The following is a 71,367-nucleotide window of genomic DNA, read 5'->3' on the forward strand; positions in this document are numbered from 1 at the left end:
TAATATTCTTTATTTATGCAGCTAGTTAGACATGTTTAATCCAAATTGGCCTTTTAACCATTGACAACACGAGGGAAACACACAATTTTGATATAGACATTCTTAGAAGAATTTGAGTAAAACCTGCATTTTATGATACGATTATGACCTGTGGCAATCCATGTGATGCAAAAAAAAAGTTTGTCTACAGAGATGTATTTTGAAATTTCATGTTTTTATATAATTTTTAAAAAGTCTTCTGGTCTCAAATGTAATTAAAAAAAATAGATGTTGGACAGCTGATGTGCAAAAATAAGTGCACCTAGAAGACAATTACAGATGCTATTTGCATCACAAACTGGCTTAAGATATAATTTGGCTTTAGTAATACATTTTGATTCCACGTGAATTGATATTGTTTAAACAGACGTCTGAATAAAATCTTGCCTTTATCAGACAATGGAGTAAAGGAACTACAGTACAGTATTGTGTAAGGCTGAAATGGCAATCTTAGTTGGGGTTTTATTTCATTTATTTTTTACTAGAAAGGCAACTTTAAATTGTGTTTGCAGTATTACTTGTGCTACTATTTAAAGTAGTAGGCATTGTAATAAAATGTTCATTGTATGGATTGCATATATGAGCAATTTAAAAAAAAAACATCATGCTCCTATCTTGGTTTTGTTTTTGCTTCGGTTTTTACTGGTTTAAGGCTGTGAACTGTGGAATGTTGGTGGCTGATGGGTTTCAATGGGGAAATGAGAGCCAGGAATGGCAGTAAAGCAGAAACAACATCATGTTTCAAAATCAAACTTTTATTTGACAGTACAAATAAAATGAAACTTGGGCATCTTCACTCCCCTTCCAAAACTTCACTACTTCTCAGTAGTATGAGATCTCAAAGAAATCTTATTCCTCGTCTCGTCAGGTGAAAAGTGCCACTCTCAACGAAGCAAAACTATAGTCAAAGAACGAAGAGATTGTCGCTTCACAACTATAGTCCACCTGTGAAACACCTAACATATATTGTTATAGGAACACAAACTGTAAAAAATATGCATCATTTTCACTCAAAAAGTGAAACTTCATGTGGTGCTTTAAGATGGGAGATTGGTTGGTATGAAATGAAGCAGTAATAACTGCTAACTAGAAAAAGAAATGGCAGCAGGAACAGCAAATGCTTTTTGACACACTCCAGGCTAAGTTTAGTGTACAATTTACAATCTGTGGCGACCTATGTATGATGCTTGACTGCATCCACAGTTGCATACCATTCACACACTTTGAACAGTATCAAAAACTGATGGACGACCTAATTACTGCAAAGCTCCAAACTCTGTGAAAAGATGCATGTATGTATATTTATGTGTGTGTGTGTGTGTGTGTGTGTATATATATATACATATATATATATATATATATATATATATATATATATATATATATATATACATATATATATATATATGTGTGTGTATATATCCACCTCTTATTTTCTTTAATCTTCTGTCTTCAGGACTTATCCACCTCTTATTTTCTTTAATCTTCTGTCTTCAGCCCTTTTAGGAGCCTCTGCTTTCTTTTGTGGTGACACCTGCAGGCCGCTCTCCTCTCTTTTTTGAGATTTGACATGATTTCTGATTTGTCAGCTCTGAGAGACTTCCCCCTTTAGCCTTTTCATATTTGACCTCCTACAGCACAGAATGTACCTTTATTCCAATACTACAGTCAGTACCATGGAGGAGGGAATGGTCTCTTGGGAGCAAACATAGGGCCAGGATTCAGACCTCCTCTAGGACCCGGTCTTTTCCCCCTCAGTCTCGGATCAGGTCCGTGAAAATTAGGAAATGGTGGACGTGGGGGACCCCTGGGGAATGGGCGATAGCCAGGACGGGGAACCCGCTGCAGAGGTCGCGGACCAGGGGGACGCATCTCAAAATGAAGTGGTGGCGGTGGACGTCTGGGCGCATAGTGAGGATGAGAGGGACCCTGTCTTTGGTAATCCTGGCTCTCAAAAGCATCTGGTGAGGGTGAGGAAGGTGAAGCAAAGCGTCCTCTGCCTCTGGAGAGGTTATGTCGAGGGCTGCCCCGTTGGTAAAAATGGGCCTCAGGGTGGTTGTAAGGATTGTTCTGAAAATGAGGGCCAAGGCAGGGGTGGATGTCTTCGTGGTAATTCTCGTGGTCTTTTGGATAATGCACGTTGTCTGGGGTAGAGTCTTGATCCTCGGAGTGATCATACAATGATTCATCTGGATGAAAGACTGACTTATGTCCATGGTCGTGGACGACCATTCTCAGCAAACCTCTGCGTTGACTGGGTTCGCTCATGTCTGCGTGGGGTGCCGCCTGCTGCCCTGGGAGAGTCATTGCTTGGCTGTTTCCGGAAACTGTTGTGAGGACATTTGGAGGAGGAGGTAACTTTGGGACGGGAGGAAGGGTGTTTCTAAAGAAATCTGAAGATTGTTGAAACACTTGAGGTTCTTGAGTTTGTTCTGCTTGGTACTCAAATGGGCTTGTTGTCAGGTTATTCGCAGGCATCTGAACATTGTAGCCTGTCGTTTGCTGACCATACCAACCATGATCACCCATCCCCTGAAAGTCCTCTATAGGTTGTGTGCTGCCTGCACTGCCCTGGGTTGCAGGACCTCCACCTTGCGTAGAAATTGGCTGATACTGTTCCACAGGAGTTGACATACTGTTTTCACTGTATTGGTATGGTTGGTAAAGTTGTCCATTCTGAGCGATATCTGGTTGAAGGTGGCCTTCCAGGTTGATGGTTTCTGGGTTCTGAGAAGTATTTTTAAGGAATGCAAAGGGATCTGGCATCCCAGGTTCTGCATTTGCGCTTGAAGATTTTGGTATCCCCAAAGGCGCATCCATGACCTCATCTTGGGTTGGAGTGCCTCCACCCTCATCACGCACTGGTGTCCCATCCTGCGTGTCCGTTGCTGTTACAGGACTCAAGTTCTCTACCCTATTGACTTGGTTTATGGTGAAACCAAGGTCAAAGCAGTTAAAAACAGGATTGCCATGCAGGAAGTTGTGAATTTTGGATTCTAAACTGTCTGGTTTTACCATTTGTGTTGTCACGGCTGTCAAGTTCATATCTCTGGGTACATCCTGCACAGAGGCAGAGGTTGGCCTGTTCTCAGTAAGCATTTGGGAGGCTGTGCTCAGCTTTACAGTGATGTTTGATGGTGAAGAAGGCACCAGTGTAGCAGAGGAGGAAGTGGAGCTTTGATTGGTAGCTGCTGGAGCTGATGTGAATGAGGGTAAGGGAGGAGTCTTGCCTGTATTGGAGGACTCTGCTGGGACATTTGCAGCAGGGCTGCTCAGATGAGAAGTGATGCCTGATTGAAGAGAAGTCAAATATACATTAGTGTATGGTATAAATATAAACTTAAAATATCACTAATGGTGTAAAACATAAAAAAGAAACTCACCATCAAGACTACCTTGACCCTTGACCTTAGACAGAGCACTGATGAGATCTGCAGGACTCATGTCCACTTTTGCCAGGATGTCCACCAAAGAAGTGGCATCTTCAGAGGGAGGAGGTAACGTCTCAGCTGGTAAGTAAGGGTTAGCTGTGGTAGGACTCTCCACTGGGGGCCCTGCATTGCAGCAAGGGATACTTACAATAGGCTTATTTTTAAAAATACATTGACTTAGGGAGATTCCTTGTTAATCATATAAAAAATTACAATAAATTCTGTTGTGCAAAAATACAACAGTTGCACTGCATGTATGATTTACTCCACATGGTTTGAGTGACACAATCCCAATTTGTGCCCCAATGTGGCACAATTTAGATATCAGTCATGGCAATGTACCACAAAAAAAAAAGCATGATATTGGATATTGTCAGACTGGAATCAGGCCCCTTTCAAATATGGATAAGAATCAGAAGTTGAAATGCGGAAATTAGGGACAGGAATTGATAATTAAAGGAAGACTTTGTCGAGACTATTTGGAATGGGAGCACACATTAAGTCAGTAGATGAGGGTTCAGTGTTTCTTTTAATGCTGTGTGTTATCCGCAGATTTAACCGAGAAACATCTGTAAATTGGAAAAGTATTATCAAAATTCCTCTCTCGGTCAGACATTCCAATGAGACGGCTGGAAAACTGACAGCCAATCAGCGTTTGCCACGCCTGCAGTGCTTCCCGTTCAGACCCCCCATTGCTCGCTGATACGTTTCACCGAACACAGAATGTCCACTATCTGACATTTTGTGGAGGATTTTTGTGAAAAATTACAAACAAACAAAACAAAAATAGCATGATGTACAATGTTCAAGCCAGTGCGCTTGAGCCCGAATATACACATCCAACACTTGACGTGTTATAGAAGGGGCGTGGCACTAACGACAATAACAGTCCAGATATAGAAATTGTACAGCAAGCGCGGCCAGACTCTCCCCCCCCCCCCCCCCCCCCCCCAAATTCTGGCGTGGGGGGTGCAAGCACGGATCGCCATAAATAGTAACCAGGAAGTGTTGTGTGCTCAGAGCCAACAAAGCAAGTGTAATAGCGATTACTACTCCCGCCATTGAGCAAATAAAACAAAAATAACAATGTACAATGTTCAAGCGTTTGCGCCAGAATGCACATAGGCAGAAGTTAATGTGTCGGGAGGAGCATGGTGTTGACGACAACAATAACAGTCCCCATTATATGGACTGCGGAGATTTGATGCTTTTGTGAGGAGTTGGTTTCAATGTAGAGATTATACAAGCAGGCGTGGCCAGCCTTTTTTTTTTTCCCTTCAACAAATTGTACTTTTCAAGGACTCCGTTTCTCACGTTCAACCAGCGGCGGGGATGGGGGGGAAAGGGAGAGTGCATGCGTGCATCGCCGTAAATAGTAACCGGAAGTGTTGTGTGCTTACACGTATATATCCATCCATCCATTTTCTTAGCCGCACGATAGTTGCAGGAATGCTGTAGCCTATCCCAGCTGTCAATGGGGAGGAGGCAAGTTTACACAGACGCAGACATGGGGAAAAACATGCAAACTCCACATACGTAAGTCCAGTATTGAAAAGCTGCACCACCCTCATAACGTATGTTGTTGCTTATACAGTATTAGCACGAGAGGCTATAACTCAGCAGCTAATAACCAGCAATGATTAGATGAGTGCAAATTTCCTGCTGGTGAATGAGCCTCAACTGTGACAGCCACAGCTGTATATCCTGTCAGGTTAACCCCATGGGAGGTTAAAGAAGGAGAAATTTGGGTGCGTTTTCTCAGTTTTGTTGCACAACACGTCAGCATCTTGGCTTAACTAGAATGAATTGTCTGTAATGCTACACACCGTAGACGTCGGGGCGGAGTCAAGGATGTTTCTTCCGTGTTTGGCTCTGAAAGATGGCACATATCCAGATTTTGCTTGGATTTCAAATATGTTCTTTATTTTCAATTGTCCAAAACATATGTAATAATAATATTACTTCACATTGGAGGGTTTATTGTACATATGAATTTTGGGGAGAGTCTTCCTTTAAGCAATACTGTTCATCGATTTGATTCCTTATCTATTCTCTTTTGGTTCAAGCTGCAGCATATCCAGTATGAATTTATAATCTGTAATGTATCATAATGGATTAAAAAAAAAGTAGACAACTTCTCAAAGTACGTCATGGGAAAAACAAAACTAAATCTTAAAGGGCCACTGTTGTAAAATGCACGATTTTTAGTATGTTACTAATGAAAAAAACGGCAGCCGGTACGGAGCCATGCGTTTTTTTCCCCTCCACCACAAAAAGATTTTGATGAGTATGGCTTTTTGTAACTCCCCCTATGAAAATCCTCACAAGGTATTTGTTTTCAAGAAGAAGCAAGAAGTTATGTACACGGCGGTAGCGCACTCAAACAGACTTTTGTTTCTGTTAGTTTTACCTGCAGGAAGGGTAGGTGTTTGCTCCTTCGTGTTAGCCAAAATGCGGCCTCGTTACATTGCTGGATATTGCTCAAACACTTGGGAGGATGGATTTGCCCTTCATAAGTTTCCAAGAGATCCGGTTCGTCGTGAAAAATGGATTGCACGAGTGCAAAGGACGAGAGCTTCGTGGGTTACAAATGACAGGTAAGTGTGTACAGAGCTACTAAAAAAAACAATAGTTGGGGGGTAGGATGTAATCCTCTCAGAACGTAACAAAGGCTCCGCATCGATAAATCAGAGGTGCTAAATGTGTTGATGTGCCCGTCGGTGCCGATCACGGCTTCGGCCGGGGTGGGTCATCTACGCCATGCGGAGATGGATCAGACGGGGAGGTGTTTTGGCCGCATGCGGTTTGGCCGTGAGCCGCATATCATCTAAACATGGCTCGAAACAATAGGGTAATATTGCCCCGGTCACGTCACTCGTTTATGAGATGTTCTCTTCTTTGAAAAGAGCTTCCGTGTCCCATAGTAGGTGGCCGGACGAGCCGCCGCCAAAGGTGTGCCTCGCAGACGAGCACGGCTTCGGCCGGGCTGGCTAATATATACTGTCTTAGAGTTTGTTGTTACTTTGAAGTGATCCGTGTATCATCTAAATATGGCTCGAAACAGTTGGGTAATATTGCCCCGGACACTTCACTCAATTGTGAGATGTTCTCTTCTTTGAAAAGAGCTTGTGTGTCCCGTACTAGGTGGGTGGACGAGCTACTGCCGAAGCCGTGCCTCGCAGACGAGCACAGCTTCGGCCAGGCTGGCTCATACATACTGTCTGGGAGTCTGTTGTTAGTTAGAAGTGATCTGCATATCATCTAAACATGTCTCGAAACGTCTAAACATGTCTCGAAACGGTCACTTCACTCGATTGTGAGATGTTCTCTTCTTTGAAAAGAGCTTCTGTGTCTGAAGGGGCGTGTCCCATAGTAGGGGGCCACAGCGAGTTTTCAATGGCGAATGTCCGGGGTGATGTCACAGGCAGTAGATGCAGCCAATATGGCGACCACTTGGATGTCAAATGACACTTCCGCAACTTTGCACATGGATGCGCTCTTTGCGCATATTTATTTTTTCATATAGACGTTGAAGGGAATATTATATGTAATTTCTGAGTCGCTTCAACTCCGATACCAAAGACGACGACTGTATTTCAGTGACCACTGTGTTTGAGACGTTTTACTGCCGTATTACAGTCACTGTTTGGAAACAAGCTATGTATATAAACATTTACAAAGTCTTTCTGTGTGACTCTCTCTATTCACAACGTACCACTAAGTACGGTATACATCCATTGCATATGGTCAGGTGCGGCTCGTAGGGGGGGGGGCTCCACAGAGTGGCGGCAGTTTATTATCAAGTGCCCGCTGTTGTCTGGAAAATACGGTACACACTGTAGTTTTTTCAATTTGCTCACTGTGGTGGTGTAGACGCATGGAATCAGTTGAGCTTTTTTCCTCATGTTGTGTAGCAATCATTGGCTCTATGCATTCTGTGGTGCAAGTAAGGTAATGTATCTTAGATTTATTTATTTTTTTTGCTCTTCATCAGCCCTCAGATTGGCACCTAAGAAACCAAAAACTGCTAGCCAAGCGATAATATAAAATAACTCACGGCACATGAAAGCAAGCATGGCAGTTAGGTGTATTTTGTAAAGCTTTCTACTGTACATCTGTAATTATATGGTTATATTTTATTTCTGCCCCGTCGCTACTGAGGGGTGGTTTAGTATATTTATAATCCGGTGCGCCTTATATATGCATCAATATTGAGCCACAACAGGTCTCGCAACTTTGGTAAGCAGCCGTCGAGGTTTACATCCTGGCCTCGCCTGTGTGGAGTTTGCACGTTCTCTCCATGCCTGCATGGGTTTTCTCCGGGCACTCTGAATTCCTCCCACATCCCAAAAACATGCAACAATTGGAGACTGTATATTGGCCCCAATTGTGATTGTGAGTGCGACTAGTTTGTTTATATGTGCCCTGCAATTGGCTCGCAACCAGTTCAGGGTGTACCCCACCTCCTGCCAGAATATAGCTGGGGTAGGCTCCAGCACTCCCGCGATCCTTGTGAGGATAAGTAGTTCAGAAAATGGATAGATGGAAACAATGTTAATGCACCGGCCATTTTGTGCCAGAATGAAAACAGTACTGTTTGCTAAAATGCCAAGACACTGCATTCACTACTGAAGACAGCCATGAAATTGCTTCAATTAAGTGTTTGTTTGTTTTTTTACATCCTACAATACTCTACACTTCTTGCGTGTGACATCCACACATTTGTTACTTAAGAGGAACCAGTAAGTGCAATTGTAAGTCAAGCAAATTAACGATTACTACAACTCGAATGACTGATTTTCAATAGCCATCCCTAATTCCAAAGAAACTGCAGCACATACTCCCTTGGATGCATTCTTTCAATGTAAGCCTGATGGCACTTCAATATAAGATTGGCAAAAAATGGGAGTATAGGACATTAAGACTCCCGTTTCATTAAAGATAACATTCGATTAAAGGATCGTAAATTGTCAACTGCTTACCAATGGTGTAAAGGTACTGTACACTATGCCAACGGCTGAAAATCTTTATTTTAAACAATTATTCATAGGGAAGAGGACTCTTCTCACCTGTGTTTTTCATGGCTGCATTTAAACTGTTGAGGATAGAGCCAATTTTACTCAGGTCAACAGTTTCCACACTTCCTGTAAGCGTTGTTTCAGACGGTTCTTTAGAGGATGTATGCTGTGCTGCTGCTACTGATGGCTCTGTGTTTTGAGTGATGGGATTTGATGCCTTCAAAGGGCTGGGACACTTTATTTTCTCCGCAACTGTGAAAGAAAAACAATGGCAATGTGAACAATTACCCATGTGACTATGTCAGCTAAAGATGACAGTTTTTATGCACATTACCAAACTGGAGCTACTGTTTGTTGTTAATGGTTATGGTGCCAGAGTTTTGTGTAGCTAATCAATACCGGTGCCGTTCACCAGAGCTAAAATTGGAACATGACTCCAACTACATCCATGATGAGAGGTCAGATAATTATGGCGTTTACCTCCCTTGCAAGTTTTCACAATGAGACCATTGAATATGTATCTGTGTTACTGTGGAGGAAATTATTATTTGGTCCCTCACTAACTTCATTAATTTACCCATTGAGAAAGACATGAGTGGTCTATAATTTTAATAGTATGTTGCTAATGTTTTCATGGCTGCTGGAAACACAGCAAGAAAAAAAAATTGTAACACTTCACCGTAATGGATTTATAATCCTGCCCCATCTGTCAGATCCCCCTGAAGGCCTTATAGCAATATTTACAGGCCTGTCCGAAGTTTTCCTATGAACACTTACTTTTATGATGCAGAGAATGATTGGGAGAAGGTGATGTGGTCATATTTGCAGTCACTCACATTTGAAAAATGTACAGGTGTGGTCAGTCATGCCCGCAGATATAAAGTTACGGATATGGTCCACCAGCCATGCCTGCAGATATAAAGTCGCAGGTGTGTGTTCTGTTTGTAATTATGAGTGTACCCCTTTAAGAGGGGAGGGGGGCGGTGTGAGATAAACAAGGAAATAGAAGTAGGCTGAGCAGAGACAATATGCTTCCGTGTTAAAAAAAAAGACATCAGGCTGTGGTTCACTGCATTGGATCGGTTTTCATGTGTACTGAGTGCGCGACAAGTGCGCAATTGCGCAGTGGCACATCTTCGCGGGAACATTGGTCAAAACTACACAAAATAAGCAACATCGTTCAATACCTATGTATTTTTACTCATAACAAATCGTGATTTTTCGTGCTCGACTGTGCAGATTTGTGAGTGCGTATGCGCCCGTCAGATCACAGTGACTGAATAAGACAAAAATCCAGAAGTTTGGAATCAATTCAACCCACTTTGTTGGAGGAAGAGGAATTCACCCTAAGAACACCACCACCACCACGATCAAGTATGGAGGTGGTAGCATTAAGCTTTGAGGTAGATTTCTATGCAAAGGGCAGAGGTCAACATCACATTGAAGGCCTTGTATCATGAAATCCTGACAACCTCCTCCTCTTAGTCAAAAAATTTAAATTGGGTCGTTGGATGGAGCTTCCAGCAAAAAGATGACCCAAAGCACACAGTCAGGGAAATGAAACAGTGGCTTAAGATGATCCACATTAAGGTCATGGAATGGCCTAGCCAATCTCTACACCTAAATCCCATGAAAAAACCCATGGACCTTAAACTTCAAGCTGTCAAGGCACAGCACCGAAACCTTGAGGAGAGGATCTGCAAAGAGGAGTGGTCCAAAGTTCCTCAAAGATGTGTGCAAACCTGGTGATTAAGTACAAGTATCATCAGAACTCTGTACTGGACAGCAAAGGATTCTCCACCAAGTCTCAAGTAATGTTTTTCAAGGGGTCAAATACTTACTTCCGTCAACTAATTTCAAATTAATTTGAATGTTTAATGTGATTTTATAGTGTCCCTTCTAAAATCCACCTTCTATTAACATTATTGCCAATTCAAAGTCAGTGAAGGATAAAATATTTACTCCACTTTAAACTCAACAGAATGAACTTGAGAGGGACAGAGAGAGAGAGCGAGAAAGAGGGAGATGGTCAGGTGATTTGAAGTGACATGCTATTCTAAATCAATAGGGTTTAAAGTAAACACCGATTGGGATGACAAATTCTTTTAATTTTTCCACTACCGAAATATAGCTGTATATTTTTAGAGATTATTTATATAAGTTAAAGAAAACTATTTTGTTTGGACCATAATTTGATACACTATCACCACCATACTGTCTGCAAAATATTCTAGGAATGATGATGCAGAAAGGGTGTTGGAAAATTGTTACTGAAAAGAGTTGGAAATGTGATGATGCGCCGCTTTGGGATGCAATTCTCAAACAGGATGGAATGCAAAAAAGGAGGTGAGCATTCATTGCTTTCACAAAGAGAGAAAGTTGACAAAATAGTGGGAGGATGTGGCCAAAAGAGCTGCCATAAGATCTGGAGTTTTTCAAAGACTTTGATCACCACCAGCTCTTGGGAGCGTCACCAGTGTGTCTGCGTATAACCAACCCCTTAAATCCAATGCAGTGCTGACTATCTTTCCTCACCAGGAGCCAAAACAGCCAGATGTTACAATAAAAAACTGAGCAAAATGACAGGAAAGACAGGAGATGCTGACCACGTACCTTGATCAGGCAAATCAAGCAGTGCAGCTATTGTAAACAAACCACCACTACCACACAGTGAGGTAGCAGTAAAATAAAAAAAAAATAATACCAAAATGGGCATGCATATAACTTTCAGTGTGTAACCTCAAAAATGTACTTCTGGAAAAATGGTCATAAATTCCCATCAACACACTCCTAAACCTGAAGAAAACCTTCCCAGAAGAGTTGTTATATACAATTTAATTACATACATGTTACAAAGGATGAAATGATGTCATATTCATGTCATGTCACTTAAGATTCTATTGGAATCAAGGCAGGTGAGCGAAATGTGTGTGTGTAAATAAAACCTCTGATGACTGCCAAAATTTAACGTTTATATTTTTCACCCATTTCTCAACTCAACACTGAGCAGGAACTTCTGTAAAATGCAGTGTAATCCAAGACTTGTGATGCTGCTCAGTGGGGTAAACAATATCTTTTTACAACACGGCAAAAAACTTATTGTACCGATATTATATGAACAGAGGGTTAATGAAGAAAAAAATAACAGAAAATGCTAGTTTATAAAACCTTGAGTTGAACTCTCAAAACATGAAGTTAGCTGTAAAACATCTTTCTTTCCATTCGGTATATGTAAACCAAACCCAACCTATTTTATAGCTCACCTATGATGCCTCCGCTGGCTATTTCATCCTCAGACAGCTCCATGTCTTCCACCTCACGGTTAATGTTATCTTCTCCGAGATTCAACACTTGTTTTGGAGAATCTCCGATTGAGGACAGAGGACTTGGGGCTGGAGGTTCTGCTTCATCATCCATAGCAGAATCATCCACAGCTGGATGAGGTTTGGCCAGTTCTAGGTCGTGGAAAGGGGATTCAGAGCCTGTTGGGGATGGTGCATCAGCAGAGGGCGAAGGAATAGGCGAATCATCCAGGTCTGGTAATGTGGCCTTTAGGTTGTCCAGCTTGCGCTTCAGGTTGGACACTCTGTTAGCAAATGTCTGGTAGGCCTTGTGGGAGGGGTAATAAGCTTTCATGAATTAATTGAGAAAATGTCCCAACAGCTTTTATACACAGGTCACATTATTCATTATTTTCTCTAACACTGCTTCAATGTACTGCAAGTTGACTTCTGTCCTGAAATGTCAAAAGATTTATCATGGTCTTTGTGTAAAACCTTGTATTCCTGTGTTTAAAAAAAAAAAAAAAAAATTAGTTGTGTCATGTATGCAGGTACAGACCCCACCAAAGGTATTGGAATGGCAAGGCCAATTTGCCCGTTTGTTGTATCCTGAAGAAATTTGGGTTACTTTGGTGAAGGCGGCATGGGATCGATTCCCGCTCAGTGATAAGTGTCGATACGTGCCCTGCAAGTGACTGGTGAACAGTTCAGGGAGTAGTCTGCCCTTCACCTGAAGTTAGCGGACAAGTGGCTTGGAAAATGGACATGGATATTAAGAATTCCAGCTTTTATTTTACTGTATTTACATATAGATGTGTGAAACAACTGAGGACAGAGCACCTTTTGCCTGAACCCACCAACTTTTCAAGTGAGCAAAAGTATTTAAATGACGGATGGGGTTTTCTAGTTGCTCATGTGATGCCTTGGAGATTGAGTGCTTCAGCATTAGATAGTGCTTGTTTTCAGCTTTGTGTTTCACCTGTGAAACCTGCATTTGCTGTTCGGTAAATATGAAGGCCATAGAGCAGTCTATGTGTGAAGGGAAAACCATTTGAAGCTGAGAGAAGAGGGAACATTAATCAGTACTATTGCACAAATATTGAGTCTACCCAATACAAGTTGTAAAGTCTTGAAAAATATAAACTACTGGTGTACTGGGAAAAAGACAAAAAGGTTGGCCAAGGGTACCAACAGCAGTTGATGAAAGAAACATGAGAACTGTGAAGAAACAGCCATCACTCTCAAACTCGACAGGGCAGGGGTGAAGGTATCACAATCCATTGTTTGAAGACTTCAAGAGAAGAAATATACAGGCAATACCACATAATGCAAACCACTCAACAGCAACACGAATTATGCGTGATGCGGCTTTTCGGAAATAGGTGAGACAGGTTCTCGGTGGACAGGAGAAGTTTCTAAAAGACTGGACCACAACAGCAAATGTGGTCAGAGATAGCCAGGAGAGTGCTTGGTATGGCTTCTGTCAGGAAAGGAGAGGAGGAGACCTCAAAGTACAGGAAATAATACAAGGAAAGACATTAGCTAAGAAGAAGTGGGACACTGCAAAGACCCAGGAGTGGTGAAATGAATACACTGAGATGTGACATGGGGCAACAGTAGAGGTGCCAAAGGCCAAACATGAGGCATATGCCATGTATGCCAGGTTGGACACTTAAGGAGGAGGAAAGGATCTGGACAGGTTGGTGAAACAGAGAGATAGAGATGGAAAGGATATACAGCAAGTTAGGGTGATTAATGAGAGAATGTGGAAGTGTGATGACCGATGCCAGCAGTGTGATAGACAGATGGAAAAAATATTTAGGGGCATTGATGACTGAGGAAAATGAGAGCAAAGGATGAGTAGAAAAGTGTGGTGGACCAGGAAGTGGCAATGATTAGTAAGGGGGAAATTAGAAAAGCATCTAGGAGAGGTGGGTGTAGAGTTTTTGACGTTCTTAGTCAACTGAATTCTAGCGGGTGAGAAGATGCTTGAGAAATGGAGGAAAAGTGGGCTTGTGCCAATTTTTAAGTAGAAATTTGGAGCAGCTGGAAAGCGTTGGCCTCACAGTTCTGAGGCCCCGAGTTCAATCCCAGCCCTCGTTGTGTGGAGTTTGCATGTTCTCCCCGTGGGTTTTCTCCAGGCACTCCGGTTTCCTCCCACATCCCAAAAACATGGAACATTAATTGGTCACTCTAAATTGTCCCTAAGTGTGATTGTGAGTGCGGCTGTTTGTTTCTATGTGCCCTGCGATTGGCTGACAACCAGTTCAGTGTGTATCCCGCCTCTTGGGCTTACAGCTGGGATAGGCTCCAGCACTGCCCTCAACCCTTGTGATGATAAGCAGCTAAGAAAATGGATGGATGTGATGCAGTGTTGTAACATTTAAGACTGGTGTTGGTCTCAAGAACAAGATAGTGACCGCTCCCCAAGAGAATTGCGGCAGCTCAACTGATTGCCCAGTACCATACTGCAATCTTTGTGCTCATCTATTGAGATTAGGGAAAAAATGAGAATCAAGCAAAAAGCATACTTTAGCCAAGCTGCCTATCCTCACAAGGGTCACGGGAGAGCTAGAGCATATCCCAGCTTGCTTCGGGCAAAAGGCGGACTATACCTTGGACTTGCCACTCAGTCGCAGGGCAGATATTGACACTATCACTGAGCGGGAATTGATCCCACGCTGGACCACTTGGACCAAAGTCAGGCGTGTGCCACTACACAATCGGTGACTCCCATAGTTATCTGTGCCCCTGAATTTAATACTGATCCTAGAATAGAGAGTGACACATGCAACATACACTTATCCCTACCCTTGGATGGAGGAATATATCTTTGTTAGGGTATATAAAGACAGACAGAACAAATACCGTAATTTGTCATATATCATTCATACCACCAAAGTTGACCTAAAAAAAAAAATAAAAAAAATAAATCAGGAAAACCTTTCTACTAATGTACAATGTGCACCACCAATTTTTTTCTATCTATATGCTCAAAATATTAGGAATTATCTGTATTTCTATTTTGCTAGGTTTTTACTTTTGTTTGTACTTGTATTGTTTTTCAAAAAATTGTCTGTAAAACAATCATTAATATAACCTTTGTAAATACACTGATGTAGCAGTAATGTATATCTCGGGACAGGCCACAGGTCACGCTTGTCCTGGTCCCTGTGATCGTCAGAACAGAATCCCAGTACGGTGTTTGTTCTGTCTTGTTTATATGCCTTTATATACCCTAACAAAGATATATTATGCATCCATCCATCCATTCATCCATTTTCAGAGCCGTTTACCCTCATAGGGGTCGTGGGAGTCCCGGCGCCTATTCCACCTAACTTCGAGGAGGAGGCAGGGTACAACCTGAACTGGTAGCCAGGCAATTGACCCCTCCGTGGATATTGTGCAATCCGCGTCACTGACCAATCAGAGGCCAGAGATCTAGATAAACCAAAGCCCGTTTTTGCTCCCGCCATTTTCTCAGACAATATTGCATGGTCCAGTATAGGTTTAGTTAGCGTTTTATCGCGTATTTGGGTTATTTAACAAAAAATATGGTTAAGAGGTGTAGTCACGGACTTTGTAATAGTGACGACAGGTATCCTGAAAGGCTAGTTGGTGGAGTTCGATTCGTACCCTTTCCAAAACCGAAGGCCCAGTACGAAAAATGCCTTCGATGGATAAAACTTTGTGGAAGACCGCATCATCAACTAAATCCATCTAATATCAACCGGAACACATGTTTGCACGAAGGTATGGCCTATATTTGATTTTCAATACATGTCTCGTATAATTGAATTCGAAGTTCTTCGCTAGCATAACACCGCCACGTGTGAACGACTGACACACTTATTCTTTGTTGAGCGATATTTAACGATGATCGGACTGCACAAACGTATCGATTTCTTGCTGGCTCGCGGCCAAAAGTTAACCAGACTGTGTTTGCACGAAGATATGCCCTAAATTTGATTTTTAATACACGTCTCTTATAAATGAATGAGACGTTCTCCGCTAGCATAACATTGCTGCGTGTGAACGATTGACACACTTATTCTTTGTTGAGCGATATTTAGCGATGATCGGACTGCACAAACGTATTGATTTCTTGCTGGCTCGCGGCTGAAAGTTAACCAGACTGTGTTTGCACGAAGATATGCCCTAAATTTGATTTTTAATACACGTCTTGTATAAATGAATGAGACGTTCTCCGCTAGCATAACATTGCTACGTGTGAATGATTGAATGAAATCAGAAGCATGGCGTCTCTCTCAGTTAAGAATGTATTGTATTTAGAATCTATAATATATCGTTGATTTGAATGAAATGAGAAGCATGGAGTCTGTCTCAGTTCAGAATGTATTGTATTGTATTTGCCATTTTTACTGTTTGTCTTACGTCAGCGCACGTGCCGTGACGTCACTTCAGGAGGCGTGGTTAAGTGCCCTGTACGGAGGGGTCAATTGCAGCTCACAGAGACCAACAACTGTCGCACTCATAATCACACCAAGGGCCAATTTATAGTCTCCAATTGTTGCATGTTTTGGGGATGTGGGAGGAAACTGGAGTCCCTGGAGAAAAAAAACATGCAGGCACGTAGAGAACATGTAAACTCCACACAGGCAGGGTGGGAATTGAACCCCAGTCCTGAGAAGAGTGAGGCTAAAGCTCAAACGAGTTACTCCACCGTGCTGCTAAGATACATTATTTGTTGTAAATGTATAACATTTTGAAAAATTAAGTGAAAGTTGATCATTTCCCCGCAGCACACCAAAAGAGCTCTCACAGCCTACTAATTTGCTACAGCACACTGGTTGGGAATCACTGACATAAACCGGATTTGCTTCCATTGAGCTGCACTATGAGATTGCACTCTGTAATAGCAGACTTACTCAGTTTGGCCTGGATACAGTTTTTTGTAAATTTAATTTATCTATCAATTATGTTAATTTGTTTCATTTTTCACTATAAATAGTTTACATATTTGTTGAAAAATAATTCAATAGGAAGCTTTCCCTAATGAAGAATACCCGTGGTTAATATTTTGTATATATTGATTATAATAATTGTGATTATTATTTGGTCCATAATTGTGCGGCTCTAGATTTTAAGTACTGTTGTTGTATCCTGAGGGCGACGAGTCATTGTGATATAACCTAAAGTATGCAGAAATTAATAAGAATAAATATTAGCACAAAAAAATTATGTTTTAAGATTCTACTTACATTAGCGACAATCTTGACCTCTTTGTACTGCATCTCATAGAAGATATCAGCATTACCCAGGGCTTCAAAAAGAGCAGGTCCTGTTTTGTTTTGTCTATCAAAGAACTTGACAAACTCTTGTAGCTGTATATTGCCTTCTTCAAAGTCCCTGGAGAACTTCTTTCCTCCTGCCTTATCTGAAAGAAAAAGGGGAAATGAAAGTTTTATGTTGGTGTTGATTAAATGAAAGCGGTATCATTTTGGGACCTTTTAGCTTCTTGAGGGCTTCAGAACTGCAAATGTCGACCCTCATAGTTGCCAATTGTTTTTCTCGTATGTCCACATCCTCCAGAGACCTCTTGTATTTAGACAGGTGGTCAATCAAGGACTGGGGCTTGAAAAAACATGAGAAAATGAAAAGTCAAACAAGAAAATGTAAAATTGAAAACCATTCATGAAGTAATTCTTGTGTGGCCAGTTGAGTTTGTTAAAATCTCTATTAGACAAGTAGATTCCTAAAACATACCACAAATTCTGCAACAATCTTGGACCGGCGCTCTGCCTTGGACTCAATCGGAGCTTTAAATCAAAATGAAAATTTAGGTTATGCAACACAGCAAGCCTTGTAGGTTTTCAAAGTCAAACATTGGAAATAACATTCCACTCAGAAGATTATGAGTATCATGATGGCGTGCTTACTTTTTTGCTCCAAGGGTGTCACTGGTGGGGACTCCTCTTTGACTAAGCTGCTCCTGAGCTTAGCTATCAGGGCCTCTGTATACACACTTCTCTCCTGCCATATGGTCAGTATCCTCTCCACGGATTTCATCATCTTGGCATCACCTTCTTGTCTATGTAAGCACAGAACAAGGAAAGACATTTAGGATATTCATAAGACAGTATTACAAATGTTTGACGTTCAGCAGGGGTGTGAGCCATAAATAGGACAGTAGACAGTATTAGAAATGTTTGACGTTCACCAGGAGTTTGAGCCATCCAAATGACCTTTTTAACCTCACAGTAGTATTAGTAGTGATTCCTGTCCACGGCACATTGTTTTGCCTTAGGAGAACATAGGATGTGCCGTAAGAAATCATAGTGCTCTACGGAAAATACAATAATTTCATAAAATTGGTTTGAAAATTATTATTTACATCTTATAATCTATGCCAGCGACCGACAGACTGGGAAAACAATCAAATGCTTTTCCGTTAGATGGCATAAGGTACAGTTTAATAACCTGTGCATCAAAGCAAAAAAGAAGGAGCAAAGTTTAATGTGGGGAAACTACAACAAAGATTGGTACGAAGGAGTAAAAGAGAATTAAATGCTTTCTTCAGTGAGTATCACAACTCCTACATTGCTTTCCTGCCAAAATATTGACATCATTAGACCAAAAAAAAAAAAAAAAGTCATGGTTCCAATTTCCTACATATCAGAACTAGGGTCTTTTTTTTTTTTTTTTTTAAACAAAATACAGTGGAACCTCGGTTTTCAAACGTCTGTTTTTGTACAAATCAGTTTTCAAATGAAAATTTTTAGATTTTCTTGATGTGATTTTTGAACGTCCCGACCAACTGACTCACAACGATTTGTTATTGTGCTTTCGAGCGCACCCCCGAAAAAAACGGAAACAACGTAACGCGCGCGACACAACCAGTTAACCCACACACACCTCTGCACGCGGCCATGTCCCAGTTGTGACTTTTTTTCTTCCAACTGAGCATATTAACCCCCGATCATGGCTCCAAAGAAGCCAAGTGGAACTGCTGGTGCTGAAAAAAGGAAAGTGGTGCGTAAACCTGTCGACTCCAAGAAGGATTTGAATACGAATCTAGTGTGCGCGTTTCTGAGCTATCGAAGAAGTATGGCATGTCGAAATCGACGATCAGTACCATTCTGAAACACAAGGATCCTCAAAGCAAATGATGCTGCTAAAGGAGCAACCACGTTGACCAAGGAGAGGCCACGGATCTTGGAGGAAGTCGAAGAGTTGTGTCTTATTTTTGTAAACGAGGTGCAGTTAGTGGGGATAGTGTTGGCGAGGAAGGGAGGAGATGTCATCTGATGAGGCTGAAGGCAGGAGGGATGTCTCAAGTGCAGATATAAAATCTATCTGCGCTAAATGGGACGACATCCATAATTTTGGAGAAATCCATCTCCCTAACAAAGCAGAATGTTGCAGAGCACTGCAAAATTTCAATGACGTTGTTATGAGCCACTTCAGGAAGGTGCTCAAAAGACGGCAGAAACAGTATACATTAGATTCTTTCTTTGTTAAAAAGGGGCAAGTCACCCCCACCGAAGACATTTGAAACAGTTGTTTTGCATTGTTTTTTTTCTTTTGTTCCATTAACCTTACCTCTAGTTGCAAGTTATTTTTTGTACGTTATGTACTTTCTGTGCAAATAAAAAACTATTTGTTTATTTTTCCCCATTATTATTGTTTGTTTAAAGTTATTCTGCACTTTTGTTAGTAAAAAAAAAAAGGTTCACAAGGTTGGGTGCCAAGTAGCTACAGATACAGCAATGCACTCCCAGCCTAGATCTACTGCTAAAGTATACATTTTAAGCAAAAAATAAATATATTTCTTAAATGATTTAATTATATAAAATATTTAAATGATACATGTATTTCTACTATGCAGTCTATCAGGAAAAGCTAAAAAAAAAAAAAAGCTTTAAAAAAAAAACAACTTTAGGCTTGGAACGCATTATTTCACTTTCCAATCATTGTAATGGGAAAACGTGCTTCGGTTTTCGAACGTTTCACTTTTCAACCGGCCTTCTGGAACGGATTGTGGTCGAGAACAGAGGTAACACTGTATTTTTACTCCGTCCGCAGCACGTGGTGCCGCCATTGTCAGTTATCTTTAAGTCAGGCTGTCTCCTGCATAACCACATCAGAATTCATGAAAGGTTGGGCCAAAAACAAACTGTCAAAAATCAGACATGGCAAAACATGAAAACGTAACTTGACATGCATGACTTAGTAAAGCTATGACATGGGACAAGACAGTTACGCTCGTGAACACACATGCATTTACACACAACAATCTGGCAACAAGTGGCATGAAAAACAAGGTTTAAATACACAACGTAATCGTTGCGCATGAGGAAGTGGCACACGACCACGCCGCTGCCCGCCGCGGCTGCTGTCAAATACCCAACTTAACACGCACGCATTGCCGTGGAGAACCCCGCCCCTGACATCACGTGGTATAAAAATGTTACGGTCGACGGGAATTTTTAGGGTCTTTGGGAAATCTGAACCATAAGCTTCTTCTTTTTTTTTTCTTTTTTTTACGCCTTATTCTTGATAAGCATAAGTGGGCTGGAGTTTCGGATCTTGCTACCTTTAACAAGATAAATGTAAATGTCGTTCTGTTCACTTTTGTTTTTCATGCAAACGAACCCATTAAAATGAAATTGCTGCCAATAAATCATACAGCGGAACACTTTTTGTAGCAAATTGACACCTATCGAGATGCCATAGTTTAGAGACTAAATGATTGAGATAAATTTCCATGGTGGAAAGAAATGAAACCAAAACATCGAAACACAGAAAACAAATATATACTTACTTTATTAGTATAAAAGCCTCAGGGAGCACATCAGCAAATGCAGTACGGTAAACCATTGCGTTTTTCCTTTTACAGTTCTGAATGACATCATTGGCGAGGTAAAACAAGTTGAGCTTGTGGGCTGTGTCAGCTGTCAAAGGATAGACAATATGGTCAGAAAAAAAATTAATGCGCAAAGAGGTCCATACCAAAACACCAAGAACCAGCCCTGTATATTGCGTAAAATGTCCATAAAACGGGAGTTCATATAGTTGATAACAGAAAGCAATGAAAACACTACTGTGGTGAGCAAATAATGACAATGTTGTTTGATTTACTGAATTGTGAACTGATGCCAGTGGAAAAATCCCTGGTGACAAGGGAACAAATCTGCAGTGAACCAATCAGGACACAAAACTAACTTTTGCACTAGTAGCACTGGTGAAACCAACTTTTTTAGTTGGTTCAATTTCTTAAATTGATGATTATTTGTTGACTATTCCATTAATTGTTCCACATCTAATAATGTGCAACACAGATATTATTGAATATGATCTTAATTAAAGCCGATTATGATAACTGGGAAGTATTTTTCCTCCCCAATGCCAGTGCATTTTACCAAGTAATGTTCCTATTGGAATAATATTGGAAAATTTAATATACATTAAACCAATTTAATCATCCTGATTGGATCAGCTGCTCATTTTTAAGTAATCGACCGATCAGTTTTAATTCGCCGATCATTGATTGACCGAGGAAGACACTTCATCTGAGTCACAATCATGCAGTTCGTCTCAATCCATAAAATTTATAAATTTATTTTATGGAGTAGTATTTACATTGTTTTTTCCGTGTCTTTGACGAAATACTGTAAACTATCTAACGACCAATGGTCATTAAAAAAAAAATTAAAACAATGTCGAGAGACAACATGCTGAAAGAGACATGCAATGCACGAATCAGACAAGACGACAAAATTGCTTTAACGATTGCACTCTGTCAGATTACTGCAATAAAATCTTGTATTCCGAGACCACCGCATCCGTTTTTTTTTTTACCATCATTGGGCTTTATCAATGGACTCAAATGCGACTGGATACAATGGATCGCATCTACTATATTATAAGAAGAAAATGGGGGAAGAACCTGTTGGTTGCCACCAGTGGTCAGGACAGGGAGGACATTTGTGTAAGGCTTGCTTGTTTTGCTTTGTTCTATTTTCACGTAAATTTTAAATAAGATACGGCTAGCAAGCCATCAACAAAACATTATGTAGCCTTGCAAGCTAGTGCTAGCACTCGTGTATGTGTGTTAAGATGCTGCCGCTGTGTTAACCCAATGACCTGACCAAAGCAGCGAATTTTGGAGCCAAGGCACATACCGATACGTTACAACTGAAAAATGTCACAGCACACCAACAAACAAAAATGTCACAAAAAGGAGATACATTAATTAATTAATGCATGTACTTACTGCTATCTAACAGAAGACCATTAATTTGTTGTCTGTTACTATCCCTCACTGGGATAAATACATGAATGAAGATACATTATTTATTGTAGATATATATTTTTGAACAATTAAGTACACAAGTATATAGAGTATATGAAAAGGTGAGTTAAACAAACAATGCCCCATCTTGTGATCGGATCAGTGATCGATTATAATTTTTTTTTTTTTTTAAACTCAATGAGAGATGGGCACCAACAGTCCTGATCGTGTAAAGTCTAGAAATTAATATAGCTCTCTGTATAAACCCTGCTAATGCCTGGATTAGACTAGGAGACAAATTTGGTTTTGGTGCCACATCATCACCAAAACTGTACCTTTGTTCATTTCATCTGCTCACCCCTCCTTTTGACCTTGTGTGTTTTCTAACAAAAATTGAAGCCATGAATTGTATAATGTTGATTGTATAGACTCATAATTATATGATAATTATATGAGTCTATACAATCAACATTATACAATTTATTTATATGAGTCTATACAATCAACATTATACAATTTATTTATATGAGTCTACTTCAGATAAGAGCTCTCCCACGGGACGAATTAAACTTATATCTCAAAGTACCACTGTGCTTTTAATACAATACCGCTTGCAAGCAGGCAACATAATGTTATGTAGCCTAGCAAGCTAGCACTAGCTCTAATATTGGTATTTAAACAAGCTGGAATTCTGTCCAGTCATACTCTAAAGCAAGGATGCTTCATGTGCTGATCGGCAGTTTTGGTCGATCGCATGACTGCGTGCCAAAAAAATAAATAAAAATAAGACGCCTGACGTGGATCATTGTCCTGTTGGTTAGATTGATGTGCGTCCCAGTCTCACTCAGGTCTTTTGCAGACTCCAACAGGTTTTCTTCCAGAATGGTCCTGTATTTGGCTCCATAAAACTTCCCATCAATTTTAAACATCTTCCCTGTCACTGCTGAAGAAAAGCAGGCCCAAACCATGAGGCTCTCACCACCATGTTTGACAGTGGGGATAGTGTGTTCAGGGTGATAAGCTGTGTTGCTTTTACGCCAAACATATTTTGCATTATGGCCAAAAAGTTCGATTATGGTTTCATCTGACCAGAGCATCTTCTTCCACATGTTTGGAGTGTCTCCCAGGTGGCTTGTGGCAAACTTTGAATGAGACTTGTTACGGATATCTGCGAGAAATGACTTTCTTCTTGCCATTCTTCCATAAAGGCCAGATTTGTGCAGTGTAAGACTGATTACTGTCCTATGGAGAGAGTCATGATGACAAATAGAATCCATCTTTGTGTAAGCAAGTCTCCGTATAAATGCACCTGCTCTGTGATAGTGTCAGAGTTCTGCTTAAAGTGCAGAGAGCATCATGAAGACCAAGGAACACACCGGGCAGGGTTAAGAGGTTGTGGAGAGGTTTAAAGGCGGATTTGGATACAAAAAGATTTCCCAAGCTTTAAACATCTAAAGGAGCACTGTGCAAGGAATCATATTGAAATGGAAGGAGTATCAGACCACTGCAAATCTACCAAGACCCGGCCATACCTCTAAACTTTCACCTCAAACAAGGAGAAGACTGATTAGAGATGCAGCCAAGAGGCCCATTATCACTCTGGATGAACTGCAGAGATCTACAGCTGAGGTGGGAGAGTCTGTCCATAGGACAACAATCGTACACTCCACAAATCCGGCCTTTATGGAAAAATGGCAAGAAGAAAGCCTTTGCTCGAAGATATCCATAAAAAGTCTAGTTTAAAGTTTTCCACAAGCCACCTGGGAGACGCACCAAACATGTGGAAGATGGTGCTCTGGTCAGATGAAATCAAAATCGAACTTTTTGGCCACAAATCAAAACAATATGTTTGGCATAAAACCAACACAGCTCATCACCCTGAATAGACCATCCCCGCTGTCAAATATGGTGCTGGCAGCCTCATAGTTTGGGCCTGCTTTTCTTAACCAGAGACAGGGAAGATAGTTAAAATTGATGGGAATATGAATGGAGCCAAATACAGGACCATTCTGGAAGAAAACCTTTTGGAGTCTGCAAAACACCTGAGACTGGGACGGAGATTTATCTTCCAAAAAGACAATGATCCAAAACAAAGCCAAATCTACAATGGGATGGTTCACAAATAAAAATATCCAGGTGTTAGAATGGCCAAGTCAACGTCCAGACCTGAATCCAATCGAGAATCTGTGGGCAGAGCTGAAGACTGCTGTTCACAAAAGCTCTCCATTCAACCTAACTGAGCTTGAGCTGTTTTGTAACAGGGTTCATACTCAGTCTGACCCAAAAAAAATTAAGGGCTTTTTAGGGGCATTCTTAGGGGCTGACACGAAAAATTTAGGGCCGACACGGAAAAAATTTAGGGCTGACACGAAAAATTTAGGGCCATCGTGGGAAATCAAGAGTAAGGAAAAAAGACTCACCCAATGGTGCCATCAATCGTTCTTGGTTCATCAAATGTTCCGGTACCTCAGTACCTGTGACAGTGATCACGTGTCGCCCCTTGTGGTAGTTCTCATTGACATGAACACTGTCAATGTCTTCACATAACAGTCTACAGAAAAACAGATTCTAACTACAATTATAACTATATACACAAATGTCTTCTACTGATGACTGTGTCAGTACCACTACTCTAGCTCCTTGAGCCTACCCAGTGCCTCCTCTATTTGTTGCTGCAGAGGTGCCAAAGTGGCTCTCTTGTCCTTTGCTCTCCCTCTGAGTGCATTGGCCTCGGTGATAAACCTCAGATTCCTCTTTTCTTCTGCCTCCTCACACAGCCTGTCAGCCTTCTCAATAAGCGTAGATATGTCAGTCTCTATTCTGGCTTTTTTGGCTTTGAGGCAGTAGAGATGGCAGCGATGCCAAATGTAGCCAGGTACGAAGTCTTCCTTTCCCTACAGTGGTGGTTTTTAGCAATGTCACTGTCTGGGAACATGACTGCAAACACTTTGGAATTATTTTCACAAGATTTGTAACTGTAATGGCTGCAGATCACTTTTAAAGTCCACACGATCTCTGCCTTTAACGAGTCCGTCTTCGTGTATTGAACTACGTTCATAAAGCCTGACTTCCGGCGGGTCGAAGTCGGTGACTGGACAACTTTAGGAGCGCATGCACTGCCAGTACCACTGCCTGAAGTTGATGCTTTACTATCTTGATATTTTAGAAACAGATTCATACCAACGGAAGATGAGAGAGTCTTCGCCAAATCAGGGCGTCTCCTGTTTTTCCGGTGCGACTCCAGCGCTTTGACGCCCATCTTTTCAATCTGGTAACTCTGCTTGCACAGATGGCAGTAAAACATGTGCCGAACTTTTGGATCTCGACAAACCCAGCTTCCGAACTCCTTACTTTCAACCCAAGCATATTGAAAAATGCACTTCCCCATGATACAAGTAGGATCCATGAAAGAACAACGCTACGTCACAATGAAGATGAAGTGAAATGCCTACTCACGGAAACAAACAATGGAATATCGACAAGATGGTGACAAGTTGTCAACACGGTAACTTCCATTGACAATTTCCAACTGTTTTGGACGCCAGACGGATCGCTATTTTTTAAAAATAATTTTTTTTTTTTTAGGGAGAATTTTGGCGGTAGAGGTCCTCCCTTTGATTTCTTTTTTTTATTTAAGGCCTTTTTAGGGGCTTGACCGGTTTTCGCGGATTTTTAAGGACTTTCAGCAGCCCCTAAATGCACCTTCGAAAATTTAGGGGTTTTTAGGGACTTTTAGGGACTTTTAGGGCCGCGTGCGAACCCTGTGTAAGGAAGAATTTCAGTCTCTCGATGTGCAAAACTGATAGAGACATACCCCAAGCGACTTGCAGCTGTAATTGCAGCAAAAGGTGGCGCTACAAAGTATTAATGCAAGGGGGCAAATAATATTGCCAACCCCCAGTTTTCAGGTTTTTATTTGTTAAAAAAAGTTTAAAATATCCAACGAATTTCATTCCACTTCACGATTGTGTCTCACTTGTTGATTCTTGACAAAAAAAAAATTTATATCTTTATGTTTGAAGCTTCAAATGTGCTGAAAGGTTGAAAAGTTCAAGAGGGCCGAATACTTTCACAAGGCACTGTATATCTACACAACAAGACAATATCCCACAAGAAGCTGAACAGTAAATTAATTCACAACAGGTGTTTTACTCTTGAATGGACCATTACATTTCCTGGTATAGTTAGAATTAATCGAGAAACGGTATCATGCTGTTCACATTTTAACATTATGGAGCAAGACGGGACATAACTGCCGATCAACAGTACTTCACCATTTCAAGGCTTTAAACACAATGTTCACAGAGGGAACTGCACATCTTGCACATCTGTGACTCTTATCAGGATTAGTTCCCAACCTCAGAGTGTCACAGTGTGTCATCAGAAGGTTGCAAATTAGATAGAGACTGAAATAGTCACAGAAAGGCAAAGAAGTAGATGCCCTTGGACGTTTTTATAGGTCTAAAATCCAAGAATTCTACCATTTAAATCCTGGTTGGAGAAGAGTAAGCTGCGCAAAAAGTACTGAAAAACTGTCATTGGACAAAGTTCACCTGCAAAAGTTACACTAGCATTTTAAGTTGATCTTGAAAGTTAACCCAAAGTCCAATGTCCCGAGCTTTCTGTGTGTAGACTACGTACAGTAAAGATTGTCAGGAGAAATTTCTGTTGAAAGTTACATCTTTATTGTCTCGTCATTTGGCTCTGGAATCTCTCTTGTTCCTAATATTCTGAGCAAGAGGTCTGATGTTTTTATTTCACACGCCATTTGCGAAAATACACATAAATCTAGTTAAACATGACAAAGGTTACATGGACTGTGAGATGCTAGGGAAAATATGCATGCATTCCATTCCACCAAATTTGATAAACCCATTACTACTTGCCAAATTTTGTTCCATTAAGCCCTTTTTACTAGTGTCGACGAGGTTTGGCAACGTTGGCTGCTGGGGCAAATTTTTTGACAGTTTAAAAATCTGGCCAGACATCCACATCAAACACATCTTGTCACATTTGCCCATCAAGTCAATCCAGCATTATTGCAACGTCAATTTTGTGTAATCCATAGTGACCAAAAATGTGATTTGCTGTGTCTCATGGGGAACATCATAGAAACATTGTATTAAGAAAAGGGGTATAAAATGGGTATAGACATTTTTTTATTTCAAGGCCGATAATGATATTTGGCACTAACAGTGTTATATGGGACATCAGATTTTAAAATAAATGAATTAATTTAAAAAGACAGGTGCCATTGTTACTCAAAATACTAAATATTAGTGCCAATAATCAGTTCACTAATCCAAAAATTGGTCTATCTCTTGAAAACTTTAACAATATGTGAAGTATGGGCAATCACATTTAAAGATTGTCACTTATCAAAGTTGGGGCAGTTTTTTTTTTTTCTTTAATTCTTTATTATAGATCAGTTAGCTTTTCATCAAAATTTAACAATCAACTCTTAACACTAAACGTTAAAACTCAATTAAAATGTTAAGACACTGCCTGTAGCAATGTAGAAGCTTCCATGATGGTGTCAGTTTAATCCTATACCACCTATATTATATTTAGATTAATTTTGGGAAAAGAGGTTTTGAAATTAAGACAAATCAGAGGTTGATTAGTTCTACGGAACCCATTATGGCACACAATAGACTGCATTGCTCTTATTAGTTAGTAGTTACGTGACTGGATTAATATGTACCATTTTTGGTTGATACTTATACTTATTTCAGATTCAATCTGTGTACATTTGATCCAACATTAGTGGTTAGAGAGCCAGTTGTCGAGTACTTAAGACTGTACTTCACTGTCACTCAAGCGTTACTTTGGAAACGGCCAAACTAATACAGCATTGTATACATCGCAATCGTCTTCATTAATTAGTTTGTACAGTTGTCCAAATAATACAGCAAAAAATTATACGACTAAGCAATTTGAGCAACTAGTTGGTTATCACCGTCATGGAATAAGAATGTTACTCCTACTTACATGTCTTCAAACACTTGCTCCACTGTCGCACTATCATGCTGTGGTACTTCTTATAGTCGATACACCACGTTGACAGCCCTTGAATGGAATCCATTGTGTTCGTCACGTTCAGTAACTTTTTGTCCAGTACAGCCTCAAAAGAGGCACCAGCATCGCGCCCTCTTCCCACTTCCATGTCGAGTTGCTTGTTTTTGTCTTTTTAACGTTGTCCTGGTTAAAACGCATTCAAGTTAGCTATGGCGACCACTAGGTTAGAAGGCTAGCTTAACGTAGCACAGAAACGGTCGCGGTGAACGGCCATTGCCATGTTACAAAAGAGCAAATAGTACGCGTTAAACTTTCTGTGTCTAGTAATTACATGCAATTGATGGGTGTATAAAAGCAGAGCGAGTCGGTAAGGTATCAGTTCAATTTTCTACCCCCAAAAAATATATACAGCTTGCGCCCAATAACTGGGACGACTTCGTGCGTTGCAGTACTTTGTACTATTAAGCCAGCAATTTCGCGTTGCTAGCCGGAAAATGCAACTGAAACACCAATCGAAGACGGATATCCGTTTGTGGTAGCGCAATAGCTCCGAGATATGCCATTAGAAAAAAGTGATGTTTATATTTTCTATGACATCGTTAACCTTGGCTTACACAAAACAAGTTTGCTCTCATCTTACATGTCTATGACGTTATTTGGGTCAGATCGTGAATGTTCGGTATGATCTTATGACGATTAATGCTGATCAGGCTCTCCGGAATATTTTAACTGGACGTTTTGTGTAAAGGTAGGGTTAGGGAAAATACAGTAACGATATTTAAAGGATTTGCATGTTCACTGACATCATTATTTTTTACCCATTACTACCTGTCAAATTTTGTTACGTTCAGCCCTTTTTACTCGTGTCGACGAGGTTTGGCAACAGCAAAGTTGACTGCTGGGGCAAATTTTCTGAGTTTAAAAATCTGGCCAGACATCCATATCAATCACATCTTGTCACATTTGCCCATCAAGTATCCTGCATTGTTCCAACGTCAATTTTGTGTAATCCCTAGTGACCTAAAATGTGATTGCTGTTGCTCACGGGGAACATACTGGAAACATTACATAAAGAAAAAGATGAAATGGGTATAGCGGAATGTTTTTTTTTCCAAGGCTGATACTGATATTTGGAGCCAAGTGTCGAGACTGACAGATGAGGTTAGACTAGAATCCCCTTGGACCGTGATGTTTGCAGATGATAGTGTGATATGCAGTGAAAGCAGGGAGCAGGCGGAGCAACGATTAGAAAGATGGAGGCATGCACTAAAAAGGAGAAGAATGAAGATCAGCTGAAGTAAGACAGAATATATGTGTCATTGAGGGGGAAGAGTGAGGCTACAGGGAGAAGAGATAGCGAGGGTGGAAGACTTTATATACTTGGGGTCAACAATCCAGAGCAGTGGGGAGTGTGGTAAGTGAAGAAATGGATCCAAGCAGGTTGGAACAGCTGGCGAAAGGTGTCTGGTGTGTTATGTGACAAAAGAGTCTTTGCTAGGATGAAGGGCAAAGTTTATAAAACTGGTGAGGCCCGGCCATAATGTACGGATTAGAGACGGTGGCACTGAAAAGACAACAGGAAGCAGAACTGGAGGTAGCAGAAATTAAAATGTTGAGGTTCTCGCTTGGAGTCAGCAGGTTGGATAGGATTAGAAATGAGTTCATTAGAGGGACAGCCAAAGTTGGACGTTTTGGAGACAAGGTTCGAGAGAGCAGACTTCGATGGTTTGGACATGTCCAGAGGCAAGAGAGGGAGTATATTGGTAGAAGGGTGCTGAGGATGGAGCTGCCAGGCAAAAGAGTGAGAGTAAGACCACAGAAAAGGGTGATGGATGTTGTGGGGGAAGACATAAGGGCAGTGGCTGTTAGAGAGGAAGATGCATAAGATAGGCTTAGATGGAAAAAGATGACACACCGTGGCAACCCCAAAAGGGACAAGCTGAAAGGAAAAGAAAAAGACTTTACACAATTAAAAAAAGAAAGTATGTCCAGATTTGCTTTACTAGTAACCTAGGTCAATAAGTGGATGTATACGAAAACAAGGAAAAGGCCCTTGCGCCTGAGAGCAGATGCCTGCTGCATTGCTACATTAAGTTGGGGTGTACTTTGTATTCTCGGTTAAGTTGCTTCAAGTAGATTTGCAGTCAATACGTCAATATGTGAAGCCTTTATAAGTGGGGCATTGCTGCATAGAAGATACAGACTTCTTTTGGCCACAAATGGGTCTGTGGATCTGTTTAAACACCGTTTTAACTGAAAATGGATTTAACAAAAACAGTGTTAAACATATTTGGGAACAATGTATTAGAATCTGCTTTTTGCTCTAATCAAACCGTTTGTCTATGTGACAATGACATTTTAAACACTGAAAACATGCAAAAATCACCATCAGTGTGTGAGTATCCTGCCATCACTTTTCAAAGAGCGTCTTTGTTAAGGTCAACAATGAGGTGGAGCAGGAGAGGCAGTGCACACCCATTTGCTGACATCGGCCAATCACAGGCCATAGTAGACAACCATTCACACCCACATTCAAGTATTTGAATAATTTTAGTTTGAAAAAAAAAACACACAAAGAAACTGCAAAATCCACGTGTGAGGGCTGGAAACGATATTTGGGAACTCAGTCAGAACCTCAAAACTGAGGCAAAAATAGTCTTGACCACTAATTCAGACCACTACTCCAGCCTACATGATTATAAAAAATGAAATAAAAACTGGGTCAGAGAGCTGATGCCTCCTCAACCAAGTGTATATTCACTATCCACGAGTACATCTGATTTTGTCGCTTCCTCATAACTCTTTCAGTGTGCAGTTGCAAATTGATCATGAAATGTAACCTGTCTAGTTTTGGCTGGAGTTTATTTCCCTGAGAAAAACACCAGATTTGAGTTTGCTATATTCATAAAGTAATGTAAAACATGTCATGCGCAGAGTTGAAAATTCTCAATTTACATGAAGATAGAATTGGTCACGAGTATCTCTAGTAATGTTAATCATTCCATGCCAAAGAAAGAGCTTGTATAAGTGGTGAATGTTCTGAAAATTTAATTTAAAACATGGCAGTACAAAATTGATCATAGCAAGGACTTGGTTTACCATCTGTTCAGAACAAAGCACTCAACTATGTTAAATATTACAAGTAAAATAATTGTTAATCAATTGTAAAACACCAGCAATTAACAGAAAAACCATTATGGTAATGCTCAGAAAAGTTTTGCAGAAAAGATGAAAAAAGAGAAAAAAAACGATGTTTAAAAACCTTAATTCACTTGTGACATTGAACATCTTCTCAGGCCAAAGGGATACAAAATATAAAATGACAATTACGCAGTTTTAATGTAAAATGCCAATACACAAACAACTACAATTCTGCGGTTTCAATCACAACTGGTACAGTATGTGCTTGTATTCTTTTAAGCCAATATTTTATAAATAATAATAGTAGTCTCTTAAGGTGCAGTAACATTTCATTCAACTAAAAAATGAAGTTCCCCTGTTCCATTTTTTTCAAACCATTAAGAGATTCAATTTTTGTCATTTTTCATTCTGGTTTGAGAGTGCATATAAAATACATATTTTAACAGTGTATCTTCTATGCTGTGACCTTTTTATTCAAGTGTCTTTTTTTTAAAAAAATCAATTTAGTAATTGGACAAATTGTTGGCTTCACATTACAACTGCTGTATTCCTTAAAATAAATAAGCCAAATATGGCATTGAATACACTGTACATGGTCACATGTAGTGCAATATACTAATTGAAGACAGATTTTGTCAGGATTTGACTCTAAGGAGTTAGTTGATGACTGGACTAAATGCTGTAGAATAAAAACAAAATGGGGAATATGACACTTTGTTTCCAGGCAGCCTTTCCCGGCACACCAAAAACGCACGCATTGGAGCATAACACCAATTGTGGTGCTTCTTACTGCATATCCATTATGCAAGTGTGTATTTCTGGACAATGTGCATGATTACAAAATACAAGGGTCAATATAAGTCCCCCTTTTTTCCGTGATGATTACGAAGGCTTGGAATCTATGTCTGATAACATTTTCACCCTATAAAAATGTACAACCAGTACCGATAATGGCGTGGAACAAACGTTGACTCCTTACCCCGTTTCTCTGGCGTCGTAAAAATTGACTCAAGTAATTTGGGATTGATTGAGACCTTGAACTTTCACTCAGACTGGCACATTTTTGTGTTTTTATAGTACACATCAACACAATTAACATCAGCACTCTGAGCTATTCACTTGTCCTGTGCAACTGTGCAGCCACAGGAAGCGGGGGTTTATATTTCGTGTTCCTGTGTTTCTTGTTTGACTTGTACACGTGACAGCCTGCTGAAATTGTTGTTGGTTAACTCAAATCTATTGGTCCAGTTGCCACAACTCTTCCATTTTCAGGAGGTCCCTGCTTCCTCGTTGTTCCAGGTATACCCGTGGAAAAGGTGCACGGCATCACAGATGGGCAGCTTTCATGTTGGTGAATCTTTTTCTTTGGTGGTTCTATTCCAGAATGGTTTGAATCTGACCAGCTAAACTTCCGCTTCTAGAATTGAAGGGAAAAAAAAAAAAAGTGTCTTGACAATAAAATGTCAGCGTCACTGATAGTTTGTAAAGATGCCAATGAATTAAAGATAAATACAGACAGACAGCAAGTAACATCACATTGTAATAAAAAGTACAGTGCAACAGTCTTAAACACCATTTAATGTGTTGTTTTTGTACTCCTAAAATGACCATATACAACTGGAATGTCATCAGTAGAGCACAGAGTCCTATACCAAGGCTAAACTGTTATCAAAAGTCTTCTTTTCCTCTCGGCTTGTCCCGTTAGGGGTCCCAACAGCGTGTCATCTTTTTCCATTTTAGCCTATCTCCTGCATCTTCCTTTCTAACCCAAACTGCCCTCATGTCTTCTATTACCACATCCATCAACCTTCTCTTTGGTCTTCCTCTCGCTCTTTTGCCTGGCAGTAAACTGTTATCAGTGATAAGTCATAACTGTGTTTGTTTGTCCATCTATTAGTGGGCTACTTCATAGGGCATGAAGAATGACCGTGGGTGGTATGATTGGGGTCCTAGTTTATATTAACATTTTTATTTTTCTTGTGGCCACTTTTTTTTTAAATTCCTTTTGTTTTGTTTTTTTACTAACACTATTATTTTCATTCCATTGTTTTTTTTTTTTAATATCATCTCAATGTTTTGAGAATCGAGTATCAGAGTAAAGATAAGTTCGGTGTTCCCACTACAACAAGGGATAGATTTCTTTACAGCTTATTCCATGATGCCAATTTTCACGTTATTTAATTCCTACAGCATCATCATGAATATCATGCTTTAGATGACGTTAAATATACTTCGACTGAAGAACAACAATACGTATGCTGCTCACCTTAACTGGCATGCTGAGCTGGTTTTGTCGCCAATGAGTAATGAGTCTGGGGGTGAAGGTTTGGGCTAACGTGACCGTGGGTTGCGGTGCCACCTGAGGGAACCACAATTTGAGCATGCCCTCTATCTGCAACAAACTGTGGAGATATCGCTCCCTGCATGGAAAAATAGGCACAAAGGAAACATTAATTGCAGTGCTGCGGCTGATGGATAATCACAGTCTTATTGAGCATACCCCATTTCAGGCCTCTGCAGAATTCCCAGAATCCTCTGCAATCTGTCCATGGCAACACTCTGCTGGAAACCAGTTAAACCTGCCATAGGAAATTCCACATGTAAAGACGAGTTGACTGTTTTTGCAATTGATTGACTAAAATCAATGAGAAGCTGACTCAATTATAGCAGTCATTATGCAGGTTTCACTTCAGCCCCCCCATTAAAAAAACATTTTTAAGATTAAAAACAAAAAACAGAGCCCACTACACTACTGTACTCTTCAAAACATTCAGGAACTGCTGAATTAAATAGCGTGTGAAGAATTAAACAGGTTTTGCATCATGAGTAATGTTTTAATTCAATAAACATTGTGCTATTCCTTCTTGTGTATACACATTGACAATTAGGGGGCAGTACCATACATATCCAGTACAACTAAGCTTAATATGTTGAAAGCAATGCCCTCTAATTTACATATACGTATGCTACAAAAGCGGAACGCATAGTTGAATCTTATTGAATCATTTAATGCACCGAAAATTAAATAATTTTTTGGGATGATTCCAAACTAAACCTTTGGTTTCATAGGCAAAATCCATTTGGGTGAGGAACAAATGCTTTTGCCGTCAATTTTATGTACAGTAGTGTTCAAAATAATAGTCAAATGTGATTATCCACATTAATCTACATTTGCAGTATATTTTTCATTTCTACATGTCAAATAATTTAGCATTAGGTGCAGTAAGTAGATTCTCAGAAAACCAACAAGACCCAACATTCATGATATACACACTCTTAAGGCTGTGCAATTCAGCAATTTGTTGAAAGGTATGTGTTAAAAAAAATAGCAGTGCCATTCAATCAGTTTATCCCATACTAGGGATCATTGATCAGTTTTCATGTCACAATACTTGAAGAGGTCATGTTGCCTGATGCTAAAGAAGACATGTCCTTGAAATGGGTTTTTCAACAAGACAATGACCCCAAACATGAGTAAACGCGTTAAGTCTTGGTTCCACACCAACAAAGTTATTGTCATGGAGTGGCCAGTCCAATCCAGATCTTAATCCAATCGAAAACTTGTGGGGTGACATCAAAAATGTTTCTGAAGAAAAATAAAATGTAACTGAATTGTGGAATGTCATTCAGGAGTTGAAGTGGAATAACAGCTGAAAGGTGCTGCAAGTTGGTTGACTCCATGCCACACAGATGTGAAGCAGTTAAAAAAAGAAAACTGTAGTCATACAACTAAATATTAGTGATTGAAAGGATTGTTAAACCTTAGAAACCAAAACGATTGTTCGAAATAGTTTTGAATTGTTTTTTTTGTTTTTGTTTGTTTTTTTAAACACGCCCCTTTCAACAAATTTCCCAATTGCACAGCCTTAAGAGTGTGCAAATCATGAATGCTGGCTCTTGTTGGTTTTCTGAGAATCTACTGCACCTACTGGTAAATGGTTAGATATGTAGGAATAAAAAAAATATTTACTGAAAAGTGGCTTAATCTGGTTACTTATATTTGACTATTATTTGAACACTACTGTATGCGTATGTAGGTTAAAGACCTTAAAATATCTTCAGTGTGTAATTCTGTCATTTAAACTGATTCCAACAAACAAAGACTGATGGGATGTTCACTATAGCCCAACTGCATACCTTTATCAAATCTGCCAGTTTTAAGTCCGTGGAGAAGCTCCATCAGAGGACAGATGAAGTTGTGTAAATCTGTACACTAGAAAATGGAGAAATACAGGTCATCATCCAGTCAGAACAAAACAAACCTAAGACAGATTTTCGAAGGACTAACCTTCTGAGTGAATGCGATGTCTCCTTCTGAAGGTGATGAGCCACCAGCAGTGGTATTGGGAGAAAGGTGATACCTGGTTCGACCACTAACAAGTACAGGGTGGTGGGCTCTCTTAGGCCTAGAGTACATCTTATCTAAGCGACCTCGGAAACATCCCTCGAAGCCTGATAAAGCCTTGCATGCGCCCAAGTCCTCCTCTCCTTCTGACAGAATGTCAGCTTCGTCTTCAGTCAGCTCGCTCTCGCTAAGAATGTAGTTGAGGGCAGATGGATGCAGGTCATATGAAGGCCATTGGGAAGAAGTGCCCAACTGATTCATATCTGAAAAAGAGAGGTAGGAAATATTTTTTAAAAATATTGTTCCTCTTCAAATCTTGGCCAGTCTGAACTTATTCAATGCTTCAGGGGTCCCCCCCCTTAGCAGCATGGTGCTAATGATACATTTCTTCGTCACTCTTCTATAGCTAATTTGAACTTATTTCCTCACAGTAATGGTGATTACCTCAAGGGGAATATGCACAATGTTGTTTCAAAATGTTTTATATTGAACATCATCCACAATTCAACTTTAATTGGTAGGCCTACAACAATAAGCTGTGCCAACCGCAGATTTATTAAGTACAGAAAACAGTTCATGGCTTTATTTCAATCACATTCAAAGATTACACAAGAGCTCAATACCTTCAAATGTAATTCGGTTATAACAATTTCCCGTAATTTAATTAAAAAAACGTTTCAACATAGAAATACAGGTGAAAGACTTAAGAGCAGGATTACCTGACTTTTTTTTTTTTTTGCAAGGTAGCTAAGAATAAATAATTACCACACCCACATATTCAAAATTATTTCAAATTTTGTGCCCGGTTAGTAAAAGAAAACAAAGCAGTCCATCAATAGATACTTTTCGACCACGTGACATCATCCGGGGACGCAGCCATGTTGGATGGGTTCACTCTACTGACGCACCATTCACTCTATCGCTTTTGCATACAGTGAAGAAAATAAGTACTTGAACACCCTGCTATATTGCAAGTTCTCCCACTTAGAAATCATGGAGGGGTCTGAAATTTTCATCATAGGTGCATGTCCACTGTGAGAGAGAATCTAAAAACAAAAATCCAGAAATCACAATGTATGATTTTTTTAACAATTTATTTGTGTGATACAGCTGCAAATAAGTATTTGAACACCTGTCAATCAGCTAGAATTCTGACCCTCAAAGACCTGTTAGTCTGTCTTTAAAGGTCCACCTCCACTTCATGTATTATCCTGAATCAGATGCACCTGTGTGAGGTTGTTAGCTGCATAAAGACACCTACCTAATCAGTAAGACTCAAACTTGTAACATGGCCAAGACCAAAGAGCTGTCCAGAGACAAAATTGTACAACTCCACACGGCTGCAAAGGGCTACAGAGAAATTGCCAAGCAGCTTGGTGAAAAAAGGTCCTCTGTTGGAGTAATCATTAAAAAATGGAAGAAGCTAAACGTGACGATCTAACTCAATCGGGGTGGAGCCTCATGCAAGATATCACCTCATGGGGTCTCAATGATCCTAAGAAAGGTGAGGAATCAGCCCAGGACTACACTTGGTCAATGACCTGAAAAGAGTTGGGACCACCGTTTCCAAGGTGACTGACCATGGTTTGAAATCATGCATGAGACGGAAAGTTCTCCTGGTTAAACACCACATGTCATGTCCTGTCTTAAGTTTGCCAATGACCATTTGGATGATACAGAGAAGTCATAGGAGAAAGATTTGTGGTCAGATGAAACCAAAATGGAACTTTTTGGTCATAATTTCATTCACCGTGTTTGGAGGAAGACGAAGATCCATCCCAAAAACACTATCCCTACTGTGAAGCATGGGACTGGTAGCATCATGCATTGGGAGTGTTTTTCTGCACATGGGACAAGACGACTGCACTCTATTAAAGAGAGGATGAACGTGGCCATGTATTGTGAGATTTTGGGGAACAAGTTCTTTCCCCTCAGTCAGAGCATTGAAGATGGGTCTTGGCTGGGCCTTTCAACATGACAATGACAAAAGCACACAGCCAGAAAAACCAAGGAGTGGCTCCGTAAGAAGCATATCAAGGTTCTGGCGTGGCCTAGCCAGTCTCCATACCTAAACCCAATAGAAAATGTTTGGAGGGAGCTAAAACTCAGTGTTTCTCAGCAACAGCCCAGAAACCTGTCTGACCTAGAGAAGATCTGTGTGAAGGAGTGGGCCAAAATCCCTCCTGCAATGTGTGCAAACCTGGTGAACAATTACAGGAAACGTTTGACCTCTGTAATTGCAAACAATGGCTACTGTACCAAATTTAACAATTGGTTTTCTCTGGTGTTCAAATACTTATTTGCAGCTGTATCACACAAAAAATAGTTTAAAAAAAAAAAAATCATACATTGTGATTTCTGGATTTTTCTTTTAAGATTATCTCTCTCAGAGTGTGCATGCACCCACAATGAAGTTACAGAAATGTTTGCACAACTGTTTAAAGTGACACATGATGGCTAAAAAGACTTTGGAAAGTTTTCGGGGCTCATTAGATGTTTCAAGAAACCAATACAACAAGAAGTGTGCTTTGATAGAAAAATACCTACCCATATGCCTTGGAGAAACACAAATGGAGGAAAAATTTTCAACTGTAGGCGTCGGTAACTTATCCAGACATCATCAACGATCTCTTCTCGACAAGCTCGTATACCATGAACCAACTTAAGAATTACAAAGGTCTGGAGGCCTACAACCAATTCATGAATGGCTGGATTCCTGATCCGGCAGTATTCATTATAAGCAACCTGTTTCTGCACATTGCTAATGTTGACGTACCACACAATGCAATTTAAAAATATAGGTGGAGGCCACTTAATTTCTGATTAAACCAACGAAAGAGGTGTAGATTATTATTTCCCTTTTTACAAACGTGCACATAACGATCATGTTGGGTGGGGGGTGGGGCATGTGCAAACCGAATATGTGAAACAATGAAATAAAGATTAAGACGCATTCATTATAGAATGGGGGCGGGTGGGGGATTCAGTTCAGTTTTAGTTGCTTTCGTGGGCTGACAAAAAAAAAAAAAATACAGATTTTGAGACATGCATTGCAGTCTCACACACACACACACCACACACACACACACACACACACACACCACACACACACACACACACCACACACACACACACACACACACACACACACACCACACACACCACACACACACACACACACACACACACACACACACACACACCACACACGAGTATTATGTAGGCCCGACCAAGAACAAAATCCTCCGAGCAAACTGACATAAAGGAATGATTTGGCGGTTAGATCGACTCTGCTGATACGAGACAGCCACAGTTGTCACCTTTTGGTTGATAACTGCTCATTTTTCTCACACTGGTTCTTGATCACAGCTGGCAAATCGAAAGAAAGACGCTTTACAATGCCCACTTTCGTTTGAGCAACCTAGCATAGCAGTGCACCCCCATTCATATGCCTTTCTGAACTGATTTCTGCTTAGTTACGATTTGTTGACTTGAATTCACCCATCCAAAATGGTACCCGTTCTCTAAACCGGAAAGTGTGTGACGTCAGTCAAAAACTATCTATTCACCTTGTTATCAGAACCTGGACAACTTTTGTGGTAACTAACTATTTTCCAAACATTTAAAGGATACCCAGTAGGATATATTGTGGTTGTCTGGCAAAACATTTTGTTGTTTCAGAGTTACAAAATGTAGATATTATCTTAGCTTTTACATAAGTGGATGAAATTTACGTTGGAAGGCTAAGTTGCCAAATGTTTAGATAATAGAACCAAATCTGGAAAAAAAAAATGATACACGTGCAGCAAACTTTTAGCGTCACGTTCCGTGAGTCACGCTCAAATGCGTGCGTAACATTTTTGGAGTCTAGTTTAGTAAGCATATGAATTTGATTGCATTAAAAGAGAATGTCGGGCATGGACAGCAACGTAGTATGTGCTCATTGGAATGTTCTTCAAAATACGTTAAGATCGCAATGGGACATTCATCGCTCCTATAAGGCGTGACTGGTCCAAATCAAACAGGCACATGTTTATTCTTTTACAAACAGAGAGCATGGAGAAAGGACGACGGATTTGAATGCACGCCAACTCTAACGCAAGACATTTATTATAATTTGAGTGTCTCACCTTGCAGCGGCAGAAGTGGTTTCTGAAACTGGATATAAAATGAAAAATGATCACGGCAGGGCTCGAGAGAGACACACAGCAGGTACTAGAATGAGTGGTCGAATTAAAATGATCGCTTGGTTGTCGCATGGCCTGTTTCCCTCGCGGACGCATCTACTGGCACTCTAATCATGCTGCCCGTGTCCTACTCGAACAGCAGGGAATACACGTGCGGGATGCATTCACGGGTCTGATTGGCCAGTGAATTCTTGGCTCATATTTCATTGGCTGGGAGGTGTGACCAATCAGCAAGCTTCATGGCCATGATTGGTTATAAATTCTGAAGCTGCACGTGTTGAGAGTGTGGCCGCATTTTGTAACCAAACCAGCGTCACGAGGCAGCAGCCTGCGTCTGTTGACTTGAAGTGTACGTTGGAAACCAAGAGAAGGACCAAAGTAAAAATACTTGAGAATTTCTTTTCAGCTAATGTATATTGTATTTCGTATGAGTAGCTATTTTTTTGTCCCCAACGTTAACAAATCAACTTTTTGTATTTATAGCCCCACTGATGTCCCTTTATACATTGTAAAATAGATATTGTAATGAAAAATACATATAACATTATTCACTTCAATGTCTATACGAAAAAGTAAATATGAGCCGAGAGCATGTCATTCATGGGCAAAGTTGCAGAAGTCTCATTCGACATCCAAGTGGTAGCCAGATTGCCTCCAACGTCATCAGCAGATGTTGCACCGGGACATTCGTCATCGAAAACACGCAGTGGCCCCTGGAATGGGACACGGAAGCTCCTTTCGAAGAGAACATCTCACAATCGAGTGAAGTGAATGGGGCAATATTACCCTACCGTTTCGAGGCATATTTAGAAGATATGCGGATCACTTCTAACTAACAACAGACACCCCGACAGTAAGAACCACCCCGACCGAAGCCGTGCTCGGCAGACGCGGCACATCGACACATTTAGCACCCGACTTACGTATGCGGATCTTTTGTTACCTTCGGAGAGGATTACACATCACACCTACCTGTCATTTGGAACCCATGAAGCTCTCATCCTTTGCACCTGTGCGATCCATTTTCACGACGAACCGGGACTTTAGGAAAAGTAGGAAGAGTAAATCCATCCTTCCGAGTGTTCAAACAATATCCAGCAATGGATAGGTTTCCAATGATGTCACCACAGTTCTTAGACCAATTGGATAAATTAACGATGGAAAAAAAAATTCACGCTTTACCTATCACCTGTGTTCTCCGACCTCGATGACACACAAGATGGCATAATTGGAAAACTCTCCATAGAACTAGCCGGCATTTTGGCTAACATGAAGGAGCAGTACCTTCCAGCAAGTAAAACTAGTATAAACACACGAGAGCGCCTGAGGGTCCTCCTGCTAATAACGTCACTTCTTGGTTCTTCTCCAAAACAAATCCCTTGAGAGGATTTTCATGGCGGGAGTTACAAAAAGCCATATGTCTAAATCATGTGTGGTGAAAAAACGGATGGGTCCATTCCGGCTGCCTTTTTTTTTTTTTTTTTTTAAGTAAAAACATACGAAAAATCAGGCTTTTTGCATCAGTGAGTACCCAAATCAAACTCTCCATAGGGCACAATAAAGGATTTATATGGAGAATTGAACAAAATCACTTGTAGCTTTAATAGCAAAGTCAAATTGGAATGCAGGATGTACAGTATTTGACACTCACGAGTAGATTTACTGAGTCAAGTGGCAAAGACTGGTAACTCATATTTAAATAAAACAACATCAAAATGGTCATAATGCCCAAAAACCTTATTGGGTGTATTTGCCCTGTCTGTATTATAACACCATTGCAGTACTGTACATATGACTTCCAATTTGCAAAGTCAGATGGGAACAGGAACAGATTGAGCGTGGAGTTATGAATTTAGTCTCAATTACAGCTTCTCATACAGTAACATATTAGTCAAATTAGATTACTTTTATTCAAAATACATTGTTTATTCAGGTGTATGCATGAGTGACGTACGATTTCATCTGTCTTTAACCTTGAAAATACTATTATTGTCCTGTGAAAATACAATACCTACAACGAAGGCATAAATGTAGCAGGTTCCCTATTTTATATTGTTACATATGTCACTTACTTTTAACTGTGCAATTCTCTTAGTAATCATTTGAATGACAAAACTATTTCTCTTAGACTCCTGCAATGCACATTGGTGAAAATTGTTGCGATCAAGCACTCGAGCTTTTGCAAGAAACCTTTTACAATATTACAGATTTGACATGAAATTATTCTTCTAACATGAATGACTCGTCAGACATTTGCAGTTTTTTTTTTAAAACACAGTAAGGTCATAATGTCCTTAGTTTATACCTTTCTCACAGTTTTAGTGTGAAGAGATAAAACTGCTTGAAATGTCATCCTGATAAATGCCTCCAGCTCACCCAAAATATGAGAACAAGCGTTATGGAAAACATGGATGTAAGACTAGGCTAGATAAAACCAATAAATTTCAATCAGTGTGTTAATAATAACCTTATTCGACTTATCTGACAGTCTGGTATCCATCAGTATTTCCAACCTACAAGCTGCAACTTTTTTCACACACTTTCAACGCTGCATTCTATGCAGTGACGCGGTGCTAGCATTAAACTCTTTCTGTGTACTGGGGCTTAATACCAGGCACGCTCCATAGGCCGAGAATTACAGTAGTTTAAACCATTTTGGGGAACCTTTAAAAACAACACCACCTTTATGAGCTTTGATAGATTTTTACTTCAGCGAAAGTTCTGAATAGATAATTCCTTAGACAGCGTTCATTAAGAGCAAAAATCAAATTTCCAAAAACAAGCACAACATTTTTCATACAAAGGTTTGTGTCAAAACAAAGACCGTTAGACTACAATATTCCTTGTGGAAAAAAAGTAGCCCATTCTTTCTAGTCTTCATTTGGTGACATTAATACTGGGCCGAGTTTCCTTTTTCTCCACCTTGCATTTCAACTATTCCACTGTGAACATCCCCATATGACTCGCCACTTCACTAAGAACCAAGCCAAGGATCCGTCCTGTTTGCCCTAGAGATGAAGGCAATTTTGCGAGCCATTTCGGTGTCATAGATACGCTTACAGTTCTCATAGTTCTTCCGCTGACGCTCTCTGCAGGGCTTCTCATAGTAGCGTTTGCGCTTCACTGCCTCAATGATCCCGTCTTGGGTTAGGATTCTGGAATATATAATGTATGCTTAATGTCCGTCAATGCTGGATATAAACATACAATAAAAAGAAAAAGAAAATAGCATAATTTCCTTTTTAGAGATATACACATAATCAAGCCTGAGTAGTTTTGCACTTATCTAATGAATGCCAGCAAATGCTTTAATTTCCAATGTCACTAAAAGATTATCCTGAACTATTTGGCCTGGGTGTGTCAAGATGGACCATTTCTGCCAAACTGCTCGATTGTAAGTGCTCACAGTTGTAAAGGTTAAAGGGGAAATCCAGTGCTTTGCAGAACAGTGTATCCAATAGGTCATGTAATATGGACCCTATTTTGACAATGTGATGTTAAATCCTCTCTCATTTAATAGCGTTTTGAGAAGATTGTTATCGACAATTACAAATTTTCAGGGGCGCTGACATTTTTGCGAGTCACATGACCCACGTGTGCGGATGTGACGTGTTACGTGCCCTTCCTAATGCTTGATTACATGGAACACCACTATGCCAGCGCTGATTTCTTATATTTATCCTCATCTGATGAAGAAATAGCAGTATCGGTATTTCAGGAAGACAGAGGAATACTTCCACACAGATTTGAACCTGTGGCTGTAAATGTTCAATATTCAGATGGTTCTTCGGGCGGAAAGACGTGGAGCCTGATACTCGGAGGCCTACGCGTGGGACATAAGAGCGTAAACAAAGGCCCCCGGAGCTCCGGGCCGGCAGCCACAGATGGTTCTTCGGACAAGTCTGACAAGCAAGCTCCGGCGGCGGGCCGCGAGCCGAGCTTCAAGGGGGCGGAGGTCGTTAGCCCCGGACGCCGAAGCTAGGCTAAAGGCCTTCGCCACCTGGAAGCTCGGCTAACGGCCTCCCCAGACGTCGTCGAAGCTCAGCTCGCGACCCGCCGCCGGAGATCGCAGCCCGCCTTCGGCAGCGGCAGAGGCCTTTAGCCTAGCTTTGGCATCTGGGGCTAACGGCCTCCACCCCCTGGAAGCTCGACTTGTGGCCCGCCGCCGAAGCACGCTCTTCGGACCCATGTCATTCTTGTCCGCCGCCGGAGCTCGCCCGTCAGACTCTGCGTCATTCCCGTCCAAAGAACCATCCGCGACTGCCGGCCCGGAGGTCCTGGAGGGCTTTGTTTAGGCACATATGTCACACGTAGGCCTCCAAGGAGTCAGTCTCCACTCATTCCGCCCAAAGAACCATCCGAATATTCAACATTAATTACAGCCACAGGTTCAAATCTGTATGGAAGAATTCCTCCGTCTTCCCGATCAACCAATACTGCTATTTCTTCATCAGATGAGGATAAATACGAGAAATCGACGCTGGGCATAAATGGTGTCCCATGTAAACGAGCCTTTGTTACGGCACGGTACACGTCACATCCGTGCACATAGGTCATGTGACTCGTGAATATGGCAGTGCCCCTGAAAATTCGTAATTGTCGATAAAAATCTTCTCAAAACGCTATTAAATGAGAGAGGATTTAACATCAAATTGTTAAAATATGGTACGTATTACATGACCTATTGGATACACTGTTCATGCAAAGCACTGGATTTCCCCTTAAAGCAAGTTCAATACTTAAAGCGGCCTGTAATGAAATGGATGATTTTTGGTATATTATTAATGAAAAACCCGCAGCCAATATGGTCCCATGTATTTTTTTTCCACCACAAAACATGATTTTGACGTATACAGCTTTTTGTAACTCCCGCCATGAAAATCCTCTCAGGGAATTGTTTTCGAGAAGAAGCAGGAAGTGACGTAAAGGACCACGGCGCCCCCAAGTGGACTCGTTTGTTTCCATTAGTTTTACCTCCGTGAAGGTAGCTTGTTGTTCCTCCGTGTTAGCCAAAATCCCGGCTCATTGCATTTGTGGACATTGCTTGAACACTCGGGAGAATGGAATTACCCCTCATAAATTTGAAAGAGACCGTGTTCGTTGTGAAAAATGGATTGCACGGGTGCAGAGGACGAGAGCTTCGTGGGTTCCAAATAACAGGTAGGTGTGTATACAGCTACAAAAAAAAAAAAAAAAATCATTTGGGGCGGACCACGTAATCGGTCTCTCTCTTAACGTAGCAAAAGATCCGCGTATGAAATGTATTGATGTGCGCATACAGCTACTAAAAAAAAATAATAGTTTGAGGCGGACCACGTAATCGGTCTCTCTCATAACGTGACAAAAGATCCGCGTATGAAATGTGTCGACGTGCACGTCACCCAGCCAACAATGTCTCACTCAGCCTCTTCTCGATAGCGTTCATCGCGTACTGCAGCAGCTTTGAACATACCCCTAAAAGCAGAATGGCTCGGTTCCACCTCCTCCTTATAAATCACGGCGCTCAAAATCAGCCACACCGGCTGAAGCGCCGCATTCGGCGGTCACAGCTTCTGCGAAGGCTGCGCGTCGGGCTTTGCGACGAACCCAGCCGAGAATGCGTTACTCAGTCGCGTGTCCGCATAAAGCGCCCCGGCTCGACTGTGTTGCTCTGTATTGCGGCGTCTGTGAGCACCCCCCTAAAGCAGCACCGCTCAGCTCTGTCATAAGCCACACCGGCCGGCTGCGATGAGCTGGGATGGCTCATCTCCAACGCGGAAGAGGATCGGACGGGGATGCGGTTTGGCCATGGTTGCATATCATCTGAATATGGCTCGAAACAATAGTGTAATATTGCCCTGAGGCCTCGAAACAATAGTGTTAATATTCCCCCGGTAACTTCACTCGCTTGTGTGGTGTTGTCCTTTTCGAAAAGACTTTCGGTGTCAGAAAAGGCGTCGGAAAAATCGGAATATTTCTGTTTTTCGGCTTCCATAGTAGCAGGCACTGCACGTTTTCAATGGCGGAAGTGACGATGACGTCAAGGACACAGGACGCGACTAATATGGCGACCACTTGGATGTCGAGGGACACTCAATTGCGCAACTTTGTGCATGGATGACGCGCTCTCCGCTCACTTTTTTTTTCGTATAGACATTGATGTGAATACTGTTATATGGATTTTTCATTACAATATCTATTTTAGAATGTTTATAGAGATGACAGTACCACTTTAAGATTGCAAAACCTTAACATCTTTAGCATGCCTTCTTCTATTTATTCTTTAACAAGTAGTATACACTTTTTATTTGTATTTTCCTACAGTCTAGATGCCGAGGGCCACAACGCTGGCTTTCAAGAAGTCTTGGTTGTACTAAATATCTGGTTTACTTATTGTTCGTGGCGATAACATTTTGTGCATAGTTGATCGTTGCAATCATCCATAAATTTATCAAATTGGAAAATAGCAGTAACTTATGGGAATAAAGTACAAATGTAGGATTTAACAAGATTTCAGGCTCGTGCACTAAAATGCTTTTTTTAATCTCATCTACGTTGTAGCACACTGCTTACTGCAGAGCTATTGAGACCCGACACTGTGTGTGTTAGGGTGAATGAATGAGAGGCATATTCTTTTGTGTAATTTGTAGAAGAGCGTTTTGTAACGTGATTTGTTTTCTTTTACGGGACAGAACTAACACATTCAATATGGCGGAAGCACTTGCGTATTCCAGCAACGGAACACTGCGCTCGAGAAGTTTGCGCAGGCGCAGTTGCGTGACATTGAGCGGAACGATAGCTTACTTCACATAGCCTCGCGGACATCGGATAAAGCTATCATTGGTCGGATAGTCAGAAAGTTTCACGGAAAAAGAAGTAATATAATTTGGTTACTTTTACCTGTTGAGATATTTGTACGCTCCATCCACGTTGCCGTCTTGGACCATTACTGTCCGGGCAACGAAGCGAAGATGTTTCGCCATGACGATGACCGTGGTAGTCAAAATGCTAACCGTCGAGAAACATAAATGTATTGTCAACGGTTCCGCATGTCCGGGGGGTTACGTTCGTCAAAGTGACGATTTAAAACCTTCATTAAATTGCCCACGCTAAATGAACGTGACAGGAAAGTTGAGTCAAGTATAATTTGGTTCCTTTGGGGGGGGATTTTGTTTGTTTCATCATTTATTTTATTTTTTCGTTTTAGTTTGTATTTTATTTTCATCAACAACCTTTCAAGGTGAGTCAGACCACCTACAATAATTTGTCGTTGTAATCATAAAGCACGCGGCATTTTAAGTCCCCCTAATGTGCAAAACATTTTATAATTGATTTCATTGTTTACAAAGAACTAATTATGTTATTTGGGAGCCAGTATTGTTCTTGCTGTCGTCATAGGACTGTTACTGTTGCTGGTATGGATGTTGTGCCCATTAGTCTCTTATTCCTCTTCTGGTTGTTCAAACCTGTTTTCTGTCTCTATGCCCTCTGTCCCTCTCAATCCAAACGCAACTAGACGAGGCAGAAAGTCACCCCACTGAGTATGGGTTCTGTCCAATGTTTCATTCTTAGAGGGAGCTTTTCCTTGTCACAGATGCCAGGTGCTTGGTCATGTGGGGTTCAGTTAGTTTTGAATTCCTTATTTATTTATTTTTTACTCTTGCAAGTTTAACGTGTAAAGGGCCTTTAGGTAACTTCATTTGTGAACTGGTACTAGATAAATAAAATTGATTTGATGTAATGAAAACTGTAATCAGCATTTCAATGTGTTTAGCTTAAGATGCGTACTACACGTTGCACACACGTCACACTCGCCACTCGACTAGAGGCCTTTGTACAGGTTGGGGTGACCTCTGAAACTGACTCAGAAACTGTAGCCCTGTGACATTACAATTTTCCATTGACACCAGAGGAAAAACATTTTAAGCTTTAGGCAACGTGTCTCTCTCTCTATCTCTCTCTCTCTCTGTCTCTCTCTCTCTCTCTCTCTCTATCTCTCTCTCTCTCTCTCTCTCTCTATCTCTCTCTCTCTCTCTCTCTCTCTCTCTCTCTCTCTCTCTCTCTCTTCTCTCTCTCTCTCTCTCTCTCTCTCTCTCTCTCTCTCTCTCTCGCTCCCCCTCTCCTGGTCCGAATACACAAACAGCAGGTGCCAAATCTTGGAGAGATAGTGCCTTGGAGAAATAAGAGTATTCAAAAATGTCAAAAGCATTACTTATAAAAAAAATAATGGATGAAAATACCTGTGAATACAGGTCTCTGTTAGGTTGTTTTCCAGGATTCTGGGCATCTATTCTGATTTAAACCCGATTTGATATTTATTTTGGTAATCTATAGAGTAGTCATTTTGAGCCCAGTGAGGAGGTAATCTCCAAATTATTTTGACAAATAAATTATACACACACAAAAAAACAACAACTGGTATGCAGCCCAAAAGTCAGATTTATCCGCACACAAAAACAAACAAATGTCCAAATGGGACCAGTGGGATTAATAGGTGTTGGACGCCTCCAGGTGGAAGTCCTTGCTAGTTGTTTGTTGAAAGTTCACCAGCCCATTACCTGTACACTAAAGGCGGTTATCAGATTTCACATTTCAGATGTTGGAAGCCTGGGAGGGTATTCAACCAAAATTCCTCTGTTCATTTGAGGAAATCAATTGTAATTTGGTGACATGGTGGAACATCTGTAGAGCGTTGACTTTACAGTTCTGAGGGCTGGGGTTCAAATCCCAGCCCCACCTGTGTGGAGTTTGCATGTTCTTCCCCTGCCTTTGTTGGTTTTCTCTCGGCACCCCCAGTTTCCTCCCACATCCCCCAAAACATGCATTAATGTGAGACTCTAAATTGCCTCCAAGTGTGATAGTGAGTGCAACTGTTGGCTGTCTCCATGTGCCCTGGAGTTGGCTGGCAACCAGTTCAGGGTGTACCTCGCCTCCTGCCCGATGAGAGCTCAGATAGGATCCAGCACTCCCGCGACCCTCGTGAGGATAAGCAGCTCAGAAAATAGATGGATGGATATCTTTCACCTTCTGTTGGTTGCTACCAAGCAGTGAAACACATTCTGGCGTCAACGTTACACAAAGTTAGAACAACAAAACAATGTGTGTTCATGGGAATTTTAGGTCAGCCTATGTCATATTTCAGTTTTTAGGTTGAGATGGCACAAAGTTACGGTTCTTTGATATGATATTCAAAACAGCTACCAGTGTGGCAGATCCTATTTTTTCCATCTGGAATCCAAACGTCTCACCTTGCTGATGGAGGGTGCATCAGCAAGAGCGCTCCTTGCTCTTCTTATTGGCTGCAACTTCTTCACATCCAGGCAAGCTATTGGCCAATAGAAAAGACCCAGATGCAAGCGAGAGGAGTGGACTTTGCAGACCTGGTTCACAGCGACACACGCACGCATACGTTGTGCAGAAAGAAACCATCCACACAGATCGATTGTCAAGATGGAGAATAAAATCCCGGACTTCTCTGGAAAATGGAAAATGAAGTCGTCTGCAAATTTTGAAGAGCTGTTGAAAGCGCTGGGTGAGTAAAGACCCTTTTAAAGACCCTTAAATTCAGTATACTCTCACTGAAATCTTTCCAAGTGGAGATTGTTGTAGTAAATGGAAAATACTTGTATTAATTTCTTTTGACTGTCGATAAAACTACCCATCCATTTATGTCAGATTCTCTTCTGTTACGTCGGTGACAACTGTATGACATAACGTGTGATTGCATGTCTGCAATCACGCCACATCGGAAGAACCAACAAAACTGTTCACAATATCTCACTTCAAATGCGAACAATCACTTATGTCGCTGCAAATGCTCTTCGTATCAAATTAAAGGCCAAGACTGCTTGTTAGCTAGAACTGCATTAGAGAGGTCAGGAAGGGGCCAACTAGTGGCATCCATTAAAAATCAAAAGACAAACAACCTGTGGAGGAATGTTAGATTCATCTGAAGCAGGGTCCTCCTCATGCAGATGTAATTAGAGTCAGTGTAAACGGAACTGAGCCTAGACGAGGGCCCCTGCAGCCATCCAGCAGCTATGAGACAGGCTTCCCTGCGCGACCCGGGGCCTCCCCGACCTGAATCGAATGTGGTATGTGCGTGCTGTGCTTACCTTAAAGAATGTTGTCCATTTCCTTTTTCAACAACTAGTACAAATATCCGCGCATGCATGTTGCAACAAAACATACGGTGCATCACAAATAAATATTTCAGTTTTAATCGGTTGTAAAAATTATTTTTAAATTCAACCTAGTTGGAGGACCACTAGCACTCATCCAGTGTGAATGACTGGATATCATTAGAATTTGTAAACTGTACAAGTATATGTGACTTGGATGTGTCTAGCTCATAAAAGTAAATCATAAAATGGTCCCAAAAGGCAATTCTCTCGTGTTTTACATTCCAGTTAAAGCTGCAGCTCATAAATGTGACATCCTACATTATTATGTCATGCTTATGATGTCGCATCCTAAAATTGCTGCATAGATGACCAGCAACAATGGTCAGCTGCAGAATTATTTATGCGTTACTGCCCTAAATTAAACCAAAATTTAATAGCATGAGGAATTTTGTTGTCATGCTGCATTTTATTTTGATGCTCGTTTTTTTCTCTTGAGATTTATACTTCCGTGACACAAGTCGTGACTGTCAAAAATGGTTTCAGTCACAATGTTTTTGATTAAACTTTTTTTGTTTTTAAATAAAAAAAGAAAAGAAAACTCACATGAGTACAGCTGAATAAGTACTGACACAAGGTTGCCTCTTTTTTTAATTTTTTTTTTTTTTTTTACAAATCTGCTAAGGTGTTCCAACCTTGTTGGGAAGTTAACTGAGTTGAGTTCACTTTGAATTATTGTTCCAAAGTCAAAGCATACCTAATAAAACCTTGTTGGGAAGTTAACTGAGTTGAGTTCACTTTGAATTATTGTTCCAAAGTCAAAGCATACCTAATAAGTAGGGTCACTTGTACCTCAAGGCACCACTGTATTTTATTATCTGATGGAGCAGCAAGACTAAAAAAAAAATGGCAATGGGTCACCGTCCTAAGCCACGTTGATGGTCAATTGTATTACCCCAAACCACAAGCTGCAAAAAGGGTGGAACTTGGCAGTAACTATTTGGAGTGATGCAAAACACAGCTGTCTATTTGACCTAGCTTCTTTGTTCCTTCGTGCTCAGGTGTGAATGTGTTTGTGAGGAAAATTGCTGTAGCGGCAGCGTCCAGTCCTGCAGTGGAAATCACCCAGCAGGGGGAAAGTCTGTCCATCAAAACATCCACTAACATCCGCACAACCTTTGTCTCCTTCACTGTGGGTCAGTCTTTCAATGAGACCACCGTCGATGGACGCCCCTGCATGGTATTCAACGTTGAGTATTAGAACATGTATTCTTACCTGAGTGCAAAAGACTAAGAGTTGGACAGACAAGAAAAAAATGTGGAAATCATTGTGGTGGACACGTGATACTGCAAGGCTCTGGTCTTAGTTTTGATACTTGGTGGTAAAGGACCCATGACCACTGACAGGCCATTGGGGGAAACTGTAATTAATGTAAGGGTTTTGTGCTGAATAAACCTGAAATGCTTTTTTGTTGTTTCTGTCTTTTGTGAAGAGTTTTCCAGCATGGGCATCACAGAGCAAGATCAGTTGCGAACAGACTTTACAGAAAGGGGAGGGACCCAAGACAGCCTGGACTCGACAGCTGACTAATGATGGAGAGCTAATACTGGTAAATCATTTGAGTGAAGATTTATTTCCAAATACATAGATAAATCGTGATTATTCAGTAAAAGGCTTAACGGATTTTCTTTTTTTTTTTTTCCCCAGACAATGACAGCAGGCAATGTTATCTGCACCAGAGTTTATGAAAGGGAATGAGGAAATGACAACACTGTCATCTAATACTCCTCCTTTGTGCCTCGAACATACCTCATGGTTCCTCATCTTGCTCTTCCCTTTGTCTTCAGAGAGAGGTCACTCTGGGTCAGCTCAAGTTACACCCGAAGAAAATGATTTCATCTACAAAATGTGTTCATCACTTTGGTCAGGAGTGTCAAACTCATTTTTGTCGAGGGCTGCATTGTAGTTATGGTTTCCCTCAGAGGGCCGTTATTACTGTGAAACGATAAAGATCTTTAACCGCCTCATAATATTGACACATGACCTTTTTGAACTAGTTTTGTAATCAGAAATCAAGGGTAATGGGTTTTTCAACTATTGTTGATGTCTGGTAACACAAAAATGCTTGCAATATCTAAATGTTATCATTTATAACAATTTGAAATTTTTGTTCAGATTTTAATAACAATCATGGAAGTTGATACACATGATTTGGCTTTGCAGGTCACATGAAAATCATGTGGCGGGCCGGATCTGGCCACCAGGCCTTGAGTTTGACACCTGTGACTTGGGTTATAATTACACAATTGCTTGGATTCTTAGTTCCCCCAGTTCCAAATTATTAACCTTGAAAACGTGGGGACAGACTTTTCATGAAAATTTTCAAATGTGTCCCTTGATCTGCTATGGAGATACTTAACAATAAATTAATTATTATATATTACTTTTATCGATACGGAGAAATCTCAGCATGTGGAAGCTGTTATAGCAAAGGTGGTCTATTTTATTCATCAATTATTTCAAGTTAAGTCCAAAATTCCATAGGTTAATTTTTGTATCACCAAACCTGAATGGAGTATCGATGAATCAAAAAAAGATAATAAATTAATTATCGATTTGTTCATTTTGTGCATTTTTTGTAACTTTTAACTACAAGATTTTTTTTTAACAACAAATACCAACTTAATGTAGAATGAAGAATTATTGTACACTTAATATTTGTGTGCCACAGTTTTCCATGACTTCTGATTTCAAATAGAATCATCTATCACTATCAGTTTTGGGAGCAATTTTGTTTATGAATTAAGATGTGGAAGTTACTATACATTTATATGATTTTCATATTTCTAAGAGCCCTCTAATGGAAATCATAATTGAGATGTGGCCCATGAATTATGTTTAATGGAGCCCACCCCATAACACACTTTGAGAACCACTATTTGAGGCTTTTCTTTCAGACATAATTTTTCTTTGCATCTGACCCCCGGATTGATGCATTTAATATTGTGGGGGGAAAATGTTGATTAACAACAATCACACGTAAACATCTTTACACTACTGGGGCCAAGTACGTTGGTGGTGACAACTTTGTACTTACACAAGGTGACATTTTTACAATTTTTACTTCATGCAAGACCACAATAGATTTGAATGCAACATGTGATTGAAATGTAGACCTGCGGCTTATAATACAATACATACAATTGGTATAATTGCAAATAAATGTTAAGTATCTTTAATACTCAAATTTGATGGACTTTAAAAAGTTGTTTTCAACATGGTGGAGGGCAAGAAACCAAATGGAGAAAACTGGCCAAAACCACAACCCGCAAGAAAAGGGACACTGGGGTATAAATGCTCAGATAAATACTTTGTACTCAATGACCTCAAGGAGTGCAAGTGCCCACTCTGAATGAATGCAAGTTCTCTAATCACTTTCATGTATCACGTTGAAGGTTTTCAATGGCCCCGTTCAACCATACCACACCATTTTGGTGAGGGGAGAGAAAAAAAACATTTTACTGCACTCCAGAGTGGATGGAATGTTCTCTACTCTTTTCTCTATTAAAAAAATGGTATGCACATGTTGAATCTACCTAAATGACGGCCCTTGATGAAAAGTTGTGTTCCCTGGAGGAGAATTTTAAACCATTCAATCCTTCCTTGTAACCAGGTCATTTTCCACACAGAACCATGGTCCCAGTTCATTCCTCCAGCAGTGATGTAATGGGGGAGTGTGTGAAGCATAATCACCTTTGGAATGGTGAGGTGTTCCAGATGCATCCCACCGGGAGGAGACCCAGGGATGATCCACGACACAATAGAGAAATGATCTATCTCAGATGCCCTGGGAACACCTCCGGATCTCTCCACAAGGCCAGGATGAAGTTTCTGGGGAGAGGGAAGTCCGGGGATCACTGGTCATCGCAAGTCAGCAAGGATTTGCTTGTGTTCCCTGTATTTTGTAATAATTTGCTCAGGTCAAGTGATTGAGAGTGATTGAAAGAGTATCCTCCCAACCTCCCTCCATCCAAATTACCTGTTATAGATTAGAGTTTGTCCTAACGAGTTGTGGTCGGCGATATTTTATTGATGCTTACTTTCCCGGAGATGTGCAGTTGTGTACACTTGGTACAGGGACGTTTGATTAGAAAAACTGCTACATTCTGTACACATTAAAACAGTGAAGAAAATAAGTATTTGAACAGTCTGCTATATTGCAAGTTCTCCCACTTAGAAATCATGGAGTGGTCTGAAATTTTCATCGTAGGTGCATATCCACTGTGGGAGAGATAATCTAAAAAGAAAAATCCAGAAATCACAATGTATTAATTTTTTATACTATTTATTTGTGTGATACAGCTGCAAATAAGTATTTGAACACCTGTCAATCAGCTAGAATTCTGACCCTCAAAGACCTGTTTGTCTGTCTTTAAAGGTCCACCTCCACTTCATGTATTATCCTGAATCAGATGCACCTGTGTGAGGTTGTTAGCTGCATAAAGACACCTGTCCACCCCATACAATCATTAAGACTCAAACTTGTAACATGGCCAAGACCAAAGAGCTGTCCAAAGACACCAGAGATAAAATTGTACAACTCCATACGGCTGGAAAGGGCTTCGGAGAAATTGCCAAGCAGCTTGGTGAAAAAAGATCCACTGTTGGAGCAATCATTGGAAAATGGAAGAAGCTAAACATGACCGTCAATCTCAATCGGAGTGGATCCCCATGCAAGATATCACCTCGTGGGGTCTCAATGATCCATAGATAGGTGACGAATCAGCCCAGGAATACACGACAGGAGTTGGTCAATGACCTGAAAAGAGCTGGGACCACCCTTTCCAAGGTGACTGTTGGTAATACACTAAGACGTTATGGTTCGAAATCATGCATGGCACGGAAGGTTCCCCTGCTTAAACCAGCAGATGTCAAGACCTCTTAAGTTTGCCAAAGACCATTTGGATGATACAGAGGAGTCATGGGAGAAAGTTTTGTGGTCAGATGAGAACAATATGGAACTTTTTGGTCATAATTCCGCTAACCTTGTTTGGAGGAAGACGAATGATGAGTTCCAGCCGAGGAACACCATCCCTACTGTGAAGCATTGGGGTGGTAGCATCTTGCTTTGGGGGTAATTTTCTGCACATGGGATAGGACGAGTGCACTGTATTAAGAAGAGGATGACCGCAGCCATGTATTGTGAGATTTTGGGGAACAACTTCTTTCCCTCAGTCAGAGCATTGAAGATGGGTTGTGGCTGGGTCTTTCAACATGACAATGACCCAAAGCACACAGCCAGGAAAACCGAAGAGTGGCACCGTAAGAAGCACATCATTACAGGGTTCATACTCAGTGTGACCAAGAAAATTTAAGGGCTTTTTAGGGTCATTCTTAGGGGCTGACACGAAAAATTTAGGGCTGACACGGAAAAAAATTAGGGCCAACACGAAAAATTTAGGGCCATCGTGGGAAATCAATAGTAAGGAAAAAAGACTCACCCAATGGTGCCATCAACCGTCCTTGGTTCATCAAATGTTCCAGTACCTCAGTACCTGTGACAGTGACCACCTGTCAACCCTTGTGGTAGTTCTCATTGATATGACCATTGTCAATGTCTTCACATAACAGTCTACAGAAAAACAGATTCTAACTACAATTATAACTATATACACAAATGTCTTCTACTGATGACTGTCTCAGCACCCCTACTCTAGCTCCTTGAGCCTACCCATTGCCTCCTCTATTTGTTGCTGCAGAGGTGCCAAAGTGGCTCTCTTGTCCTTTGCTCTGCCTCTGAGTGCATTGGCCTTGGTGATAAACCTCAGATTCCTCTTTTCTTCTGCCTCCTCACACAGCCTGTCAGCATTCTCAATAAGTGTTGATATGTCAGTCTCTATTCTGGCTTTTTTGGCTTTGAGGCAGTAGAGATGAAACGTGGGCAGCAATGCCAAATGTAGCCAGGTACGAAGTCTTCCTTTCCCCACAGTGGTAGTTTTTAGCAATGTCACTGTCTGGGAACATGACTGCAAACACTTTTAAATTATTTTCGCAAGATTTGTAACTGTAATGGCTGCAGATCACTTTTAAAGTCCACACGATCTCTGCCTTTAACGAGTCCGTCTTCGTGTATTGAACTATGTTCATAAAGCCTGACTTCTGGCTGGTTGAAGTCGATGGCTGAACAACTGTCGGTGCGCATGCACTGCCAGTACCACTGCCTAAAGTTGATGCTTCACTATCTTGATATTTTAGAAACAAATTCATACCAACGGAAGATGAGAGTCTTCGCCAAATCAGCGTCTCTTCTGTTTTTCCAGTGTGACTCCAGCGCTTTGACGTCCATTTTTCAAGCTGGGAACTCTGCTTGCACAGATGGCAGTAAAACATGTGCCGATCTTTTGGATCTTGACGAACCCAGCTCCCAAACTCCTTACTTTCAACCCAAGCATCTTGAAAAATGCACTTCCCCATGATACAAGTTGGATCGATGAATGAACTACACCACGTCGTAACGAAGACGAAGTGAAAGGCCTACTCACGGAAAAAACAATGGAATATCGACAAGATGGCGACTAGTTGTCAACACGGTGACTTCCGTTGACAATTTCCGGCTGTTTTGGATGCTAGACGGATCGTTATTTTTTTTTTTTAAATAAAAGATTATTTTTTTAGTTATTTATTTTTTTAGGGAGAATTTTTAGAGGTCTTCCCTTTGATTTTTTTTAATTTAAGGCCTTTTTAGGGGCTTGGCCGGTTTTCGCGGGTTTTTAAGGACTTTTAGGAGCCCCTAAATGCACCTTCGAAAATTTAGGCGTTTTTAGGGACTTTTAGGGCCGCGTGCGAACCCTGATCAAGGTTCTGGTGTGGCCTAGCCAGTCTCCAGACCTAAGAAAATCTTTGGAGGGAGCTGAAACTCCATGTTTCTCAGGGACAGCCCAGAAACCTGTCTGATCTAGAGAAGATCTGTGTGGAGGAGTGGATCAAAATCCCCCCTGGAGTGTTTGCAAACCTGGTGAACAACTACAGGAAACGTTCGACCTCTTCAATTACGAATAAAGGCTACTATAGGTGTTCAAATACTTATTTGCAGCTGTATCACACAAGTAAATCATTTAAAAAAAAAAAATCACACATTGTGATTTATGGATTTTTCTTTTTACATTATCTCTCTCACAGTGGACATGTACCTACGATGAAAATATCAGACACCTCCATGATTTCTAAGTGGGAGAAGTTGCAATATAGCAGGGTGTTCAAATACTTATTTTCTTCACTGTATCAGAATCAGAATCAGCTTTATTGGACAAGTATTAGAGTTTTATGACATCATGATGTATATTGATTCAGGTGAGGTATTTTTGTTCATAAAGTGTACATGGAGAAGTTGCAAAGTCAATGCAGTGATTGAAAATACAATTTCTTCACCCCTTTGAAAGCAAATGGGTGAGGGGTGAACTCATATAATATGACTTTACACCAAACAGACTTAAGTGTGTGCAAGCATACAGATAGATAGCTGGATTTGAGCATTTTTAATTCCATTCTGAACAAAGTCAGTGAAGGAATTTTGGGTCAGTCAGCTTTCCTAATCGCTCGGTAGATTGGGACAAAGGGCAACCTATATATGTTGACGCTTAACCTTTCAAAGCCTTAACTTTAAATTCACCACACAGGTTATTTGCCTTCTAAAGAGCTACGTAAAGTCAATGATTCATTGGTGGTTATGGTCAAAATTTCCCAGTATGGGATGTGATCACTGGGCTGAATTTTCAGGCTTGCAATCCAGTACACTGGATCTCTTGTCCTTGGGGTCTTAAATATGCAAGGGTGGGTCTTCTCTGCGAATTGGTTGCAGATTGCTTGTGAAGGCTATGCTTTATTTTAGATGGAAATAGGAGGGGGGTTAGGTGGTGGTGGGTTTGGGGGACCAAAACTATTCAATAAGAGTCCAAGAGTCCCACTCCCAACATTTTTCTGTTCCGCATTTGCACGGTGAACCCTAAGGTTTTATAAATTAAAAATATATAAACGCATGAAAATGCTGCAAACTGAAGCATTTTCACTGTATAGACAAAAATCAGAGAGTACAAGGAAAGGAACTGTTGGATAGACTTCATACGTGACTGAATCACTTGACTACCCTCACCCATGTGACCTCATGTAACTTGGAGAGAAATATTGTGCATGGATTAGAAGGATAATGAGCCATTTAGAAAACCTGAATTTAATAGAGTGCTGACAAAGACCAAAATTACAGCACCAGGTATGCCTCAAATATGTTATTTAAAGATTTGAAAGAACCATAAGGATAGTTTCGGACCCCATTATAATAAAAATGTAGGAGAGTGCATAGCTGTCAGAAAGTTGGAAAAAAGATATAAACAATTAAAAAAAACAAGAGGGTCACATAAAACCAGATAGAATTTTATATATTATGCATAAAATCAAATGAGTGTAAATTCATGGGAAAAATGATTACTGATATACTCATATATTTGTAAAAAAAAAATACAAGTACCTAAAAATACACAGTGTGGTTTTAAAAGGCGAAGAGAGTATGTTGTTCCTAACTATTTTGATCCACTGAAAGTGTATGACATGATGTGTGGAGAAAGATTATTAATTTAATTAAGTAAATTGGGGATCAGAGGGGAAGATTAGAGCTGGACTAAAGATTTTCCAAAGGCCAAAAACAATTGGAGTACGAAAGACATATTCAGGCAGCATGGTGAGGCAGCTGTAGAGGGTTGGTCTCACAGTTCTGAGTACAGAGTTTCAAATCCCGGACCCAACTGTGAGGAGTTTGCATGTTCTCCCCATGCCTGCGTGGGTTTTCTCCGAGCACTCCGGATTCCTCCCACATCCCAAAAACATGCAACAATTGGACACTCTAAATTGTGTGATTGTGAGTGGGACTCCTGTCTGTCTCCATGTGCCCAGGAATTGGCTGACAACCAGTTTAGAGTGTACCTCGCCTCCTGCCCAATGACACCCGGGATAAGCTCCAGCACTCCCGGGACCCTCGTGAGGATAAGCGGCTCAAAAAATGGATGGAAGAAATACTCACGTAAATATGTACAACTGAACATCACAAGGAAGTATTATTAGTTCACTGTTATTTTAATGAATGGTAAATTATGGTTTGGGGAATAGGGAATGAGATGAATGCATTAGTTTATGTCACACTGTATGACAAACGTTCACGATGGCAACCAACCAACCATCCATCCATCTTCGAAGTTTATCCTCAGTAGCCAGCCTTAAATACATAATCCATCAAGGGGTGAGAGTGACATCTACTGTGATAATCGTGAAAGTGCATGAGTTTTTAAATTTACCTCGAGATACTATTGAAAAAGGGACTTCTGAATCTGTGCGTTCAAACCGCCAGCCAATTTTTTACATTTATTTTCAATTGCTGAAACACTCTCCTTGAAACCAACACCCAGTGTCTCAATAACTCAAACAAAAATCAGCAAATGAAAAAAAAAAAAAGACACTTCCTGAAAAACCAAAACTGCAGAAATAATCTCTAATGTTCACAATAGCATTTTTGCATAACAAAAACATTGTTTAGCAATGGTGGTTGAAAACAAAAGACAAATACCAAACAATACTAGGCTTACAAGTAAAATTGAAAAATGATGTAATGAAATAACTAGTGCACAAGACTAAATAGTTATTTTGCAAACGTACATGATCCAAACAGCGATTGGATCAAAGCATAATTGTGGGAAATTGTACAATTCAAACTTGGGCACGGCGGTTCTTCTGATTGTACTGAATCACTTCAATCAGTTTAAAAACATTCGTTCACCGAATCAGTTCAGCTAATGTCCCAATCCAGGTTCATTCATCTGCCACCCCGGCTTTCTGCCCAGTCACCTGTCATCTGATTCGTGGAAATTGTCTTTGAATGTTGAGAAGCAAAAAAATAACAATAATAATAAAAAGACTAAATATATTATAGACACGGAGGGAATGACATGTACCTACAGTATCTACATTTATTAATTTACATTTATTTTAAATACAGTATGTATGCTTGTTTTCATGTGCTTGGTCGGACTCAAAATTAGCCGTTAGCATGAAGAAACAGCTGCTCATAAATGCTAGCCTTGAGAGGACATCAGGACTTGCGGCTAAAATCACTCGTGAGTACGATCACTGCAAAGTATGTAGTTCATTGGGGGGGGGGGGGGAATCACTTACTGTACTCGTGCATCGCTATTTTGCGGATTACAAGCAAAGAAATCTCATCCGTTCCTCGGTACACAAGTACAGCAGTTTGATTTAGTAATCACTCTTAAGTTCCTCAGTACACAAGCTCACTGGACAAATAACTGTTCGTTTAAGTCCCCTGCCTGCATATTTGTCGAAGATTCAGAAGTGACAGACCGCTTCAATAGTTGCATTTCCCCTCACGGCGGCCATAAAAAAAAGGAACGAATCATTTCATAAATCTATTCAGTTCAGTTCGTTTACCAAAAAGATTTATTGGCAAAAGAAACAGGATGCGAGACTACCGGTAAGTTATTTTTCCTTCCTCCAGTTTGGTGACGATGTCGTCCTTGACGCCAACAGCTGGAACACGCATTTGTAGCGGCCTTTCGCAACATTACTCAACTCCGCTGTCAGATGAACGGTCTTCTGGAAGTTTCCGTTGGGTTTGGTAAGGTTCTCTCCCATTTCCACGTCCTCGTGTGGCTCCTCCCCGTCTTTCCTCCAAAATAGGGCGGTCGGGGGATGAGAGAAACCTGTCACACGACTGGAGAGGACTGCATCCCCCCACCCCACAAAGTGAGGTACCTGTTCTCAGGAAGTCCATCCAAGTGGTCATGTGCTTCCTCAACAGGGAAAGACAAATCTCAGTGCAGCAATGCTTCTCCAACTCAAACGAAATCAAGTCTTCTCCATCGTAACTGTAATGTTGCCAGCCATCAACCTCATCGGTCTTGTCGTCCGATTCGCATCACCGACGTCACCTGGAACATCTGAATGCCTGTGTCAGGGCGTGGCCAGGCATGGGACTTCCTCCGGCAGGAGCTCCTCACCTGCGTGTCATTGGCTCTAATGGACCTTTCTGACCTGCCAAGCACTCGTACAATAATAGCCAATCAGATAGCCGCATTGTCTTAGTGTCATTTGACCTTTTTCAAATGTGAGTGACTGATGTATTAAGTATCATGCACATTTAATTAATATTACTGAATATTTTCCCCTATCATTATTGGAGCAAATGAAAATTTCACAAAAGAATGTTAGCTCGAGAAATGTACATTTTATTGAAAACATTTGTCTATTTCAAATATTATGATTTTGAAAATATATGTAACTCTAAATTGTCCCTAGGTGTGATAGTGAGTGAGGCTTTTTGTCTCAATGTGTCCTGCGATTATTGCTGGAAATGACATTGCTTTAGGATTTTAAAAAAAAATCATTTAGCCAGTTTATCTCAACGGTGTTGTTTAAAGTATGGAGAGTTAGATAATCAGCCCCACTATCACCATAGTTATTCATTCAGTCTTCTTTCACATGGTGTGTTCTATTTTCCAATGAGAAATTAAACAGAAGCATGTAAATCTTATTGCCCCGTCACACCATGACGTTCTGGCCGGCGTCCTATAGCGTTTTAGGAAACATTGGTAGTCGCCCATGGTCGCCGGGATAGCTCCAGAGTAGCGTAGTTTCCACGCCAGTGAACGTCAATGATCGCTGGGAATCGGCGGAGAACACCAGTCCGGATAAAAAGTTTTGAACATGCACAAAAGTTCTCACTGAGACCAGTGTTCATCAACGTTTAATTTTAAAGTTCAAGAACATCCGTGGAACGTTTTACTAAGGTTCGCTAAGCGTTGCACGCGTTTGCCTATCGTTAGTCAGTCGTAACTCTAGCTTTACTTGGTTGTTACTTAATCGTTTGCTTTGCAGTGAACGACTCACTGGCAACCTGTCAACGCCCACTGAACAATCCCCTAGCGCACACAGCGTGTAACCAAAGTGAAACGAACATCGTTTGGTGTCCATTGAGCGTCATTCGAGCGTTTCCCGAACTTCTATGCATATGGGTATATAAACCGATGCTTTGTAAAAGCATGGTCCATTTAATATTAAGATACAGTAGAGATCACATACAATGGAAGATCCAGAAAGCAGCAGTTCGTTTTCGCGGAAAAACTCCACCAGACTATTCTCAACAGCCCGGTCCAGGATCCTGCAATCCTTTCTCTGCTTCTTTTGTCTCTTTGTCGGACAGTCCTCACTGGGGTTTGCAAGGTGTTTAGGGTCCCCAGGCAGTGTCACATGGTGCGTGACTTCGCGGACGTGCTCTTCCTCCTGCTGTTGTTTTTCCTCCAAACACATTGCTCGTGATGAAAGAGGTTTAGCTTTCTTCCTAGCAGCGCGAGTTGCTGAAGTCCGCGCCCTAACTTTTTTTCTACTCGGCGGCATGATGGTCACTGTTCTAACTCAGGACAACAACTGACTATGAATTTTCCAACGTTTTAGTGCCGGTCGAACTGTAAAAATTACACGCCAGCAAAACGCTTTTCTGTAGTTATCCATCCATTGGTCACACGCTCAACACACTCGTCTTACGTTGACAAATCGCTCACACGCTAATGGTTTTTAGGGGTATCTTATTTGATCGCTGTTGCACGCTCTTCGTGCGCTACACACGTTAATCACACGGCACATGTGTCATCCACGTTTGAGTTCGCTGAAAAATAGAACGATTGAAATGTTCAGAGGACGTTGACCAGAACGTCATGGTGTGACGGAGCCTTGAATAAGAAGTTTGTGTAAATATATCCACAGCTAATAGAAGAGGGGCTGCGTCAGGAAGGGCATCCGGCGTAAAACTGCCAAACAAATATGCGTTCATCTAAGATGACACACTGTGGGGACCCCTAACGGGACAAGCCAAACAGAAGACGAAGATTGTGTAAAAACAGAGCTATGGATACACATGAAGCGTGATCATGCTTATGAAGCCATTGGTGTAACATTTTTTTTAGTCCTTTCTCATATAGAAAGGAAATTAATTGAAGTTCTTTGTTTATCTTAGCAAAGTAAACAATCTTTCTTAATCAGAAGCCTGCAAATTGAGGATTTTGCACAGTCCTTAAAATAGCTAGAATGTCACATTCATTTATAGTCAGGTTTAAGTCCGACACATTGGAGATCTCAAAAATTGTATCAATTGCAGTAGAAACTTCTTTTTCATTTCTACGATAGAGTGTGACATGATCTGGCACATGGGTGACAGTCATTTCTCTCTTTGTGTCAATGTTCATCACATTACTTGTTTTATGGTGTACAGCCAAAATTTGAACCACAAGTAGAAAAACTACAGTGACGCAGGGCACCCTTGTCTAATCCCTCTCGATAAATTAAATCTGTCATATATGCCACCCATTAGTTTGAGTGAGCTATTGCTTTTGTAGTATAAACTTTTGAAATGACTAAAGTGACAGAAAAAAATGGATATTCAACAGGTACAAAAGCTTTGTAGAAGTCCACAAAAAGTATGAAGCCTTCATCCTTCACCATCTCTGGACAATCCAATAATGTCAAATACTAGTCTGATATTATTTGCGATAGGTCTATTGTTCATGAAACCTGATTGGGTTTCATTTAAATGTTTATTTTTTTTGGCTGTATAGTTTATCAAGTTTTACTTGTAAAAGGCTCCTTTTTATTTTTCTTCCTTTGTTTAGATGTTGGGATCTTTGCGGGTAAATCTGTTAAAATTGGGGTAATCTTTAATTCTTCTGCTTTTTTTTTTTTTTGCTTTGACATCTTGAGTACCTCACTTAAACATTTTCCTACTTTATATTTAAGGAGTCCCCAATTCAATCCAAAGGTGCTTTTACCTAGTAAAATGCAATTAACTCTCTTGTTTTTATTTGATTTTCATCATTATGTCAAGAATATAAGGCACATCGTATTAAAGGCGCAGTCTATGCTGCAGATGCAATTTCTGTATTTAACACATACACAAAGCGCACTATATTATTGGGGGCAGGTGTGGTGGCGCTCATGGGGATATGAAGAACAACCGCAACTCTATTTTTGTAAGTAGAAGAATAAGCTTGGCGTAACTTGCTCAGCGCTGCCTACCAGTCCTAGGAAAGCTGTGTTCATCATTTGTCATCCATCGCTCTCACACCACTTGCAACTTCACATTGAATTCCCTATAAGCACTGATGTTCAGCAGTTACTTCGTCAAGCCTTCTGGAATAATTTGCTGCGTTTAACTGATATCTTGCAGTTTAAACTGTGCTTGATAAGCGTGTCTCTCCGTTGGTGCTATTTTTGGGGGTGCTTAGCCGAAACGTTGTTTTGCACAAAGCAAATACCCTTAGGCTGCCTTTAGGGTCCTCTAACATGCAGTTCAGGGTGTACCCTGCCTCCTGCCCGTTGACTGCGGAGATGGGCTCCAGCACTGCCACGACCCTTGTTAGGATAAGCAGGTAAGAAAATGGATGGATGGATAGATACAAACCAGTGACAAGCAAATCAGTGAAAATTGGTAAAGCAGGCAAAACCCTCCAGTTTTATTTAACAGACATATAAGACCCCAATGAGTTTTCAGACGCCACCATTGAACCCAGGTCCTCAGAACTGTGAGACCAATGCTTTACAGCTGTGCCACTGTGCCGCCTGCAAATCTTGGTGGGAAAGCACTCACAGGTGACGCAGCACTTGTGTTCCAGCACTTTGAGGAAGAAGAACAGAGCATATAGTGCACATGAATACACATCATAATGTTCCTTTAACAATTTCCAGAATGCAAAAAACATCCATGTGCGCCTACTCACTGTATGGCAGCTGCCCCATCACACTCGGATTTGATCATGGGAGCAGAGGAAACAACAGAGTCACCGGAATTGGCTGAGGGAGTGCAAACACGCGATGAGATGGGAATGAAAACAAGTCTGACTCGTGAAGAAGTCAGAGCTGCTCCACCAAGGCGCTTGCTGTCAAATTCATCGCTCCATTTGCATATGGGGAGGTATATTATAAATGTTTTGTGTTCACACCCTCCACATGGGTGAACAGTGGTGTACAGTCAAGTCTACATTGTTCATTATTAGCTGACTTTTTTATGTCCAAGTGAGATGCCACCACCACATTTTCTGAACACAGATCTAAATCAGACCTTCACAGGACCGCCGTGTTTAGTGTGACTCATAAAAAACAGAAATGTTTTACTTACAAGGTTTTGAATATTTGCCTGAAATGAAAGACAGAACAGTTCCATTGCTTTTAATCACAAATGCAAAGACAAATGTTTTATTTTCATCTTCTGGACAGACCAAACTTTTACATCTCTCACCTTGTCTGTCCCTGGAGCACTTGGCAAAGACCACTGCCCCAACAATGACCACCAAAAGAATGAGGACCACCAGAGGAGTGAGGATCACCATCATCTTCTTTTCATTGTCTTTTACATAAAAGCAACAGGGAGAGTCAAAATGCTATGAAAGTAATGGAATTAGTGTTACTAGATGAGATACACAAATAAGACTGCATTACTGAGAAGAAATTGCATTTAAAACGTGGGGCAGCACGTCCGGGACAGGCCAACAACAATTGCCGCAGTTTCAAGTTTGACAAGTTTTTTCATAGATGATATAGCAAGACCCCGTCTTGTGAATGGTGAACAAATCAGCCTGAAGAACAACTTTGTAATTGTTTACAAGAACATATGTTACAATCATTTTTGTTTCTGGCATTTCCTTTTTTTTTTTTTTTTTTCTTCAACACAAACATCAAAGAATTATCTCCATAGCCAATCATTTTGCCTGTGCTGCCGATTTGTAGCTACCTTTCAGAAAACCAAATTGGTCATTGAAATTTGGCTCAAGTTTGATAAATTACATTGTGCCTGCTTAATTAATCAATTTGCATATGTTGTACTCCTGAAAAAAATAATTGCACACCCACTTGGCTGCTTCCACATTTGTTTGTGTAAGCAATTCATTTATTCCCATTTATGCAATGCAATGCAAACCTTTTGTAAATTAAGCCGAATGTGTGGTCACCTTGGGTGCGTGCGTTGCTCTGGATCCTGCTTCTTTCCAGCTTGGTGACAATCTCATCCTTGACCCCAGAGAACTGGAACACGCATTCGTAGCGGCCTTCCACATCGTCCGTTGTGTCCGCTGTCAGGTGGACCGTCATCTGGAAGGTTTCATCGGGGTTGGGGAGGGTCTCTCCCATCTCCACGTCCTCATGGAGCTCCTCACCGTCTTTCCTCCAAAACAGCGCGGCTACGCGGGGGTAGAAACCAGTCGCGTGGCAGGTGATCGGAGACGATGGAGTCTTCTGGAGGAGAGACACCTTGGGGAGCTCTGCACAGAAAATGAAAGATGGGCAAAACGTGTGAGGAGGAAAGATGGAAAGAATGTCCAAAAGGAAAACGTGGGGGTTAAAACATGAAGAGAGTAAGTGGAAAGAATGAAATAAAGAGAGAAAGGAAGTGGAAAAAATGCAGGTTGTAATGATTGTCATAACATGCTAACATGACAGGATCGCACCTGTTCTCTTGAGGAAGTCCCTCCCGTTAACCACATGCTTCTTCAACAGAAAAGGGCAAATTTCAAAGATGACGTGCTTCTTCAACTGAGAAAATTCATCGTGGTCCCAATTGTGTTTGGTGATGAGAGCTCGTGGGCTAGATGTGATCCATCTCATTGTCTTAAAATCAAGAGAAATGAAGTCTTCTCCATCGTAACTGAGGCGATCCCAGCCATCGACCTCGCCAGTCTCTTCGTTCCATTCGCAGCCATTTATCGCCTGGATCATGTGAACACCTGAAAGCATCACAAAGATGCACACACGATCGTGGGACAGGATGTTCAGAGATAAGTAGCACTAACGTGGGTGTTTTGTAGTTGTATAATAAGTGTGCGAGCACATCAATTATATTTAACTAGTAAAAGGTTCAACGTAGGTGACATGTTGGAGCAACTGGTTAGATCGTTGGGCTCACAGTTTAGATCTGGGGTTCAAATCCCGCCCCCGCCTGTGTTGAGTTTGCATGTTCTCCCAGTGCCTGCATAGGTTTTCTCCGGGCACTCTGATTTCCTCCCACATCCCCAAAACATGCATTCGTTGGTGACTTTATACTCGCCTTAGGTGTGATCATGAGTGCGACTGTTGTCTGTCTCTATGTGCCCTGTGATTGGCTGGCAACCAGTTCAGGGTGTAACCCCGCCTCCTGCCCGATGACAGCAGGGATTCGCTCCAGAACTCCCGTGACCCTCGTGAGGATATGTGGCTGAGATAAAGGCTGAATGAAAAGTTGAATGTAAGCAAACCTCCAGTTTGGTTGAAGCGCATCTTGGCGATTTCAATGCTCGCTCTAGAGATCCTTTCATTCTCTATACTCTCTCGTGTCTCCCTCTCCCAGTAGTGAGGCTCATCTGCTCTGATATTGTTCACCCAGTCCTGTTTGACATTCATTTTCTTGCTGTTGCTGTCATAGTGCGAAATTGGAATGCCGTCCAAATAGGCAACCTCCCAGTACGCTGGGATGTTCGGAATTTCAGAGGTTACTGTGAAATACATCAGCGTGTGAATCCCTGAAAGAAAAGAGAAACAACAAAAATGACACACATTTGACTCAACTTACATTCAGCAATTTTGTACCATTTGTGTTTTCAATTATCTTTTCCTCATTTGAAACACACTTGTTATATTTTATTTCGTTTCAACTCTCAATAGATTTGACAACAAACACTTATATTTCATTTTATTTTCACTATTTGTAAATATCAATAAATGTCTGACACCCTAACAATGAATGTGTGACATTCCCCTCACCTGCAATTTACAAACAGAATTGAACAGTGTGTATTTTTTTTTAATCATTCTTTCATGAATAATATAAAATGTCACTCAATTGAATTCAGATCAATTTTTTTCACAACTATAATCCAAAATATAAAAATGAAAAACCTAAGGGAAAAAAATGTCATCTGGGTATTTAGAGTTTACATTGTATTATTTTATGTGTATATCCCTGAGAAGCGGGCATCCGACGTAAAAATTGTGCCAAACATATATGCGCGTTCATCTGAGATGACACGCTGTGGTGACCCCGAACGGGACAAGCCGAAAGAAATTTTTATTAGACTATATACAACTTTATTGCTATTAGAGTAAAATGTTGATAAGTAGTAATCTGCACTCTTATATGGGATTTGAGTATGTTGTGTAATCATATTATATCCCTAGTGTACAGTAATTGTGTTTCATGATTATTTAAGTGTTTAGTTTATATTAAAAAAAAAGGCGGCATCTGGCTGGGGATGGGGCTGAACCTCGGCGCACATGCATGTGTCGCTGATTTAAATATATTATATTATCCAATTTTTTTTTAAATCAAATCTTTTCAAACATTTTTTTTTTTATTTTTAAATAAAATAAGATAATGATGAAAAAAGCCATATCACATCTGAAGTTAGAGTTACCTGAGAAAAACCTAGGGAATTTTTTTCACCCAGAAATTTTAAGTACATTTTACAAGGAGAATTTTGAATACATTTTAACAGATTATTTATTAAAATGTTACACAAGCATTGGGAAACGAATGACCTTTTACCTTGGGAGACTGCCACTGTTTATGAACTGGTGAAATGTATTCGGAACTCTCCTTGTAATACTTACTTTGAATCTTTGTGTGGAAAATAAAATCTCCTTGTTATATTTTCCTAGTAAATAATCATTTTTTAAACATTTATTTTTCTATATCTTTAACAATGGGAAAGAGTAGTGGATGCTCGACTCAGGATGAAAGTAAGTATCTCCGAGCAACAGTATGGTCTCATGCCTAGAAAGACTACCACAGATCCATTTTTTGCCTTGATGATGCTCGTGGGGAAAGTACAGAGAAGGTCAGAAGGAGCTACATTGTATCTTTGTGGACTGAGAGAAAGCCCATGAATTAGTACCAAGGGAGGAACTGTGGTACTCCATACGCAAGTCCAGTGTGGCGGAGAAATATGTTAGAATTGTACAGGACATGTATGAGGGCAGCAGAATAGCAGTGAGATGTGTCGTAGGTGTGTCAGAAGAATTTACGGTGGAGGTGGGACTGCACCAGGGTTCCGCGCTGAGCCCCTTCCTGTCTGCGGTAGTAATTGATAGGGTGACGAGGTTAGACTGGAATCCCCTTGGAACATGTTTTCAGATGATATTATCTGCAGTGAATGCAGGGAGCAGGCGGAGAAACAATTAGAAAGATCGAGGTACGCACTGGAAAGGATGGGAATGAAGATTAGCCGAAGTAAAACAATGTATGTGCGTGAATGAGAGGAGCAGAGGAGGAGGAATGAAGCTCCAGGGAGAAGAGATAGCGATGGTAGACGACTTCAAATACTTGGGGTCAACAATACAGAGCAATTAAGAGTGTGGTAAGGAAGTGAAGAAACGGGTCCAAGCGGGGTGGAACAGTTGGCGGATGGTGTCGGGTGTTCTATGTGACAGAAGAGTCTCTGCTAGAATGAAGAGCAAAGTTTATAAAACAGTGGTGAGGCCAGCCATGATATACGGACGAGAGACGGTGGGTCTGAAGAAACAACAGGAATCAGAACTGGAGGTAGCAGAAATGAAGAGGCTGAGGTTCTCATTTGGTGTGAACAGGCTGGATAGGATTAGAAATAAGATCATTGGAAGGACAGCTAAAGTTGGATGTTTTGGAGACAAGGTTAGAGAGAGTGACTTTGATGGTTTGGACATGTTCAGAGGTGAGGGAGTAAGTATATTGCAGAGATGAGAATGACCAATTTGGAAAAGCACTGAAAATGTCTGTTTACAAAACAAACTGTTAAATGGTGACCTCTGGTTACTTCAAACAGTGTAAATACAGGGCAATCATAATATTTTGAAAATTAAAATATGAGTCCAGACAGCCAAACTTCAGACATAAAAATGTAGATTGAGTGAAATTTATCAGAATACAGAGTGCACAGCACTTTGCTGGGAACGTCCAGTTTTTGTACGTGTTCAGTTAGACATGTTGATAGTTTTCATTCCTATCTGCACGGTTCCACTTTTTTCAAGCCTTGCCCATCTGAAACAGTTTTTTACCCCATGGTTTTTATCAATTTCCTTGGCACGAGCTTCATCTTTTCGCTCCAAGACTTTCACCATACTGGAAAGCCTGCAGACCACTCGATAACATGCCACAACGTATCGAAACGGAGGTAGGACCCAAATGCAGGAGTCGGGAGACGCAGAGGTAATTGGGGAAAAACGTTTATTGTTCCACGGTCGGGGATCGGGCAGGCAGTCAGGTGCAGCAACGGTAGTCAGGACGTTGGGCGTAGAGAGCAGGTCAGCGGGCAGGCAGGAGTCGCTACACGGGAGATCAATCAAAGCAGGCAGGAGTATCAAAGGAGTCAGGCTTACGGGGTCGGTCGGAGAACAGGTGGAGGTCGGTACACACGGGTTGACGATCAGGGATACGGGAGTGCTGGTGCGGGGAATGAGTTACAACGATCTGGCGCCGGACCACTTGTCCCCATGATTCTATATACACCGGGGCCAATCAGCCAGCATGAGGTGCAGGTGTGCGCCTCCCAATCAGCGCAGCCGTCCGGGAACCCGCACAGCCAGGGCTGGATCGGTAAGACCAAGACATAACATACGCGTACGTATGTCTACAAGTTGTATCTATGCCGTAGTAAACAGAATGTTTCTCTAAGAAATGTTCACAGAGTGAAACTACCGATGAAATATCGCCAAAATGCTGCCGGAAATCTGAATGTCGTTGTTCTTATAAACACCAAATTGAATGCAAACAGATAGTAATGCTGTAAACAGACACCAATGCCGTTTTCTGCTATTACAGCTATGACTAATTTCACGACGAGCGTTGCCGATAGATGCTGGCGGCTGGTCTTGATCACAGCCTCGACCCGTGTCAAGCCGTACCCCATCTACCCCGACCCCAAAATTTTCCACGCGTTTCACAATAATGACATTTTCAGCTGAAAAAACTCAGAATTCCGAAAATCTGCGGAAAATTTGCATCCCTGATATTGGTAGGCGGGTGCGGAGGATGGAGCAGCCAGGCAAAAGAGCGAGAGGAAGACCAAAGAAAAGGTTGATGGATGTTGTGACATGAGGACAGTGGGTGTTAAGAGAGGAAGTTGTACGAGATAGGCTTAGATGGGAAAACATGACATGACCCCTAACAGGAGAGCCCGAAAGAAAAAGAAGAACATTTTTAACAGTGTACTGGAAGCATTTATGGAAAGGAAGACGTTCACATTAAAAAAATAATAAATTCTTACACTTTTTTGGTAATTTTGTATTATATAGTCATTCCTAAGGCTAATAGAGGTGATGGCGAGGAGGTGGTTTCGTGTGCCAGTGCCGCAATAAGAAATAAACCCTTTTCTCAACCATTTCCGGTTGCCGTATTTTTTTTAAACTTTTTTTTTAATGGGAATTAAGGAACAAAGCAATAACAACGTGGAACGGTGTCTGTTTAAATAAATGGACATAATGACTAGATGATACGTTTAATTCTG

The 71,367-nt window shown here is 40.9% G+C and overlaps 5 protein-coding genes across 5 annotated transcripts in view; 1 reads left to right on the top strand and 4 right to left on the bottom strand.

The window, feature by feature from the left end:
* Positions 1 to 773: 773 nt before the first annotated feature.
* Positions 774 to 28,583, bottom strand: rprd2a (regulation of nuclear pre-mRNA domain containing 2a). The gene is made up of 10 exons (XM_061825443.1): positions 28,016 to 28,583; positions 20,555 to 20,684; positions 17,670 to 17,821; positions 17,497 to 17,549; positions 17,238 to 17,364; positions 16,992 to 17,167; positions 11,752 to 12,097; positions 8,540 to 8,740; positions 3,423 to 3,593; positions 774 to 3,329 (listed from the first exon to the last, which is right to left on the bottom strand). Exons 1-10 carry the CDS (start codon positions 28,188 to 28,190, stop codon positions 1,708 to 1,710), a joined length of 3,153 nt encoding a protein of 1,050 aa, XP_061681427.1. The 5' UTR covers positions 28,191 to 28,583; the 3' UTR covers positions 774 to 1,707.
* A 2,490-nt stretch (positions 28,584 to 31,073) lies between these two features.
* On the bottom strand, positions 31,074 to 39,874 carry ciarta (circadian associated repressor of transcription a). Its single transcript, XM_061825761.1, has 6 exons — positions 39,659 to 39,874; positions 35,472 to 35,791; positions 35,321 to 35,396; positions 33,684 to 33,762; positions 33,450 to 33,603; positions 31,074 to 32,600 (listed from the first exon to the last, which is right to left on the bottom strand). Exons 2-6 carry the CDS (start codon positions 35,787 to 35,789, stop codon positions 32,409 to 32,411), a joined length of 819 nt encoding a protein of 272 aa, XP_061681745.1. The 5' UTR covers positions 35,790 to 35,791; positions 39,659 to 39,874; the 3' UTR covers positions 31,074 to 32,408.
* A 1,565-nt stretch (positions 39,875 to 41,439) lies between these two features.
* Positions 41,440 to 46,729, bottom strand: mrps21 (mitochondrial ribosomal protein S21). Its single transcript, XM_061825986.1, has 2 exons — positions 46,595 to 46,729; positions 41,440 to 42,870 (listed from the first exon to the last, which is right to left on the bottom strand). Exons 1-2 carry the CDS (start codon positions 46,675 to 46,677, stop codon positions 42,690 to 42,692), a joined length of 264 nt encoding a protein of 87 aa, XP_061681970.1. The 5' UTR covers positions 46,678 to 46,729; the 3' UTR covers positions 41,440 to 42,689.
* Positions 46,730 to 46,794: 65 nt separating this feature from the next.
* crabp2b (cellular retinoic acid binding protein 2, b) lies at positions 46,795 to 52,437 on the top strand. The gene is made up of 5 exons (XM_061825876.1): positions 46,795 to 46,934; positions 49,015 to 49,226; positions 50,877 to 51,055; positions 51,309 to 51,425; positions 51,524 to 52,437. The coding sequence occupies exons 2-5, from the start codon at positions 49,145 to 49,147 to the stop codon at positions 51,572 to 51,574; spliced, it is 429 nt and encodes a 142-aa protein (XP_061681860.1). The 5' UTR covers positions 46,795 to 46,934; positions 49,015 to 49,144; the 3' UTR covers positions 51,575 to 52,437.
* Positions 52,438 to 64,339: 11,902 nt separating this feature from the next.
* The window catches only part of LOC133503993 (class I histocompatibility antigen, F10 alpha chain-like), a 7,358-nt gene continuing 330 nt past the window's right edge, over positions 64,340 to 71,367 (bottom strand). Inside the window, exons 2-8 of the mRNA XM_061826116.1 lie at positions 67,147 to 67,410; positions 66,364 to 66,639; positions 65,869 to 66,177; positions 65,160 to 65,267; positions 65,040 to 65,057; positions 64,642 to 64,714; positions 64,340 to 64,538 (exon numbers count right to left, since the gene is read on the bottom strand). Of these exons, the coding sequence (XP_061682100.1) occupies positions 64,508 to 64,538; positions 64,642 to 64,714; positions 65,040 to 65,057; positions 65,160 to 65,267; positions 65,869 to 66,177; positions 66,364 to 66,639; positions 67,147 to 67,410 (1,079 nt within the window). The 3' untranslated portion in view covers positions 64,340 to 64,507. The remainder of the gene's footprint in view (positions 64,539 to 64,641; positions 64,715 to 65,039; positions 65,058 to 65,159; positions 65,268 to 65,868; positions 66,178 to 66,363; positions 66,640 to 67,146; positions 67,411 to 71,367) is intronic.

Source organism: Syngnathoides biaculeatus, chromosome 1, assembly GCF_019802595.1.
Source record: "Syngnathoides biaculeatus isolate LvHL_M chromosome 1, ASM1980259v1, whole genome shotgun sequence".
NCBI lineage: Eukaryota > Metazoa > Chordata > Actinopteri > Syngnathiformes > Syngnathidae > Syngnathoides > Syngnathoides biaculeatus.

Excerpts from the sequence above, each read along its gene's own strand:
- mrps21 (XM_061825986.1), bottom strand. The coding sequence starts at position 46,677 with ATGGCGAAACATCTTCGCTTCGTTGCCCGGACAGTAATGGTCCAAGAC. Across the intron at positions 42,871-46,594 it reads GCGTACAAATATCTCAACAG|AATCCTAACCCAAGACGGGA; the intron begins GTAAAAGTAACC and ends TATATATTCCAG.
- crabp2b (XM_061825876.1), top strand. The coding sequence starts at position 49,145 with ATGGAGAATAAAATCCCGGACTTCTCTGGAAAATGGAAAATGAAGTCG. Across the intron at positions 51,056-51,308 it reads TCGATGGACGCCCCTGCATG|AGTTTTCCAGCATGGGCATC; the intron begins GTATTCAACGTT and ends TCTTTTGTGAAG. Across the intron at positions 51,426-51,523 it reads ATGATGGAGAGCTAATACTG|ACAATGACAGCAGGCAATGT; the intron begins GTAAATCATTTG and ends TTTTTTCCCCAG.
- rprd2a (XM_061825443.1), bottom strand. The coding sequence starts at position 28,190 with ATGGAAGTGGGAAGAGGGCGCGATGCTGGTGCCTCTTTTGAGGCTGTA. Across the intron at positions 17,365-17,496 it reads AGATTGTTGCAGAATTTGTG|CCCCAGTCCTTGATTGACCA; the intron begins GTATGTTTTAGG and ends TGTTTTTTCAAG. Across the intron at positions 17,168-17,237 it reads AGCCCTCAAGAAGCTAAAAG|ATAAGGCAGGAGGAAAGAAG; the intron begins GTCCCAAAATGA and ends TTTTTCTTTCAG.
- ciarta (XM_061825761.1), bottom strand. The coding sequence starts at position 35,789 with ATGAATCAGTTGGGCACTTCTTCCCAATGGCCTTCATATGACCTGCAT. Across the intron at positions 33,604-33,683 it reads CTGCAGAGGCCTGAAATGGG|GGAGCGATATCTCCACAGTT; the intron begins GTATGCTCAATA and ends TTTTCCATGCAG. Across the intron at positions 32,601-33,449 it reads AGCTCAGCATGCCAGTTAAG|AAGCGGAAGTTTAGCTGGTC; the intron begins GTGAGCAGCATA and ends CTTCAATTCTAG.